The 50,500-nt window shown below is 29.3% G+C and overlaps 3 protein-coding genes and 1 long non-coding RNA gene across 5 annotated transcripts; 1 reads left to right on the forward strand and 3 right to left on the reverse strand.

Annotated features, from left to right (window-relative positions):
- Positions 1 to 6,266: 6,266 nt before the first annotated feature.
- LOC133691919 (uncharacterized) lies at positions 6,267 to 8,760 on the forward strand. Its single transcript, XR_009841841.1, has 2 exons — positions 6,267 to 8,417; positions 8,537 to 8,760. It is a non-coding gene; the product is annotated as an uncharacterized LOC133691919 (long non-coding RNA).
- A 1,130-nt stretch (positions 8,761 to 9,890) lies between these two features.
- LOC133699070 (cytochrome c oxidase copper chaperone 1-like) lies at positions 9,891 to 12,216 on the reverse strand. The gene is made up of 2 exons (XM_062122208.1): positions 12,075 to 12,216; positions 9,891 to 10,351 (listed from the first exon to the last, which is right to left on the reverse strand). Exon 2 carries the CDS (start codon positions 10,342 to 10,344, stop codon positions 10,117 to 10,119), a length of 228 nt encoding a protein of 75 aa, XP_061978192.1. The 5' UTR covers positions 10,345 to 10,351; positions 12,075 to 12,216; the 3' UTR covers positions 9,891 to 10,116.
- A 2,484-nt stretch (positions 12,217 to 14,700) lies between these two features.
- LOC133686832 (uncharacterized) lies at positions 14,701 to 16,418 on the reverse strand. Its single transcript, XM_062106998.1, has one exon. It carries the CDS (start codon positions 15,558 to 15,560, stop codon positions 15,126 to 15,128), a length of 435 nt encoding a protein of 144 aa, XP_061962982.1. The 5' UTR covers positions 15,561 to 16,418; the 3' UTR covers positions 14,701 to 15,125.
- A 1,432-nt stretch (positions 16,419 to 17,850) lies between these two features.
- Positions 17,851 to 23,550, reverse strand: LOC133695208 (probable hexosyltransferase MUCI70). Of its 2 annotated transcripts, none has more exons than XM_062117104.1 (10): positions 23,259 to 23,550; positions 22,715 to 23,162; positions 21,813 to 21,989; positions 21,248 to 21,461; positions 20,968 to 21,077; positions 20,686 to 20,885; positions 20,154 to 20,257; positions 19,326 to 19,513; positions 19,018 to 19,205; positions 17,851 to 18,257 (listed from the first exon to the last, which is right to left on the reverse strand). In XM_062117104.1, the coding sequence occupies exons 2-10, from the start codon at positions 22,947 to 22,949 to the stop codon at positions 18,060 to 18,062; spliced, it is 1,614 nt and encodes a 537-aa protein (XP_061973088.1). In that variant the 5' UTR covers positions 22,950 to 23,162; positions 23,259 to 23,550; the 3' UTR covers positions 17,851 to 18,059. The 2 variants fall into 2 exon arrangements, with proteins under 2 accessions (XP_061973088.1, XP_061973082.1); XM_062117098.1 differs by having other exon boundaries at positions 19,018 to 19,217.
- Positions 23,551 to 50,500: the final 26,950 nt, after the last annotated feature.

Consider the following 50,500-nt stretch of genomic DNA (forward strand, 5'->3'; position numbering starts at 1 on the left):
AAGTGAACAATTTTTTTATATATATATTTCAAAAAACAAGGGCGGTTAAGTGATTTCACTCGCACTATTCACGTGAATGTGAACAATATTTTTTTTGTTTTTTAAAAAAATTAGTTTAAGGTGAATTAAATTTACTTGTACTGTAATCTCAATTTTATTCCTAATAATATTTTATCTAATTTTATTGTACGATCAAAAAATCATGAAAACTGTAGTTCTTGTCGAATGAATTTTGTACGTAATGAAATTGTAATTTTTTTTAAAAAAAATTGAGTTTTACTCGAAAAACTAGTATTTAATATTATTTAATAACACTACATAAATTAGAAGGATATCGCATGATGACGTAGCATTTGTGGAATTTGATCGCAATTCCAATCATGTTCTTGCCGGGTCCGACCAAGTTAAAAAAAATTCAGTTTTTATTTTTATTTTAATTGTGTTTTATTCAAAAAATTAGAAAGAGATCGCTTGATGACGTAATAAAAAATTCAGTTTTTGTTGTTGCATGCTTAAGAAACTATGAAAAATATAGTCATTGTAATAATAGATTTCGTATGTGATGACATTGCATATAGTTTAATGGAATAATAAAAAATATTTGATATCAATATTATTTATTTCATGATATAATAATAATAGTTAAATTTACAATATTTAAATTAAAAATATTTTTTTAATTATTTTATAACCTCAATAAGAAAAACATTAAAAATATAGTCATTGTAATAATAGATTTCGTATGTGATGACATTCATATAATTTAATGGAATAATAAAAAATATTTGATATCAATATTATTTATTTCATGATATAATAATAATAGTTAAATTTATAATATTTAAATTAAAAATATTTTTTAATTATTTTATAACCTCAATAAGAAAAACATTTTTTTAACCAAACACATTAAACTATTTTTTGTTCAACTTCAATTTCAACTACAGTTTTAACCAAACATATATTTTTTTAAATTAATCTTAATTAAAAATACTTTTTATAAAATAAATTTTTTAAAATCATAACCACAACATCAACCGTAATACAAACCAGACACAGTAGAAACATTGAGTATATACAAACTTTTATGGAGACTTCAAAAAGGCAATGAAAAAGGAAGTGTTTTTCACTCTGTGTTTTATATAACACTATTTAAACTATTTTGAAGTTTATCATTCATCATAAGTACTTTTTATCTTCTTTTTTTTCTTTCGTTAAAACATCTCACTCTTATTTTTATTTGTAGAATTATTTATATTTAAAAAACCATTCGAGTAATGAATTTCGAAGCTGTTTGGGAAAAAAATTAATTTATTTTTGCTAAAAATAATTTTTTTTTTTATATGTTTTGGATTGTTTTGATGCGCTAATCTCAAAAATAATTTTTTAAAAATAAAAAAATATCATTTTGATACATTCCAACATGAAAAACATTTTAAAAATCAATTATAACTACACTCTCAAAAATCATTTTACGTGTTACATGTTAAGTTTTTGTAATTTATGTTTTAATGGAAACCGAAAATTGAATAAAAAATTCCAACCCATTTTTTATGGCACAATGAAACATGGTAAAGTAATTTTTTTTATTATAAAAAAATATTTGAACTTGATATTTTTTGGGACAAAAAAAGATAATGACAATTCAACTACATAAAGTAATTACTTTCTCTAAATGGACAAGCATGGCCTACAAAATAGTTAATTACTCAGCAATTCTACTTTTAAAAAAAATGTTAATGACTAAAAAATGTTGTTTTGCAAGAAATGGTTAATTAAATATGAAGAAAATGATTTATGACAAAATTTCCATTATATAATTGAACATTTGAAAGTGATTCTTTTTCTTCAAAAAAAAATCATTTTCTATGTAAATTCACTTCCCTAACAAAAAAAAAAGTTAAAGAAATCTTTAAATTTCAATAAGCTTCCATAGTTACATACTAACTAGTATGAATAAAATATATTCGTAAAAACTCTAATGACTTGAATTCAAAATAAAAATAAATTTGTCTTTTTTATAAAAAAAATCTCTTTTCTTATCCATGCATTTCTTTGTTAGTTTTGAAAAAAACATGTTAAAATAAAAACTTATTATGATCATGAAAGAAAGTTTTAATAAAAAATATCATGAATTGCTATTTTTACACACATGTATTAAAAAAAATAAAAATGATAAATCTTAAAAAAATCTATAAAACAATTACAATAAGTTAATAAAAAAAATAGATATTCTATCCTTATTAAATATTAATGAGCAAATGTTTTTTAAAAATTTACATTTTAGATTAATATATAATTATTCATAGAGTAATTGCTAATATTACCATAAAAATTCTAATCTTCTTGAAAAATATGACATAACTAGATAATTTTTCAATTATCATTTTAATAAATTTATTTCAAGAGAATTTTATTATAAAAATTAAAATTATATATATAAAGTTATAGTCTGTTGAACAAAAAGATCAAAATTCTGCATTTTAGATTAATATATTATTATTCATAGGGTAATTGCTAATATTACCATAAAAATTCTTATCTTCTTGAAAAATATGACATAATTAGATAATTTTTCAATTATCATTTTAATAAATTTATTTCAAGATAATTTTATTCTAAAAATTAAAATTATATCTATAAAGTTAGAATCTATTTAACAAAAAGATCAATTGCATTTGACCAAAAAAAAAACCCAAACATTTTTGGCCTGGAATGCAGTATGCATGCCTAGTTTCTTCTTAAATGTATAAATGACACATTTTAATTCAAATTAAGACCACCAGAATTGGTCGGAAAAGTCGAGGGTCCAAGTTTTTAAGATCCCAATAATCCTAATTTCATTTTGTTTTAATTTAAAAACACTCTAGAAATCTCTATAAAGTTATTTTCAAGGTTAAAACATCATTTAATTGGTTTAACAATATAAATCAAATTGAATAAGAACAAAATTTATGAGTTTTGATCAACTATTTTCAATATATTTGAAGGATAAATATATTTTTATTGAATTTTTCTTTTTGAAACAAAACCATCGATACTAAGATTAGTTTTTTTTATAACCGAAATATCATTGACCAAATAATTTATCTCTCTTCAACTTTTTTCAATGATTGTCTCTCTTCTCTATAAACATCTGAGGATTGAAACTTGAAAAAAATAAACTTTGTAACTGAAATGTAAAAAGCTAAAATAATAAAACTAAATAATATTTAAATCAAAGCTTTATAAATCAAAGTGAAGCTTTATCTGCTTTTTGAACAGTTAAATGAAAAAAAGGATTCTGTTTTTTATGTTAAATATAGTTCTTATTATTTTAATTTCCTCAACTATATATAAAATTATATTTTATAACATCGATGTTTAATTTAATATTAGAATATTTTTTGAAACTTTTCATATGCGACCATGTAAAGTAAAAAAAAATAAAATTATCTCAATACATAAAACTATATTAATATAATTTGAAAAGATAAAATTACATATAAAAAATAATGTTTGATAACTAAAATATAAATAAATGATACATTAATGTATAATGTCATTCACAATACCATTGTGTGAACGACTATATTGGGGACACAATAAATGTTCCAGCTACTTTAATTTTATTTTTAATTTGGGTTAATTATATTAAAAAAAACCTCATATAATTTATTTATTGTTTTTACTTTAATTCTATTCTTTTGAAAACTACATTTTACATCTTCTAAGTTCATAAGATCATAATACTTGACATCCTTACTCTTACACGTAAAAAAAATCAATAGAAAAATATTTTATTTAATTATCATTATTTTTATTTAATAATTAAAATACAAAAAAGCTAAAAGTTTTATAGTAATCTTTCATCAAACACTTCATTTACAATACGAAATCATCATTGTAATTAGAAGTGAGTAAAAAAACTAAAAAATCGATTAAACTAAGAAAACAAAAAAAATAATTGAAAAAACCGAACCGTGAAAAAAAACCGATTAAACCAATTAAAATTTTAAAAAAACCGACCGGTTCGGTTCGAATAAGCCTGAAACTGAAAAAACCAAACTGAACTAAACCGAGCAAAACTGGAAAAAACCGAGTCAAACAAAAAAAACCGAGCAAAACTGGTTTGAACCGGTTTTTATTCTAAAAAACCGAATCGAACTGAAACCAGTCGTTTGAACCGGTTTCAGTTTTTTTAAAAAAATTTTAGTTTGGTTACTAATTTTTATAAAAACCGAACCGAACAAAAAATAATCACCCTTGATTGTAATTAAAGTTGTTTTTGTATTTCATTATCTTTTTTAATTCAATAAAGCATGAACTCAAAGTCACCATACTCTAAGCTAGCATTAATTACTCGATGGTGCATTATTTAGACCCTTTTTATTTAAAATTATTTTAGGTCATGTTTTAGTAAATTTAACTAAATTTATTTTGAATTATCATCACTTGAATTTCTTATTTTCATGTTGAAAATATTTTATCTTCCGCACGATGTAACATAGGCCATCTATATAATTTGTAAGAAGCTGTTTGAGAACGCAGTGTAAATCGCGTTTTTAAAAAATTAAATTTTTTTGTTAAAATTTATTTTTTATATATATTTTAAATCGTTTTAATATGCTGATCTCAAAAATAATTTTTTAAAAATAAAAAAAATATCATTTTGATACATTTCGACATGAAAAACACTTTAAAAAACAATCGTAACTACCCTTCCAACCAGAACCTAAACCAGAAAGAGAAGAAAAAACAAGCAAATTACAACGATAAGTGAGAAATCAGTTAACAAAAGAAAAAAAAAGATGGAAGAAATGGTCAAATGGACCGTTAAAGCTCCTAGAACTATGGGTGAGTAAAAAAACCGGAAAACCAATTAAACCGAGAAAACCGAAAAAAAATAACCGAAAAAACCGAACCGAAAAAAATTGATTAAACAGATTAATTTTTTGAAAAAACCGGCCGGTTCGGTTTTATAAGCAAAAAACCGAACCAAACCGAACCAAAACCGACAAAAAATCAGAAAAAAACTAGCTAAAACCGAGCCAAACCGGAAAAACCGAGCCAAACCGGAAAAACCGAGCCAAACCGAAAAACTGAGACAAACCGAAAAAAACCAAGCAAAACCGGAAAAAACCGAGCCAAAACCGAGAAAATCGAGCCAAACTGGTTTGAACATATTTTTGCTCTAAAAAACCGAACCGAACCGAACTGAAACCGGTCGGTTTAATCCTGTTTTGGTTTTTTTATAAAAAAAATTTTAATTTAATTATTTTTTTATAAAAACCAAACCAAACTGAAAATGATCATCCTATCTAAAACTAAAGAAGATTTTTAAGCGTGGGGCTAAAATCTTCCCTGAAAAATGACGGAAGATTCATGATAATTTTACATATATAGAAAAAGAGAAATGAGGTTGACATGAGAGGAGGAAAGATGGCCAACCCCTACCTCCATTATCAAGATTCCTTCGGACGTTTCCTTGAGAAGAGTGTGCTTCTCTCATGCCTTAAGAGGGTCCCACAATTGCCCTTCCTCTTCATCGCAGCCATTACTGATGCGCCTCTCTCCTTCTATAAATAGAGCAGGGCTTGAAGATATAACAACTCATTAAGCTACACAGAGAACACTTTCATACCCCAAGTCTTTTAGTTCATCCATTTAAGCTTAATCAATCAATCATCATGTCTAGCACCTGCGACACCTGCGACTGCCCTGACAAGACCCAGTGTGGGTAAGAATTCTTCTTCTTTTTTCCCCCTTCTTTTGCAAACCTGATTAAGCAGCTCTTGCTTGTTTATGGTTTATATATGTTGTGCAAGCTGTATAGTAGGTAGTTCATGTTTCTGCATGGCTTTCGTGCTTACATTATGCTAGCTGCTCTCTCATGCCATGCAATTTGTGATTAATTTTCAGCAAGAAGGGAAGCAGCTACACTGCTGGCATCGTCGAGACTGAGAAGAAGTAACTTTCGCATCTCTATCTTTGAAGTCCTGTTGTCGTAGTCTTAATTAGCGTAGAGAGACATGATTGAAGCTTAACTATGCACTGATGATTAATAAGCAGAATGAATAATATATATTGCTTTATTCCTAAACATTTTTGGTTCGTCAGTTAAGATTGATAATGAAGGACATGGGAACACGATGCTAATACAATGGAGTCTAATCTTTTTTTGCAGCTATGTCTCCTCCGTAGTCATGGAGGTGCCAGCAGCTGAGAACGATGGCAAGTGCAAGTGCGGTACTGGCTGCACTTGCACTACCTGCACATGCGGTCATTAAGCAAGCACATCAACTACCATGTTTGATGTGGGATTGGGAGTGGATTAATAATGTAATTTCTGATAAATAATCTGTGTTCTTCTGTACTTGTGGGTGTGGAGTGAACAAACAAAAGTGTCCGTGAGTGTCTTTATCTTTTGTGTCTTCTTCATTGTTATGTATTGGCCATGTCTGTGGCCTCAGGTGTGGTTTTAATGAAGTCTTATAATTAGTGTAGTACTCTGCTTCTCTCATCTTTCTAATCATTTACTTCACAACTATATTGTCTCCATGGCTAAAGTAGACCTAGACTACCAGAGCAAGAATATTGCTGAACTTCATTAATCTAGAGTTCACAGCCTATCAAGCGCGGTATGCTCTGTGATCAAATGGCATAAAATTTGATGCATGAAAGCATAGCTTCCCCACAGCGAATTACAATCGGATAGCGTTACAATAATTAGGCAAGTTAATTTGAGATCGTTATTGCTTAAGAAATCAGTTTTTTTCCCAGTCCACAATCTTGCAATCAACTCTTCTTCGTTGGGATCGTGTCAAGATTTTTCTTTCCTTCTATTTTCTGCTAATGCACACAACACTTGAAGATTCCACAAGTAACATGTCACGCGCCAATCAGAAGTCATAAAAGATAAACCCAAAAGCAAAAGAAAGTTAAATTGGAAGAATCTAATCTGAGATCTCTGAACTCGAAGAGAAACGGCATGGCCAGCAATATGTTCAAGTGATTGCGAAAGAGAATACTCAAAAGGATGACAAGAAAGTAGGTAACCTGGCCAGCAATTGTTTGATCATACAACTAGCAAGGCATGCAATGATTAGTGGTCGTAAAAGATGAACAGAAGAAATCAGGGAAAGGGTAACTGTCTGAAGACCTTTAGATCAATTTATAGTAGCGTGTAGAATAATTATCCATCCTTGGTTGCTTGCTTTTCAGCCATTAGATCTCCGCATGATAAACTGTCAATAACCATCGTAAGAAAAGCTGAGAACAATATCTAACACCATTGATTAAGGAATATGAAGAAGGAATCATAAATGAATGGAAGACTTCAATGGCATCTTAAGGAATGGAATACATTGGAGAAACGAACTTTAGTCTACCTGTTAAATCACATGTACAGACAAGAATAAAGCATCGACAAAGAGATGAGACAAACACAGTATCAAGGCCTCATTCATGCATTTTGGCCATTTTCAATTGTTAGTGGAGTTCCAAGAAAAAATGATTGCAGAGATGAAAAAGTCAAGCAAAGTTGCGGTTTTTAGCTTTATTCCTCGTGTCTGTTCTATGCTCGAAGTGATATTCATTTGCCAAATGTTGAAGTCCTCACTGGACAATGAGTCTTAACCTATTTCACACAAACAGCTTCACCATTCTCCAAAATGCTGTCGTGTTTTAGTTTCTTAGTTTCAGGGCAAGCCAGCAGTTCCTCTTTTGCTTTGATTACAGCAAATTCAAAGCAAAATCATTGAATCCTGCTTTCATACTCAGAAACAAGACACCGTTGTGTTGGAGACACGGGGGAAGAAGAAAGGAATTAAGAACATCAAATTCAAAACAAAATCATTGAATCCCGATTTCTTTCTCACAGTTTTAAATCATTTACCATGCATTTCAGTTTTGTTCCTTCTTTGCCAACTAGTACTGTTCTAAATTCAAGATTATTCTGCGTATCATCTTCACCGGAACTCGTCAATTTTTTTCTTCATGAGCTCTCTGGTACGACGGCATCAGCTTATTTGAGATCAATACAACTCTTATCCTAATTTGTTCCACGACATGGTAATTAGGGGTGAGCAAGAAAACCACCACTGAAAGAAAAACAGTATAAATATAAACTTTTCTTCTAACTCTAAAGGCCAAGTCAAACCCAGCGGCCCCCCTCCTCCAGGTTTTCTCTCTATCTCAGTTCTCACATCTCCCCTTCTCTGGTTTCTTGTCTTCTCCAGTTTTAAGGTTCAAAGTCTCGAGAAAAAACAAAGGTATCTAGCAATCTTTAAAGGTATATCTTTCTTTATTTTGCTCAATTCCATTCCTAAATCTCCATTTCCCGTTTGGCCAATCTCATGGGAACTATTTGCTTAAAGCTCTGAAACCTATCAAATTGAAGCTATCAAGCTCTTCTTCCATTGCCATCCACTCTGCTGGTCTGGTCACTTTTCCTTTCTACTTAGTGCTTTATTTATTTATTTATTAGTACATATATATAAATGCGTACACTATTTCAATAGATCAGATTCGTTCACTTTGTTCCTTTACATTACAGGAGCAATAGAGTCTGTTAAAAAAGCATATGATGCATTATTGTTGGATGCTGGTGGAACACTTCTGCAATTGACAAAGCCTATTGAAGAAACTTACGCTTCCATCGGGAGAAAATATGTTTTTTTTTCCTTTCTTTTTATGCTATTACTCCTATTATTTACGTTCGGAATAATATGCTATTTCTGGATTAGAATGAAGTGATTCGCAGCAGGGGATTTAACACAATAGTTTTATTAAATCGGTTTTTCCCTTAACCAAACCAAAAATAATTAGTTTGAATCAGTTTCGGTTTGAACTAGTTTCGGTTTTTAATTTAAAATAATATAAATTTTTGGTTTATTTTTTTTTTTTTCAAGTAAAAACCAAACAGAATTGAAAATAATAGACTGACGCAGCATGTAGAACGACCAAAATAGTGCAAATACCATATAGGAGGGGCATAAACTTATCACTTGACTACATACATAAAACGTAAAAGAAACATGAGAAGAAGACTGAGTTTTTTCCATTTTCCTGTTTCATCACTGAAGTTTTGGCAAACAATCTGAAATGTAGTGTACAAGCTTTGAAATACCATGAAAGATGACCTTATATGTCTTCCAGTTTGAAATTCTTGCAATCAACTAACTCTTTGGACTCACACGTCTAGATTTCTCTTCTTATTTACCTTTTCCATTTTATAGCTAACGGACACAGATAAGGAAGGATAAAAAATGGAGAATCTGTTCTCTGAACTAAATGACAATTAGCATAGGAAGCAATGAATAAAAAAGATAGAACTCGCGAGTTATAAAACTCGTAGAATCTGTTCTCGATATTGACAAAGAAGATAGAACTGGCCTGGCATGCAGTGATTAGACGTTACAAAAGATGAAATGAGAAGATAAGAGATGTTATTGTCTGAAGATGCATTGCCCAAGTTAGACGTTCTAACCCAGAGTTATCCTCTCAGAGTTGCTTCTCAGCCCTTCGACAAGCTCACTTGAGTTCAAGAGAGATGTAATGGCTCAAAAGTGACAAAGAGGATAATTCAGGTTGCAGCAAAGTTGATGAGAATGTCTAATTCTGGACAATACACTTCAGATTATAACTTTTCACTTCATCCTTGGCAACTGCTACTTGTAAGGATAACAATCAACATGTGAGGATAAGCTTGCATAAGTACGAGATGAGAGTCTATAAACTATCATCAGAAGTTCAGAACAATACATAACACCGTAATGGAATTTAAAGAAGGAATCACAAATGGGAGAGTTATTGGCATGTAAGGAATGCAATACATCAGAGGAACAACTTTCCTCTGCCTGTAAAATCACAGGTTCAAAAAATAACAGATAAAACTGACAAAGAGAAGAGACAACACAATATCAACCCCATCCAAGGATTCTGATCATTTTCAATTGTCACAGAGGAAGGAAAGAAATCATAATTCAAGAAGATAAAAATGACTGCAAGTACAAAAGGTCAAGAAAACCTGTGTTTTCTACCTTTATTCCTTCTATTCAGTATGTGTAATTCCAAAACAAGTATTCTATATTCCAAAATGGTATTGATTTATGAACTAAACCATATCTACCAAACTCAAATGTTAAAGCCCTCAGCACGGAGGCACAGTCGATGAGCCTCAATCCATTTTGCGCATGCAGCTTCACCATGCTCCACAATGCATTCGTCCCTTAGTTTCTTAGTTTCAGGGCAAGCACAGCAGATCTTCTTTTTGGGCTTTGATTCTTTAGTAGAATTTGTAATTACTGACACCTGGCTGACAACTGGGGCAGGGGAAGCATTTTGCAAAGGCAGTCCACCCATCACAAATCTGCAGAAAACACATGTAAGGCATAAAGAAATAAAGAAAGGAATGAAGAAAATCATTCAAGAACCTCTACTCTATTTATAAACTCATTACATAGGTTTTTTTTCGTTGTTATAATTCCAATGATTATACAATTCACTAGAGGAGAGTTTTTCTGTTGTGGATAGAGAGACATCTATTTCTTCATTACTGTATTGTTTGTTGTTCATTACTAGCTGCTTGCAATTGCTTGGTTCTTCAGAAAAAAAAGAGGAGATTTTTTCTGTTGTGAATAGAGACATCTTTTTCTTCATCAGAAAAAAGTGCACCTTTTCCTTTCTCTCTTTTTGCCAATTAATGCCTTTGCCACCTGGAGTCCTTGTTCTACAAATTGTCCAATCAATCAACTCCACTAAAACAATTCAAATTTTTTGTTCATATGTTCCATTGCAAGACTGTCCTCCACCATATGAGATTTACTCATATCCCAATTTGTTTTCCTACAAAGGGATCACTAATCATCCTTCTAATGCAGCTCATAGCACAAGCAGTTCAGTATGATATCCGACTCCATCAAACAATTTGAAACACTGCCATACCATTAAGTGCTGTTTTGCTTACTAAGACAGAAACTTAAGACCTGATTAAGTACTCCACGTGGTAAATCAACAACATGAGAGGTTTGTTTTTGTTCATATTCCCATTTCCCCTCATAAAAATTAGACATTTGGCCAAAAATCTGTCAACATTATACTCAATCAAACCGATGAATCTGATTCAGACACAGTCATGAGAAGCAATGGAGCACAAAAGCCTAATCTAAATGCACTTATATATGGGTTCAAGGGAAAGAGACAACCACTCGAAAAAGACACCCCATTTCTTTTTAAATCGAGGAAGCAACTTAACTCAACCAAGCTTCTCAATTACCCAATTGAAGAAAGCTGTATAACACGAATATTTTGTAACAAATAGGACACGAACAGGCACAAATAATAAATAGCCCAAATGTTGAACGAAATCACTTCTCTGGCCACTTTATCTGCTTGTGAACTTTTCGCTAACTTATTTTTGTGTTATATAGCAGTACTCTATGCAACTGACTAACTATATACCCAAAATCAACATACAGAAAATAGAAACTTAAAAAGTTCAAAATTGCGCTTCACCCAAGTTCAGAACCAACAATAGAAAGCTTCTCGATCAATAACTTCAAGTAACCAAACTTTTTTTTTTAAAAAAATAAATAATTCATTTTCCTCGAGTAAAAATCCGACCTTTTTCTCGAAGAACTCCGGCATATCATCCTTTTCATAGCAGTGAACGATCATGTCTATCATGTTCTCAGTTTCTCAACTATCTTCAAGGTAAAACTACAATATCTTCTTTAAAACGGAACCTAAATATTGAAATTTATGCAAAACATATACCCAGAAACCAAAATCAATTAATGATACCGATTATAATCATTTGTCATTACAAAATTGCATTCTTGACTAAAAAATCATCTTCAAGGTAAAACCATTTGAGCTTTTGATGACCTTTCCTCATAACAATTAGAATTAAAGAAAAAACAAAAGCAAATAATAATTCTGAAAAAAGAAAAAGAAAAAAGTTTATTCAAATAATAAAACCAGAAACAAAGCAAAACACTAAACCATAACAGACCATCTACAACTTAAAAGACAATAAAGGAACAGATGAACACAAGGAAACATAGAAAGAGCAAAAGAGAAGAATAAGTTACCGTTAGAATTTTGTCAAAGGTTTCAGGAGTTGGGGCTCTGCAGGGTTTCTGTTGTGGTTGAATGCTAGAAACTTCAGAGAGAGAGAGAGAGCGAGAAGAAGAAGAAAGAAACGGGTCCTAGACAAGATGTTGTGGCGTTCGTGGGCCGAGCCTTCATGGTCCAATAACAGCATGTACTTTTCTTTTTAAAGTGGAATAAGCACTCGGATTGCGGCTGAAACAGAAGCTAAATCTTTTTTTTTTTAATAAAATTATTTTTTAAAAAAAACATTATTTTGATTTGATGATATAAAAAATAAATTTTTAAAAATAAAAAATATTATTTAAAAATATTTTTAAATTAAAAATATTTTAAAAAATAACCACACTCTCAAATCAACTAAAAATAATAATTATTATTTTTATAATAATAAAATTTGAGCATTAAAAAAGATAGGAAGTCTGTGATCCTCCTAATTATTATTATTTTTAGAACGATAAAATTTCAATATAAAAAAAAATAGAGAGTCCTATGATCCCCTTCTTGATAACTTTTTTTTTTTTTTACATTTGCACAAACATCAAGATCAATTTTTAATAAATTGGGACATTTTTGATTTTATAGTAATAATTATTTTTTAAAATATTTTTTATTTAAAAATATATTTAAATAATAATTTTTTATTTTTTTATTTTTTTAATATTAACACATTAAAAAAATCTAAAAACACTAAAAAATAATTAATTTGAAGCAAATAACAATAATAATAAAATAATAATTCTTTTCAAAAATATTTTTGAAATAAAAAGACAAGAGAGTTCGAAAAATACAATGGTAAATAATATTTTTTTATTTTTAAATATCATTAAATAAAAATAATTAATTTTTTTAAAAAAATTTAAAATTATTCTTGAAATGCAAAGAGAAAATATGATATGATATGATGAGAATTCATATTGTACAATACTCTAAACCGTGGGGGGGTCACTGTTCCCCTATACACAAAACACTGTGGATTACAAGTAATCCACAGTGATTCTTCTTCTTGTTTTTTTTTGTTAACTTTTTTCTTTTATTTTATTTTATTTTCAGAATTATTTTTTTTCAACTTTCTTATTTTTTCTTATTTTTTCATTTATTTTTTTTCCAAAATTATTTTTGTTGATTTTACCTTTTAAATATTGACCTGATTAAAATTTTTGCTTTGTAATTTTTTTTTAAGAAATATTGTGGATTGCTGCGATGTTTTTCCACTTAGTTTTTTAATTTTATTTTTTTATTTTTTAAAATTATATTTGTCGATTTTTTTTAATATTGAGCTGATTGAGAATTTGGTTTTGTAATTTTTTTCTTTAAAACATTGTTGATTGCTACAATGTTTCTCCACATGGTTTTTTTCCTCCAAAATTATATTTATTTTATTTTTTAATATTGAGCTGGTTAAAAATTACAGTTACAATACGTGAGGAAAGCACTATAACTTATTTTGAAAATTATTGTTTATTGCTACAATATTTTTTCCCATATGGTTTTTTTAAATTATCCTTTTTAATTTTTTTTTAATATTGAGTTTTTTGTGAATTACAATTACAAGTCATTACAAATAAGGCTAAATCATGTGGGGAAGCACTGTAGCTTTCATCACAAAACACTGTGAATTGCTACAGTGTTTCCAACATGAATTTTTTTTTTGTGTTTGTTTTATTATTTTTTTATATAAAATTGTCTCTATCGATTTTTTTTAATATTGAGCTGATTAAGAATTTAACTTTGTATTTTTTCTTCTTTAAAACACTGTGAATTGTTGCAATGTTTTCCCATGTGATTTTTTAATGATTTTTTCCAAAATTATCTTTGTCGATTTTTGTTTTAATATTGAGTTGGTTAAGAATTATAATTACAATAAAACTAAATCATATGAGGAAAGCGTTGTAGTTTTTCTCACAAAATACTGTGGATTGTTGCAATATTTCTCTAAATGATTTTTTATTTTATTTTATTGGGAAAAGCGTTATAGTTTTCCTCACAAAACATTGTCAATTGCTACAACGTTTTTTCTCATAGGTTTTTTTCCTTCCAAAATTATCTTTGTTGGTTTTTTTTTTTAATATTAAGTTGGTAGAGAATTTAGCTTTGTAATTTTTTTCTTTTTATTAACTGAAAAGCTAAATCATGTGGCGAAAACACTGTATCTTTCCTTATAAAATACTGTAAATTGCTATACATCATTTTGTTCAGTCTCTAATTTTTGAATCGCCAACACAACTTTTTTTTTCATCATGAAATATTTGCTCCATCATACCTTTAATTTTTATTACTTATATAGTGATGGTTCACAGTTATAACACTATTAAGTACATTTATTTTATAAACTCGCGACAGCACACGGTCATGTCATCTCATAATATATATATATATATACACAAAGAAATAAAAAAATAAAAGTTGGTGTGACTCCATTTACAGTTCTTGCCGTTTGATTAATTAGACAAATCAATCCTCCCTCGGATTGCTTAACAAAATCCTGGAAATGTCTTGGCATAGTTTTGTCCCAAACTCAAAGCTGCAGATGCGTGCAAATTGCAATATCAGTAAATCAAATAGACTTGAAAAATAGCAAGAAAAGATTGCCAGGAAAGTAAGAGATGGCAGCAAACTTTTATGGGATTCAAATTTCTAATTATTATCAAATATCTATCTATTTGAAGAAGGTTGATTTACAAATGCCATTGAAATTCAATACAAGAAGCCCACAGAGGCACCACAGTAACTGCAAGAAACTTCTCCAGTTGAAGATTCTCAATTAAAAACAAAATGGCAGCCCCCAGATCTCATCTCCAGCTTTTCTTGGAATCCAAGCTTGTTCAAGATCCATTCAAGAACTTAAAACGCGCACTAACCAAGAATCCGATCCATGCTTTGCGTCCATTTCTTTAAAGTTCCAGATTCACCCTGTAATTTACAGAACAGAGCCAGGAAAAAAGATCCCCCTTGTCAGAACCTGTAACGCTACACCAATAACAGCTCAAATTTATTCGATGATGGACTGACTATCTGACTATTGTAGCTTGCTAATCATACTTCTCTCTCCAAGAATAAACAAGAAAGAAAACCCAAGAAAGAGCCAATGCAATGTCACCAACAACTAGTCTAGGCAAATCACGAGCCAGATCTTCAAGCTTCCTCTCAAAGTAAATCCTCCAGAAAGCCATTGAAACATGTAGCAAGACACAACCTTTAGCAAAGAAACTCTGGAACTCTCTGTCCTTAACAAATGCCACCATGAACAAAAGGAACCCAATGGCAAACAATAGCAACCCAGAAAAGGAATCAGAGGTTTGGATCAGGAGTTGGTCATGTGGTGTTGAACCTTTAAGCTTTGTAGCTATTTCAATGCCATGACCAAACACAGTGGCCTCATTTGTGTAAAACATCATCAAAGCTCCACAAGTTAGAGCTATCACAGAATGAAGCATACATATCAGAAAGAAGCCAGAGGATCCCATTTAATCAAGCACCAAAAAGAACTACTCTCCCCTCTCCTTTCTTTAACTCTATCAGAAACAATGGCTCAACCCAACAAGAAAAGGCCTTTAAACCATAGCTACCAAAGTACAATACAAGAAAAGAGTAGCATCGACCCTATTGAAAGAGCCCTCAAACCTACTTTTTTAAATGTGTGATCTTGAAGAAAGACGATCGAATCATTGATCAAGATTTAAAGCCCAGAATTTGATAGCAACCCAAGACTCAAAAACCAAGGCAAACCCATTAATCAAGACCATAACTTGATCTACCCCACCAATTGTACCAAGAAAACAAATCTTGAATCAAAGTGTATTAAACAAGAAAAACCCACATAAACCCCACCTCAAATTTCAATATAAGACCCTTTTAATCCACCAAGAAAAGACTATAGGATCCTAACCTCAAATTCAAGATGTTGAGAGACAGATCCAGGAAACCCTTTTGCATCCCAAAACCCTAAAGCTGTAAACAAATTGAAGGGAAATGAAACTGGAACGGGGAGGGGTTTAAAAGGTAAAATTATTGGTGCTGATCTGGATGTGACATTTATGGGTGATATAATAATTGAGCTAAATTAATGGATATAATAATTCTGTGGGCTCAGACTTATTTAATTAAGGTATGTAGATTTGGACAGAGAGGTGGTAGAGAAAGCAATAATTTGGTGTTTTATATCCTTTCAAGTGGCAATCCATAGAGATTTCTTGCGCTCAATAATCCCATGCCAGACCTTCCTCTCATGCACAAAATGCCTTTGTTTTTTTATGCCTTTGCTTCTTGTGCTTAGCAATTCCACATTTGTGGGTCACATGTTCACTGGCCTACCCTCTACCATTTGTGTTTCTAATTATCTTAAATGTAGAAGATAAGCTCTTTTTGGAATTTTTTATTTTTGCTTTTTGGAATTTAGAATCCATGTATCGTCATGTAGGAGGATCAAGTTCACACAACCTTTCTTCCTCACGAGAAACCTCCAGAGGGTGAAATAAATAGAACTTTTATCATGTCCGTATAATTTTTTTTATTTTTAATATTAACTTATTAAAATAATAATTTTTTTTTTTAAAAAAAAAATCTCATGACAATTTGTTAACTTCAACATCATCGAACATCTTATTAGTTGAGCTGCAAGTGTTATCAAATTTTAATTGATACTAGGAAGATATTTTTTTTATCATCGGATTAAGAAAATTGTTTATAAAATGAACTGTAAGAGTAAGAAATAATTAACAGAAAATGAGAATCAATGCCTAAAAAGTGTGAACCCTTATAGTTTGACTCGAACTTGCTATAACTCGAGGTTGCTTTTAATTGTCAAAAGTGCTTTCGGCATGCACATGAAAAAATGGATCCATAGAATACTTTTAACATATCTCAAGCTGTATTGCTCTGTTCTGTATGCAAATCGGATGACAAAACCACATTATTATATTATCATCACAGAGAAGAAGCCATCATTGTATCCAATACAGCTGTTATATTTTGCAGGTATACTTCATTGTATGTTATTTTAAGTGTATGGTCGATGCTCACCATTTATTAATTTGCTTTCATGGGAAAAGGGAACACTGGAACTTGTATCTTGCTGATAGGCCTCTCCTCTCCTCTCTTGTGAGACCCTTTCATGTTATGTGCTGCCTGTAGGGATGAAGGATGAAATATAATCTATCCTTCCACATTCAGTTCCTGCTTTTGAATTTATTTGAGGATTTGATAAGAGTGGAGAAATATGGGATTCAACACATTGGATACCAAAATTTTCAATCTGCGTATTGAGGTAAGAGCATGGACGAGGCCAGTTCAGAAATCTTCCTATTTACTTGTACAGTCACAGGTTTGGAAACATTCCGTAGGCCTGGAAACACTAAGATTTTCTCTTCTTACAAATGCCCTAGAATTAAACAACTCATTCCAAAACCTTGGAAGAACACATGAAGGAAAGAGATCAGATTCAAGCTTAGAAAAGCAGAACAAGCAGTGCATCTTAATAGCTCAAAAGAGAAGATGAACAACACTCCTAAGAACAAGGAATAGTCGCTCCCCACTCAGGATGGCACGGTATGTATTGTATAGAGGATAGAAAGTATATCTTCCATTTCTATAACTGGACAACGCATAAAGCCTGAAAGCTGACATTTTCAAGATACGCAAGTGATGGCCAATGTAGAAAGTATATCTTCCATTTCTATAACTGGACAACGCATAAAGCCTGAAAGCTGACATTTTCAAGATACACAAGTGATGGCCAATGCATGTTCGGGCACCAAGTAAATGAAAATCAAGAAGCATTCAATGATTGCAGCTGGTGTGGACTTATTTGGTATGAAGTATTTACAACAATGAAAGAATATGAGATATCAATAATTTCAAACAAAATTTCGGTTGCTTTTGTTTTTGGGTCATTCTAAATACTTCTAACCAAATCCATCTTCCCCGTGCAGTATAATGAAAAAAAAAAAAACCTACTTTTACCTCTCCTACAAAAAGGTTTGCTTCTCCCTGTTACCCGCAGCAGCCTTGCGGTGTTGCCTTGAACCAGATCTCCTATCTCTTCCACGCCTTGAATTTTTACTTGGGTTTCTCCCAGCTGAACTATCACGATGTAATGGTGGTGGATGTCGAATAACATGAGCAACTGGAGGTGGCATGTGGTCCAATAAATCTTTGTGGTAAGCCTGCAAGTCAAAAGAAAAATCAAGTGCTGAGCATAAAAGTACCATAAAACAGTCGCATTTTGTTACAGAGAAATTAATAGTACTAGGATTTAGCATCCCTAAGCATAGAAGTTTTATTTTTTAAATCCAAGTTAATTATCCCCATTAAAGATTGTTTTTATTTGATTGTTCCTGCTTTTAGCATCATTTGGTCAAAGCATACTAGCTGCATTCCAAGGACGGAATTTAGCCTCAAATGTCACTTGAATGGAGAACATGATAAAATGCATGGAGTAACCACATTAAACACCCAAAGAGACACTTGGAGGATCAAAAAATAGAGAAGGGATCAAAGACACCCATAGAGATCAGTCTCGTGCACTGTAAAATAGTAGCTGGACAGCTTTGTTCAATACACTGTTGTCAGAGGATCCATTTAGTTGCCAGAACTCTGTGTTTGGGAAACAAGGAACATTTGAGGCTAAAATCAGACCAATAATAAATAAGACAAACAGGCAACATAGAGCAGACCAATAATAAATTGTCATACTTTCCTCTTTCAACAGAGGAAAGAGGTGCTGCTCAATGTTAAACATGGAAGGAAAAAAAATACATAAGTTAATATAACAATAAATTAAAGTCATCCAGCTTTTTTGGCCAACTTCATTAGAAAAGTTCACTTATAAGGTTCATCTAGAGCAGAACAATAACAAATTGCTTAGTTTTAGATGCACTGGTTTCATCTCCCCTGATAATAGAAAGACAACACATAAACATGTACCTGAATCACAAAATTACGCCTCTCACAATCCAAAAACATATTGATGCTCCAATCAACTTTAGCCATTATTTTATCCCTCACAGTGGAGAAGCTTAACTGGTCTCTGGCAGTAAACCGATCAACTTCATTGAACCACAGGCAGGTAAACAGATTTGTGATAGGAATATGTTCCCTTATGATCACACAACCTTCAGGAACATCTGCAAAAGGTCAGTCATTGAGCAGAAAACATAAGAAATACAAATCTTCAAGAACATGAAGCGCAAGCACGCGCACGCGCACGCGCACACACAGGATTATACACCTACCACTGGTTATTGGAAGCTTAGCCTTGGAATATGGCGATAAACCCTCTTTTTTATAAAATTCAATCTGGTAATCAATGGATGAATTGTCACACTTTCCTGCAGCTTTGTTAGCTTCAGCCTCTTCAAACACATCAAAGCGATGATAGTGTCTTGAGATTGCAAAACTGGCATTTTGCTGCCACAAGAATCTGAACCAAAGCACAGCTCAGGTATGATTAAAACACATAGATTATGCAATTATACTAAAATTATCTACCTATTTTCCCTGCTTCTAGAGGCCAGATATGCAATATGCATGAAGATCTATATGGTAAATGCTAACACTAAAAAAACTGTCTTAACATGAGTCCACATATCCAGAACACATTGCCAAAGCATGAGTTACTGTAAACCAACAGAAAGATGAAATTCCCATGTTCCAAGCAAGAAAAGCAGTTCCTTTTTTGAATGCTTTAAATGAAAATGTAGGTGATCAATAACAGTGTAATATTGTTAACATTGCAAGACAGCTGATAAAAAGAGCATACGGCTATAATTATATTTTCCATGCATTTTTCCAGAATCCCGTAAGTTGCCTATTGATGAACCAATGAAACTTATGATGGTTCATAACTTTTGAAGTGATGCCATGTTGGGACCAGAAATTGGTACAGTGACAGATAACAGAAGAAAATGAGTATACACACACAGGTACAACAAAATTTCCATACATCTCAATTTGAAGATACCAGAAAAATTATAAAAAAAGATGCACTGAATTCACAATCCATTTCACATATCTGAATGACTCCATTCAATGACCACTTAATTTAAGCACAAACAATATACCTCTCAAGAACTTGATATGGATCCACAACAAGCTGGAGCTTTCCATCTATCCATATGGAATACCTAACATTAGGCAAGAGCCTGTGCAATAAAAGCTTTGGAACCTGTCCATTTACACAGCACAACGACAGCATCCATCACTTCTTGCAGCAACAATTTAGGCTTTCAGTAATTGAAAAGAAAATGACTTGAAGGATGAGGTACTATAGAATATCATAGCCCAAAAAAAAATGACAAGGAAAATCTTTTAGATTAATATATCAACAGAAATTTATTCAGGAAATTCTGCCATGCTAGGATTAGCACCAAAATTGAAATTACTTGGAAGACTCACCAAGAGATAAACAGAAATTTGTTAACAAACTGATAGCTTTGTTTTCAATGAGTTAACAGAGATGCAGGAGAACAAGGGGAAGAAAAAAAATTAAAGAAGAAACTGTGATGCAATCCAGCCCAGGTTTGGATGCCCAAGGAAATTAAAGAGAGAAATCTGAAAGAAGCAGGCAAAGCAACCAAACCAATGCAAACTGACCTTTCCATTGCGTCTTGCATCGGTGTAGGGGATGTTATGGACGACAATAATCCTCCACAGTCCGATCCTCATATTACTATCTAGGGCACTGGAATTCTTCAAATATGTTTCTGTCTCTTCGTCAATAAACATATAAAAAGGAACATTTTTCCTAGCTGCTTCACTAACGTTCTTGGGCTGTTGTATTATGTCATAGTTCCCTGGGAAAGTGCAATGATGAGGAAAGTAGAAAACATGGATAAAACAAGAAATCTTTGCAGAATGTCCAGTGCTAAACAGTACCAAATATGGCTGATGCAACAATGACCTCGTGAAACTCTTCCAATTTCATCAGGTCAGCTTCATCAATATCAAATCCAGTCTGGCGGCCAGGTCTATTTCCTTTAACAAATCTGATAAAAAATACAGCCAACAGAAAAATATGTTTATAAGAAATAAGTTATTCGTATTTGTTACAGGACATTGTATAATAACGGAGGACAGAGATCATGAGATCCATGCAAAACAGTGTCTTCAATGCTTATAATTTTACAGAAAGATGATACGTGAGAAGGACTCCTACCCACAGTGCACTGTCATCGACTCTTGTATATCAAAAGATTCATTCCTCTGCTTTAGAGAAGGATATCCACCAAATTCTGAACCTCCATGAGATTCAATTTTAATTGGGTTTTCATCAACAACATATGTCAAGTTGCGGAGCACTGGTGATGCAGATGAGGAGCATGGAATGCTAGCTCTAGCTTGCTCTGCAGAAATGTAACATACTGGACAAGCTGCATAACAAATGAGTGACAACAAAGTAAATACCACACCAACAGAAATAAATTGCATGTGAGCATTTTTTTGCTTCAACTAAGAGTATAGATTTTGGCATACTTTATACAAAGGTATTGAAGGTTATTTTGTATCAATTTACAATTGAACATGCAAGAGGTCTTCTGTAGCAAACACTGATGAGAAAGATAATAAAATTAATTGCAAAAACATGCCAGTTTTTTCTGTTACAGAAATGTGAGAGCACAGATGTAGCAACTCAAACTCATGGTCCAATCCAATATATTAATAGAATGATCATAAAAACAAGAAAATAAGGAACACTTCAACCAAAATAACCCAAAACTTACGGCGTGGTCCAAACCGTCGTCCACCAGAAGGAGGGGGAGGAGGGAGAGCAAACTTGTGGCATGGATGGTCCAATATGCTATTAGCTCTAGAACGACAAGCAACAGAAGGATGGCTTATTATATCACTGTTGTCAAAATGTATACTATCCATTGGTCTAACAGTTGGACTTGTGGTTTCTGGGGCATCCATAACACAAAATGCACATTAGTTATTGCCTCAACCAGTCTAAAGCAAAACAAATAGCAGTAAAAATCCCAAGTATTTCAGGACTTTGACATCATCAATTAAATGCAGAAAAATAACTTGATAACAGAATCTTTCATTCTGATCAATATTTGTAATCAATTGATTATCCCCTGTTTTAAATTCAAGAAGACAACTTTGTCTTCTTATGCTTTCCATTCAAGATTGAAAATAGAGAGAGAGAGAGAAAGAAGAAGACTCTCTGGCTGTCAGCTTTCCTGTCAAGGATTTAGCACAGAATGAGAACCAATAGAAACAAGGCCATTATTCAATCATGGCCCACAACTATATGGGAACCAAAATTCATGTAGTAACACCTCCACCTCTTTATTTCTTGTTCCCCAACCACCCCCCCCCCCCCCCCCCCTCTCCTCACTGCATGATACAGCTGCTCTCAAGACATGAATAATACATGACTTAAACATTCCCATTCAAACAACAGGAAAAATTAAAAGATGCTCATAGAGTTAAAACACTACTACATTTTATCTTTTCTGTCATTCCTTTGTTAAGTGATTATTTCCTTGTAATTAGAAAACTTTCATCCTCCTGTAACTCAGTGCAACAGTACCAAAATATAAGGACAGGTAGAACAAAAGAATACATAAAACACTCAAACATTTTAAATCATAGGAAAGGACACATGTTTGAACCATACCTTTGCTAACTGTAAGGGAACCCCAGATGAAAACTAGGAGAGCAAGTGCAACCAAGAGCAACATTGCAACTCTTCTACGCCCCAAGCACCGGCAAACAACCAGGAGAACCCGCTCCTTGTCCCTTGAACTCACTGGCGGCATTTTCGAAGATTGTTTTCGTGCAATATTTGATAATTTTCCGTAGCAAGGCAATGATCCATAACTCCCCCTTTGACCGAATGACCCTCCATTCATTGTACCTCTGGACCAACAATAACTCTACTTCTCATGTCACCTTTTCTCCTATACAAATCATTCTCTCTCAAAAGCCAAAACCCACTTCTCTCCTGATTTTTAATACCTACAACTCTACTTCCCCTCTCCTTATGCAATGCCAAACCAAAAGAAAGAAACCCTCTGTTTCCTCAAAATCAGGGTCTAAGTCGCAAAACCCACCAGCAACTACTCCTGAAAACAAAACCCAGTTTTTAAATTTCAATCAAATCCCAAATGCACTAATACCCATTTATCCTTTCAAATAACGAAAGGGAATTCAATTCTTACCTATCTGTTCTAATAAATCAAATCAATGGAATTCCATGGGAAACTGATTCATAAGAGAATTATGATACCAAACTAGACAAAACAAAACCTCAACATTAACAAAAGGCAACCTACATTAGCCAACAAAAGAAAGAAAAAGTTTTAGAAATGGATTTGGCTCCGAAAATGAGATTTAAAACCCAACGAGAGCGAGATTTGAATTCTGTCTTAGCTTATCAAAAATGGGTTTTTTTGTTCATCATTCTGTTTTTGCAGGTAAATATCTGATTCTGACTCTCACAGTGCGCGCGTGCGAGTCGTCTTCTTATTTTCTTTCTGGATACAATGTGTTTTATATATTTTTGCATTTTTTATAATATTTAAGATTATATTAGTGGTGGTTTTTTAAAAATAATTTTGTTTAAAAATAAATTAAATATTTTTTAATTTTTTAAATTATTTTTAATATTAAAATTTCAAAAAAAAATTAAAATTAAAAAAAATTAAATTTAAACAAAAAAAATTAATTTTTTTAAAATATCATTTACATTCTCAAACGTTTCCTTACTAAAATACATCACAATTGAAAAAACAATGTTCTTGTATTGTCATGGTGGATTCTTTGATAATGTAAAAGAGGATTACTTTTAAAACTTCTTAACTTAATTTCTTTTTTAATTTAAATTTTAAATTAAATTATATAAAGACTAATTCGATATAACCTGCTCAACCTAGAGGGTTCAAAGATAATCTTAATAACTAATAAAAAATTAGTTTTGTTTAAAATTAATTCAAGATGACATTATTTTTTTAAAATATTGAGATGAAAGCATCTTGAATCGACTTGAGTTAACTCACTAAAATTATAATTCAAGCTTACACATCTTATTGATTTTAATAACTTTATTTTTTTAAAATTATTTTTTTATTTAATTATATGATGGCAAAAATACATACACATAGAAAAGAAACCGAATAAAATTATAAAAATTCATTATAAGTTGTAAAAAAAAACATTTCCTAATATTATAAAAAGACTAATATATTTTTTCAGAAACAAGGTAAAAATTTAAAGGCATTTAATAAAATAATATCTAAAATATTTTAAATTATTTAATTTTACAAAAATTAAATTTCAATTAAAAAGAAATTAAAAAGAAAACTAAAAGTAGGCCATGTTCATGCCTTTAGACTTTTTTAATGAGTTAAAAAAGAAAGTAGATGATGTGTTATTTGTGAGTTCAAATTTCACCCATTAGAGAGGTGGTGGAAAATCAAGCTAGGATTTTTAGGACTTAAAAAATTAAATTTTAATTTTTTTACTCCCAAAAATACTCTTTAAATCACGATAAATTTATTTATTAACTTATAAACCTCTAAATTGACTCAAAAGCATAAAAACAAACTTTCTTAACCTCGATCTACTTTTTCTAACAACATGAAAGCTCAAGAATACCCCAATGACACTTCTTATACAAAAAAAAAAACACATTGGCACCAAATTTAACCTTTTATCAATGAAATCTCACCAATCCACTACTTTCTCTCTTCATAATTTTTCAATAACTCTCATTTTTCAAACCCGGGAACTGGAATGTGAATTAAATAAAGTTTTATATCAAAACATAGAATTGTCAGACTAAAGGGGTAAAAACAAATACCAACAAGCAAAATATTTTTAAAAGGTGCTTGTGAACATAAACAACCCAAACCTACCCTCCTATATAATATAACATAAATAGCCAAAATATGCTCCTAAAAAATCCCAAATTAATTTAAAAATCTAATCTCTTTCTTCTCTCCTATCTAAGAACACAAAATATCATAAAAACTAAAGCCTAGTCTTGCATATCCAATCGATTTGTTTTCTTGATGTGATTTTGCCTAAATTGCAAGTTATAAATAAATTATTCTTATCTTTTTCAAAACCTTATAAAAAAATCCCCCAAATTGATTTTAAAATCTATTTTTTCAGATCGTAATTGAAAAGGTTATGAAGAAAAAAAAACTTAAATCGGGTTCGAAAGTAAGACTAATTAATGGATGTGCAAATTTTGAGCATGATGCCAAGCTTTCCAATCCAAGTAAAGTTCCAACAAGACCCAACTCAATTGCACCAGCTTTTGACCGAAACATTATTGATTTACAAAAAAAATAGTTGACATCATGAAGAAATTGGAGGAGATGAGATTAGCTATAACTACAATATTTAAAGAGAACATTGAAGATCCGTTCACCAATGCAGGAGAGACTCCTAAAACTATGATTAAAGATATGTCATTCTTCTTGCTTATTGGTCTTAAATTCTTGTTACCATCATTCAAATTAGCTATAAACTTGATATTGTTTTTGATTGGCTAAAGTATAAATGGCATTCTGCTGGATTTTTGAAACATGATGAAAGTCTTGTCTTTTTTATATAAAATAAATATTAAGCATTATTTACAAGGGTTGTGTTGATATTTATGGAGGAGGAGATTGAAGAAGATGAGATTAGCTATAGCTACAACATTTAAAGAGAACATCGAAGATCCATTCACCAAGGCAGGAGAGACTCATAAAACTATGATTACATATATCATTCTTCTTACTTTGTTTGGCAGGTTTATTCACTATGAGATGCTCATGTGTAGAACATTTAAAAGAGCATGGGATTTCTTATTACCATCATTCAAATTAGCTATAAACTTGAAATTGTTGTTGATTGGCTAAAATATGGCATTCTATTGGATTTTTGAAACATGATGAATGTCTTGTTTTTTTTATATAAAAATATTGAGCATTGTTTATAGGGGTTGTGTTGATATTTATGTAAGAAAAGATGAGTTCAATTAGTTACGCTCCTATTGGGCATGTGATGTTTCACTAGAAAAGAAAAAAAAGAGAAGAGATGGCAATTATAGTAGGAAAGAAGAGATGGCAATTATAGTAGGAAAGAAGAGATGAAAATTTTATAATTTTAACACTCAATGGCTCTTTAGTTATTAATTAGAATATAATAACAATTCTATAAATAATATAAACTATTTTGTTGACTTTTTTTTATAAGAATGTAAAGTGTTATACAATTTTAAAAATTGCTTTAACCCATGATGTAAATTGTAATTTCCAAAACAAATGGAGACAAAGTGAGAAAAATTACTAAACTATAGGAGTGTCACGGTAATTGTTCCTATTAAATTACTTTTATGAATTGGTTTGTAGCTAACAATTTAACAATTTCAGTTAATTATCTATTTTGTAAGGCGAGGTATCCTCAATTAAGCCCATAGAAAAAAAAAATGACACCACTCCTTGACACAAATACAATAAGAATTCTTTGAAATATGTGTGGATGTCATTGGTAAGTTATTAAGAAGAAATATAAAATAACTCATTGTTTTATTGTTCATACAAACACAAGTCACTGTGGATTTGCATAGCAACCTGGTTTTTTTTTCGATCCTTCAATTTTTTGTATTTAATCCTTCAACATTGCATTTATTAGGAATTGGATTTTATAATTTATTTTAGTTTACTTTTTACAAGGTTACCACAACCAATAAAAATATCTCAACTTTGGTTTGAAGCTTGATTCTTTGAAAAATAAATTGATTTTGTAATCTGGAATAGATTAAAAATTAAGAGAAAAAGAAAAAAAATGACATCAAAAAAAATATTTTGGCTCTTTTTCGAGACATTTAGCCGTAATACTTTTCCAAGTTTACATTTGGTCCATTTTGTTTGATAATTATATGGTTTAATCTAAAATTTTATTTTGTTCACATTTAAATAGAGTTTAAGAGGAGATAGAATTATTAAAACACAACAAAAAAAGTGATCAATTGATTGTATTATGTTCTTAAAACACAACAAAAAAAAAGTGATCATTAAAACACAGCAAAAGTTGTCAAATTTGTTGTCAAAGTGTTCTTTGGCAAGAGGAGTGTCATTTTGTTTTTAGGCTTTCATGATGCCAAAAAAAGTGGATCGAGTTGGGGGAGGTTTTTCGTTCTAGTTTAATTTTGTGTTTCTTTTATCATTTTAAGGTTTTTTTAGGTTTATAAAGTGTTTTTTGAGGTTCCAAGGGTGTTTATCATGTGTTTTTAGGTGAAAATGAGTTGAAAAATATATTTTACGTAAAAAACAACTTCTCATTTGCAAATTTGGAGAACCTTTTTTTTTAAGAATCAAACGAGACGTTGTTTGTCACAATAAATGAAAGTGAGGAAAATAATAAAATGATGGAAATTGACTAAATTTCATTCAAAATATTTTTTTTGGAAAATACTATGTATTTGAAAATACATGGGGAAAAATGGTGGTAAGAAATGGGTTAAGACAATTTTCTCCTCTTTACAATACTTATTGTATAAAGACATTAAAAAATTTATTTTTCTTTGATTTGTATAGTAAGTTTGTAAAGACCAAATAAAAATGGGTTGACTTAAAGATAATCAACGTGTGAAAATTTAAATGGGTCAAATTGAGAGGCAATCAACCTCAGCATTAAATTTAAAATGAGTCAAAATTGAGACCAATTAACCTTAGCATTAAATTTGAAATGGGTCAAAATTGTTAGGTGACCAACTTTGACATGAAATATGAAAGGGTCAAAACTGTTAGATGACCAGCCTTAACATTAAATCTAAAATGGATCAAAATTATTAGGTGATCAACTTTAACATAAAATCTAATTGAATTGACACTTGAAAGGAAATTATCATTTGTTCAATAGGCTTCACTTTGAAATAAAAATGTCATTGGATTAATAGGTTTTTTCTTGAAAGAAAAATATGATTAGGTTGAAATAAAAATGTCATTGAATCAATAGATTTTGTTTGAAACTAAATTACTATCAAATCAATAAGCTTATTGAAAATAGAAGTTCCTCATGTAAGGAAATTGTTATCAGATTGATGAGCTTCACTTTTAAATAAAATTACTTTTTGAAAGGAAATTGTAATAAGATAATAGGCTTTGGTTGAATTAAAATGCTCTTAAAATAAAATTATCATTTAGTTGATGTGATTAACTTTAAAATAAAAATTCTATATGAAAAGGAGTTTTCCTTTTGAAATAGAATTGTCATCAGATTGATGAGCTTCACTTAAAAACAAAATGTTATTTGAAAGAAAGTTATCATCGAATAGATGGGTTATACATTAAAATATTTAACTTGAAAATGTCATCTAAAAGAAAATTATCATCAGATCGATGAGTTTTGACTTAATATAAAAATTTTATTTCAAAGAAAATTATCATCAAACTTATAGGCATTACTTGAAATAAAAATGCCATTGAATTAATGGGATTTGCTTAAAAAAAGAATCTCATGGGATTAATGGGCTTCATTTAAAAGAAAATCATTCTCAAACTAATGGACTTAAATTGAAAGAAAAAAGCCACGGAATTAATTGGCTTCATTTAATATAAAATTATCATTGGACCGATGAGCTTGAGGAAAAATAATGATATCATGACTAATAGGCTTTGTGAGAGAAAAGGTGTCATTGAGTTAATGAGCTTTGAGAAATGCTATCATGGTTGATAAGCTTGAAAATGTCTAATAGAGAGGTTACCAACCTCAAGTTTAAAAGAGAAATGGAAACTTTGTTGAAGCGACATAAACATAAGATGAGAACTTCACGAATCAACAAGAAAAGACTTGGGTTCTTTTTCTATAACAACGACTAATTTTGATTTTATCTCTAGATGATATCTTTTAAGGTTAAAGGGGAAATAAAAATTGCATATTTGTAAAGTTCTATCTTTCTTTTTTTTGTCATTTGCATCTTTGAAAACCTTTGCCTTCAGAACTGCCAGGAGTCAATAACTGGTTTGTTTGAATTGTTTAAGCGTCCACAATACTTTTAATGCTGACTACGAGTTTTTCCTCCTATGTTCTCCATTTTTATCACTAAATAAGTATGGTTTATCTATCATTTTAGCTTGGTATACATGGACTTTGTTTGTCATTGCCTCTAAGTGTATTCTGAGAGTACTTGTTCATAAAATCATTTTTCACCATCACAATGAAGAAGTTGTCATCTCTACTATTTTCAGCTTGTGATAGAGTTCTTTAAATCATCATTTAATTATTGTGATTATCATGGATTTCTTCAAACAAAATTTTCTTAGTTGATCTAATTCTATTCATCTTTCTTTGCGGCCATTATAAGACACACATCTTTAATTAAATAAGAATTTAGATTTCTTAGTCAATGATCAAAGATATGTCATTCAAGTGTTATGACGAAATATTGGATTTTCTCTTGGCACATGGTGAAATGGGTGCTAGTTAGAATTGAAAATAAAATTGGTTATCTAAAAATTCTAGCTATTTTGTAAAAAATAAATGGCTCAAATGGATTCTCTGACAACGAAAGCTTATTTTGGTGATAAGTATTTTGGCTTTCAATAGAGGAGCACCTTGCTTTATATTATGTTAAGTTTAATCATTTATTAGCAAAAAATCATGATTCGATGTTATAAAGAATAATATGTAACACACAAATAGGTCATGATTTTGCTTTAAACACGTCTTTCTTCGCTTTTTAGATTTTCAACAAAAACAAACTATTTTAAATCAAAATAGTCTTTAAAGGCATATGATGTAAGCTTAGGTTTTTGTTTATGAAAAAAAAAGGATGTACAAGACCTAAAATATGTTTAAGAGTTTAAAGACGTATGATCATTTATTCTGTATGGATATCTTTTAGGCTTACAACCTTGATTTTGATATTTTGGTGATCGATCTAACCTTAATCTCGATACTCAAAGTTCAATCTCATTCTTTATCATTGATATTTTAATTTTAATTATGGACTTTTCACCATTATAAAGGATAATTAGTACTTAAAAGTGCATTTTTATCAAGGTTTTATATCATCATTTTGCACTTGAAGTATCAGTAACTCCTTAACTAAAGCATGTTTTATAATAATAAGTCTGATACTATAAGATACCTTTAATTTATGGTAAATGTTCATGTTAAATGCAGGCCTATCTCATAAATCAAAGGATTTATTGATGATTTTAACTACTGAAATTGAGAAGACAAAGAGAGGGTTAAGCTTAGAAAAGAGATATTGGTTCAGTACAAATTGGAACACTGTTCAGTTATTGGAACATATCTAGAGCTGTAGATCTTAGATTTCAATTTGGTTTATATGGCTAGAAAGCTAAGACATAGTCTTAAAACATTTATGGGAGTCCAAGACTTAATTCTGCTGTCTGAAAGTCCAAATCTTAGCAATAACAAAGAAGTCAGAATCTGTCCTGCAACTCAGACATTGTTTAATGTTCAGCCCATATCTCGAGTTCTAGAAGTTCAAATGCACCGATTCTTTTTTTGTTGGAAAGCTGAGATGATTTCTAGAACTTTCATGGGACAATTTGTTCAAATTCTGACAATAACAATGATGTTTTGTTCAGACAAGAAGATAAGGATTGTCACCAAGTCAAGATGTGGTCATCCACTCAACAATTAGTCATCAAATCAATAGTTCCAAATTTTAGCTTATAAAAGAAGGCATTTATCATGCATTTAGGAATCTTGATTTTCAGATCAAGATCATGTTCTTGCTCTCTCTCTCTCTTTAATTTTTTTAATGCTTAAGTTTTGTTTATATTAATCTTTTGTTTATGCTTTTCATATCATTTCCTTTACTTAGTTAACTTATATCTTATTTATGTTCTTATCTTGTTTATTTATATTCCTCTTATTCATAATGTTCAGCTAAGTTTATTATGTTAAGGTGAAAAGGTTACACTAATGGTGTAAGAATAAGTATAGTATAAATTCAACCTGGACTTTAATGTTTGATACTAACATGTTTTGTATTTGTTATTTTATTCACTCTTAATACTTTGCTTGTTAAATGGTTAATCTAGATTTATGTTGTATAACCTTGGTACAACAAATACTTGGCACTTTCATAGCCGAAACTGTATAATATAACCGACACTTGTGCTATGAAAGGAACTTGATTTTTTGTTAACATAAGTTATAATTATGAATATCTGACAACATTTATAAGTATTAGCATTATTCGAATAAGATAACTAAAGTAATCATGTTAACAATTTATAATCCGATTGGAACCTCCTTTGTGTATGGTTTCAAGTTGAGTAATAAGAGTTTATATTATACTTGTTTGAAATACCATTAGTGAATCCTCTAACCTTGACAATTGTTTTTATCATTGTTTAATCTTTATATCAATATCACATCTCAAAACTCTCTTCAACTTATTATTATTATTATTATTTATATTGTTAACCTCCCTGTGGTTCTATCCCGGTCTTGCCTGGTTATTTATTACTTCGACACTCTTATAATTGGGAGAAGACATCAATCTTTTGATCATGTTAAATGACACTTAGGGAGAGGCTTTTTTTTTTGCACTCTTTTGTAATACTTTTCATCCCTTTCATATTTTTTTCTCATTTGAAGAATTTCATTTACTGTCTAAAAACTTCCAAAATATACCCCCAATATGAGGGGTTATATTGGTCTAGATCATTATCTAAGAAAAATATTTAAGGCTCAATAGGGACAATAAGGGATATATTTTTATTTGTAAAGGATACATAAAAAAATATCTTTCTCTATCTAAAATCTAAATCTACTCAAGTTAATAAATCTTACTTTATTCAAATATCATTATTAATTAGAAAAACAATAAGGCTAACCTCAAATAAAAAGTGGTGAGATTATGATTTGAATGTGCATTGTTTATTATTATTTAAGTCATCAAATTATTTGATTCTATTTTGGGAATATCTATATTATTTCAAGTGAGATATCTATTTTGAGTTTTATTGGGTTCAAAAGGGGATTCTATGCAAGACTTTATCTTTAAGATTTATTAGAAATGGAAAATGCGATTTTAGAATTCAAGAAGGAGGTTGCCCCCTAGCATCTACATAATATATTTTAGAGTTTGACTAATTTTGCATAAATTTTATGTTACTTTTAAACAGATATCTTTTCATTTTATAACAATAATAAGATATAAAAACATGCATATTTCATTAAAATATATTGTTTGATAAAAAATAGGTGAAAAACAAATCAAAGTTTTAATTTTTATTGAACAAAAAGATAAATGACCTTATTTACAAAGTTCAGTCATAGAAATGAGTTGAGTGTGCAACATTCCTTTTATTTTCACAACAATTTCTTCCATTAAACATTTTAGGTTTGGTGACATTCATCATATGCTATTTTCATAATCTTGGTCAAGCATCTACTATGTTCACAATGGATTAATGATTATAATGTGTGTTATTTACCTCAACAAATGCAATATGAACCTGATTTACCAATTTTCAAATTTGATACTTAAAGACTTTACTACTTTAAATTGAAACACCTAGGACACATTGCATATGTGAATCATGTCGTTTATAGTGCAATGATTGTATGGGATTTATTAAGTATTAAAGTAATGTGTCAAGTAAATGTTGAGCAAAAAAGATATATCAATCTCGGACTATGGCACTTGAAAATTTGATGATACCATGAAACTCAATGATAGTTGACATGACTGAATGGCTAAGGCTTCCCATTTGAAATTCAGCTTCTTGTGTCGATACAACCTTAATAATGGATTTATGATATTCCTAATTCAAGCTTTAATTAAATTTAGAAATCTCAAGTACTTTAGAAATCCTAACTTTTAGCATTAGGCATGTTTAAATTGCTTAAACAGGATCAGTCAAGTCTTCTCATTCAAAGATTAAAAAAAAAGTGCTTTTTAAATAAATAGGAATTGTATAGTTCATTTTTTTAACTATTTTTCTTTCAAGGTAATATCATATGCAGGGTCAATAACATAAGGTTAGAATCATATGTCATGGCAATAGGAACCTGTAATGAAAAATAAGCATTCTAATTGGTAAGAGGTAAGCCTCAATCAATCGAATATGCATTCAAATGTTTTTTATAAAGATGCTAAGTAGGATAGGGTGAAATAACTGTTAAAGATTTTGCTTCAACCAATATATAAGAGCAATAGAAAACCACCACCAATATGAGTTGTGAAGAGCTATTTCAATATGATGAGGTTTTTAAAATTGTCTAGATTAAAAAGTTTGTTCAAACAAGCTAGTTGATTAACCCTCTCCGCTCCTTAATTTATATCATTTTGCTTTGAATTATTGAGCTTTTAAAGGGCAAATTGTAATTTTAAATCTTTTGATAATGATCAAAAGTTTGATAATTACTTTGGTGTTCTTGATTTCCAATGGGATTCACTCATTAAAGACTAGGACACTTTGTTATATCCTTTCCATAAATAGGGATTTTATCGTGATCTAAGTCTAGAAGATGAGTTCTATAAAGATCTCAGATCAAGTATTTTATTATTGATCTGATGTATTCCTGAGTCCTTTTTCATTTTATGTCTAAACATGAGCAACTTCATCATTTGCTCAATATTTGCATAATAAGTGCATAATAAATTATTGAAATTTGTTATATGATGACTCAAAATATATTAATTCATCAATTTTGGAATTAAAAGTTGAAAACTTTATTCTTTCAAAAATATATGAAATGATTTAACATATTGTCCGTATACTTTTGGAAAGTAGTTTGAAACTTTCCTTCATCCAAAAATACAAAAACAACTAAACGCATTAACCCGTATATTTTGAGAAGAAAATTCAAGATTTTAATTCATCCAATAATGGGATAATGTAAAAAAAAAATGATTTATTAGTTTATCATACAAACCAACCCTATTTCTTCTAAATTCTAATCAACAAGATTTTAAGAAGCAATTTACATTTTGCAAACTCTATCGAATCATGATGTTTTATCAAATGGACCCTGAAAGCTTATAATGATAGGGGTGTCTTGTGACTCCATCTTTTCAAAATGATAAAAAAGCTTCAAATCATATAGTCTATGTTGAAATTCTCTATTGAGACAACTCCTCTCGAATTCTTTCTTAGTATTCAGACTCTTATTGGAATTGTTCTTGGATATATCTAAAGATCTTGATTGTCTTTGTCACTAATCTCTAAATTTCCATACACATCAAGCTTCCTTGATGATATTATAGAGAGACATCATAGAAAAAAGTTCTAGCCATTATATGTGAGTAGGTTAACTAACTTATTAGTCTTAAAAGGTCTTTCATCGCTTAGGTAAACAAACCTTGAAAGGGTCGCCTCGAGGCCTATAAGGCATAAAGAATATAAATCGGGAAAATCTCATCGGCTACTAATCGTGGCCTTATATACTTTCATCAAGAATCTAAGGTTTTATGAGTGCTAATCCAGGGCAAAGCTCATTGAAGGGGCACCATTAATTCCTCATGCTAACCTAAAGAAAAATATGTGCAAAATAAGATACCGTGTAGTGGGTGCATAGGCACATCCATATTCAATATAAACATATAAAATGCATAAAATAATAAGATAAAGGTCGATGTATAAAATCCAAGCACAATAAGACAATCGTACAAAAAAAACAAACAATAGCATATATTTATCAATTTAGGAAACCAAACAGAATAAAGGCCTTCTAAACACATATCTAAGTAGAAAAATATATATTATCAAAAAAATCATGCAAAAAAAGTTTAGCTATAAAAGGATCCCCGATGGAGTCGTCACTGTATCGCATGGAACATTGTGGTGAACTATATGTAAAAAAGGGTAAAACAAAATAATAAGAGTCATTATCTAGTTTTATAGTAACTAAAAACTCTAAATAATCTTTAGATGTTCTGGATAAGAAATTAGTTATGTTAAAAAGAAGATGAAAATCACCATAAAATATCATACATAAGATAAATTGCTTTGTGTTGTTTTTAAATGATAAAGGACATATATTGCACATATATGCTAAGAATTTACCTAAACTGAAATGTGTGCTTTTATTATCGAAGGTAAAGGACTACTAAGATTTAAGACAATGATTTGAGATCTAAATCTGACAACATGGTCTAATCCTCACTTTTAAAGAATAGGCATTGGACATAAAATGATGGAAACTAGTAAATTAGTCTTTGTCCCATCTTTTTTGATTATGTTCTAAAATGGGTCCAAAGACCGCCACTCATACTCGATGGTCTTTTACCGGGTAATGTTGACCTACCCCAAGTATGCTCACAATGGTAGGGTGAAACGTGTTACAAGACCAAATATTCACACACAAAAATTATCAAATAACAATTAAAAGAAAGTTTTTATATGATTTGATTTTTCATGAAAATAGCAAAGTTTGAACTTCATGAAGACAAAACCATTTTACCATACTCAAGGTCAATTCTTCAATAAAAATAAAACATAACTTTTCATTTTAAGAAAATTAAAGCACAAATCTCACAATAAAAAAAAACAAATACATCCACACATAGAAAATCAACCTCGTATTATAAATTACTCAACACAAGCAAATCATTGTAGGCAAATACAACATCTACGAATAAGAAATCAACCATATGTTGCAAATTGACAAAAACAAGTGAATCAATGTATTAGGATTTGAATTTGACCTTCAAGAGCGATTGGAATCGAACAAAAGATACTAAAAAACAGGGTAGTCGTGGCACATGGGAGTTATATGCAGAAGCTAGACAAGCATGTAAACGAAGTAACATATAAACTGTATAAAATGACAAGGTTGAAAACCTTAAACCTACTAGATCAAGATCTTATGCTCCTTTTTCCTTTTTTCCTTTCTACATTGATGATAAAGCTTTTCATAATTTGAAAAGGGAGGTTGACATAAAAAGATAAATTTTACTTGTCAGTTTTCTCTTTATTGGTTATGATCATGGTATTGAATGCCAAAGGGTTGCTACCATAGAGTGTTTTATAATGATAAGAGAGATAAGTGTGATTTTAGCTAATGTGGTGGCTATGATTTCCAAGGTTATAGTCAATGACAAGGATGTTTTGTGTAAGGTAGAGAGATAAAGATGTGGTGGAAGGAGAAACTATCGTGGTCGATGTTTGTGGAGGTGTTGGTGGTGAAGAGGGAGAAAAGAACAATAGTTAGCAGTTGTGAGTGAGAGGGGGGAGAAGATGATAAAGATGTGGCAAGATTTTCTTTTTCCCTTTTTTGTATCTTTTCTCCCTTTTTTTTATCTCTCTCTTGGTCTATGTGTTTCTAAAGTTGATTCCTCTTATGTTTTTTCTTCTCTCTTTTTCTCCATCTAGGTTTTTTTTATGTTTATTTATATCGCCAGGGGTTTTTGTCAAAATAATAATAATAATATTGGAAGATTCTATTTTATCTCCTTATTGAATTAGGTTCTTTTTTTACAGTTTTTCCAATCCCTCTTGATTCTCTATTTATTATTTTTTTTTTCATTTGATAGTCTTTCATTTTTCTTCCATGCCTCTGATTTCACTCCCTAAATTTTTTATTTTTCTTTTTACTATATATTGTTTTTAAGTTTTTTATTTTTCTTTGTCACTTAAAATAAAATAAATGAAAATGAAAAAAAAATAAAACATTGAGAATTGACTAAATTTCATTTAAAATATATTCTTTAAAACAATTATATGTTTGAAAATACATGAAAAACAATTGGGGGTAAAAAATGGGTTATGAAACATGACAAAAAAACTTAATTAATATAGTATAATAAATATCTTTTTAACTTTTCTTATTCAATACTAAATCAAAATTGAAAAAACAATTAATGAGTTACATTTTATGCATGCTAAAAAATTATTTTTTAAGATTGATTTATTTTTTAGTGATTAGGATATTGGAAGTGTATCTTTAAAATTGTTTAAAAGAAATTTTTAATCTTAGTTAAAACGTAAACTGAATAAAAAAACACTTATCATAAAAAGTCTAAATAAGAAAAAAAAAATTATGATTAAAAAAAAACCTTATTGGTTTTTTGGTTTTTTTTGTGGAAGCAACATAAGTGATTTTGAAATTACAAATATTGGCGATAACATGTGCATCATCATTTCACCAATAAGTAAGAACACTAAGAAATATTGAATGACCATTTAAATGTATGGTTAAGATGATGTTTGAAAGTTTATTAAAATGTTTTTACTCTGAAATATGTCAAAATAATATATTTTTTTTATTTTTAAAAAATTATTTTTTATATCAGTATATTAAAACAATTCAAAAACATAAAAAAAAATAGAAAAATAAAAAAAAACATAATTTCAGCTACGATTATAAACACAGATTCAAGATCGATTGATGGTATATGATAGACACATCAACAAACAAACATAAACATTACAGGTCCCTTGTTTTTTCCCTTTAAAAAAGCTACAGGGTGCTCTACTATGACGAAGTCATGACTTAACATCCACGAAGTCATGACTTAACATTCATAACCATTTGCTTACCAAAAGAGTTTCTAATACCATTAACAGGGTGTAAGGTATTAATGTGATTATTAAACTTCAATTCAGTATTAATGTGATTATTAAACTTCAATTCATGCATTTATAAGGCAAAACATAATAAATTTCATAAAATCCATTTTAATGGGAACAACATACTATGAAGGGCAAACATTAAGAAAGAATCTATAGTGGCTTTTGATTTCATTTTTTTCCTTTATTTTTCTTTATTTTGTTATTTAATCTTTTGACATTGTGTTTATTATAGACTGAGTTTTATAATTTGTATCAATTTGATTACCATTGAGTTATTGCGTTGTCAAACAAATGTCGACTTGATTTAGTCCTTTGATATTTTTTATCAACATTTTAGTCTCTATGTATGAGAGATGAGAGATAGTCGCTGAAAAAAAATAGAGATGAGAAAAAGAGATCATTTGCTCCAATTGCATTGAAAAAAACGACCAAGTTTTTTTTTATGATTTTAAAGGAGAAAAAATTAAATTGGGAATTGATAAGTAAATATCCTATAGATGAGGGACTTGGTAGGATTTGTTTTTTGTTTCTAAGGATCACATTTAAACTGGGGTAATAGATCACGGATAAAATTATCCTTTACACTTGATTTAGGAAACAAAAGGATTACATTATTGCAGGCTTAGTTTGTCGGCAAATGAGTTTTTTCTTTACGTTATTATTAAGCATTTGAATTCTATGTGAGGCCATAAAATATATTATCTTATAAATATTATTAAAAAAAACTCTAAAACTGATCATTGTTTCGTTGTGGATGGTGAGCTAATTCATTATGGACTTGCACATTATAATTACTATTTTGCCCTTTTTTATATAAAGTTTTTGCCTTGTGGGGCTAGAATGGTATTTTCCATAAAACCCAAAGATCATTTGCAATTTTATTGGGGAAAGTTTAGTAGTTTACATTGTTTTAGTATAATTGAATTACATAAATGCCTTGAAAAGACAAAAAAAAAAATGAAAGGCTAAAAGAGCTTTTGTATAATTTCTTTTTTTTTTACAAGTAGTACAATTACCTCATCGACTTTAAAGTAAAAAAAATAAAAGGACGGTCAAAGGATATTTTACTATTTTTATTATGGTTTTTCTTATACTATATTTGGATTAGGGAAAATTATTACTTTCATAAATTAAAAAAAGCTACTAGCACGTGAACAACGCATGTTAGATAGTGGACGCTGTCTGCGCTTGTCGAGCAGTGACCAAAATTTCCCAACCGACATGTTGTCTAAAGTATCATGTGGAGGCAAAGCTTATAGGGTAGCGCGTGTTGCTCAAATCATGGTGGTTTGTCAACAGTTGACTTTCTTTTTGCCTTCTTATTTTCTCTTTTCACTTCTTGAAATTCATGCTAGGTTGGCTAAAAATCAATGTTGTCCTCTAATATATTTTGTCTTTCAATTATAATCCTCTTTCTTTTGATTGGTCTTTCATTGTTTTAGATTTCTTTTTAGATTTTTTTTTTAATTTCATCATTTTTTTCATTTGATTTTATTTTGTTTTTAGATTCCTTAAATTATATTCATTTTAGATTCCTTTACTATTTTTTTTCCATATCTTGGCTTGTTTTGTTTTCTTTCAATTTTGTCCCTCAATATTTTTTTCATTTTTTTTTTCAAATTGATTCCTCATTCTTTTAATTGCCTTTTTTTATCCTTGTTCTTAATTTCTTTTTTTTTCTTTCAATTATTTCCTTAAAATTTTATTTTTTTTTATCAAATTTTGGTCTTTATTCTTATAATTGTTTTTTTTGTCCTTTTCTTAATTTTTTTTCTTAATAATTTGTCCTTCAATATTTTATTTCATTTTTTTATCCAGTTTTGACCCTCATTCTTTTAATTGTTTTTTTATCCTTTTATTTTTTTTATTAAGTCCCTTATTATTTTCTTTTATTAGTTTTTATATCAAATTAGGTCCTCATTATTTTGATTACTATTTTTTAAAAAAATATTATGGTGAAGAGTTTTATTTTTATCTTTTGTAAGATTATCTTGGTCTCATGACAAGAGTTGATGGTTTTGAAGATTAGCCTGATTTTTACTTCAGTTTTTTTTTATTTTTTTAATCTCATCCTTTGACTTTAGGGTATTGAGTCTTGAGCTCTCTATTTTTTTTCCTTTTCTTATCTAGGGTTATCCTGAGTCATGAGTTAGTTAAGTTAACACAAGTTGCATTGGATTTTTTTTGTTTTTTTATTTCATCCTTTTACATTGGGCTATTAGGTCTTGATATTTTTCATTTTTTATGATTTTTCTTTCTATAGGGTTATCTCGAGTTATAGGTTCGTTAGGTTAACCTAGTGTGACTTGGTTTTTCTTCAATGTTTTTTTATTTATTTAACTTTGATCCTTTTTTCTAAGTCATTTTTAAAAAAATAAATTTCTTATCCCAATCTCATGTCATGGGTGGTAAGTTAATAGAATAAACTTGGGTTGACTCGGGTTTTTTTTCTTTCATGTTTCTTTTTTATTTTTTTTTTAAATTTTATCCTTTGAAATTAGCTTTTTTTAGGCCTTGAGCTTTCTATTTTTTCCCTTTCCTTTCTCTGGGGTTAACTCGAATCGCAAGTTAGTTAAATTAATTTGAATTCACTCATGTTATCATTATTTGAATATCTTTTTTATATTGAAAAAAAATAAACTTGTCCCACAACGTAGCGCAGGTTAAAAAAATCTAGTACAAATCAAAAGGGTTTATAATCACACTTCAACCTTACATGTAAAAAAATTATGCTTTGGTTTAGGATAAATAGCCTCAGCATCGATACATTTACAACTTCCCATGAACTACATTCCCAATATATATATTAAAAAAACAAAAACTTTACATGAATTAATATCAATTTCCAAATACTACCCTTCTTCTATGAATATCTCTTAAGAAAATAGGAAACGTAGCCTACCTGTGACGTAGGACTAACAAAATGTTTTCTATTGTTAAAAAAAATGTTCAGATGATGATAGTGTTTTTAAAAGAGAGAAAAATTTGAGACGGATCAAAGGTTTGAATGGATTCAATAAAGTATCTTAATTTAATAATTTGATTATTAAAAAAATCAAATAACAATAAAAAAATGATAATGACTAATAAAAAAATAAATGCTTATAAATATTAAAAAAATAGACCTTCTAAATATTATTAAAAAAATCTTAACGATCTTATTTGATAATAAAAAAAAATCGAATGAGAACGGGATAACCTCATAGAAAAAATAAAAGAAATATAAAGCTCAATTATCAACAAAGCAAACATTGAAGGATGATCTAGAAAGAAAATCAATTTTAAAAAGGATAAAAAAAAAACTCAAGTCAGCATACCAAATTCACGACCTGGTCATGAGCTATGGATAAGCTTGCACATAAGAAATTGAATAAAACGATAAAGGTCAATTCTTAAGCAAACTAAATGATGAAAGACTAATCTAAAAAATTCAATTTAAAAAATGTAAAAAAAAACTTAGGTCAACTCGGGTTAACTCGACCAACCTGCGATCTGAAATCTAAGATCGGGATAACCCCACATAAAAAAAAATCAATGGCCTAAAAAAGACCGAAGTTAAATCAGGCTAATTTTTAAAATACGTAACCCATGTCATGAGACCAAAATTGCCCTTTAGAAGGCAAACAAAAAAAAATTATGAAGCAAAATTCCTAAATCCTAATCATCCATTAAAAAAAAACAAATAGCAATAAAACAAAATGAGTACCAAGTTCAATACAAGATTTAAATGAAATATAATGTTGAGAAACAAAATTAAAAAATAAATAAATCAAGAAAACGATTCGAAACAAAAAATAGAAATACAAAAAATAAGAACCAAATAAAATACAAAAATTAAATTAAATAAAATGTTAAGGGATAAAATTGAAAAAACAAATAAAAAAGGATTAAAAACAAAAACAAAATAGTAAACATAAGAATAAAGACCAAATTAGATAAAAAAAAATTAAATGAAGTAAAATACTAGGGGACAAAGTAAATAAAAAATCAACTTCAAAAAGCCATAAAAACAAAACAAATAGCAATCAAAGAATGAAAACCAAAATTGATATAAATACAAACTAACAAGACACGTTTGATTTTTGAAAGGGTTGGCGTGAAATCTAAGACGAGGAGAAAGAGGGGGGAGGAAAAGAAAAATTTTAACGGCATTTGATCGCTAGGAGGTGCCACACACAATTCAAAAGGCATTAGTGCCCTTCTCTCTCTAGTGTGTACGTGGCACGCGCTTACCACCTTTTAATTTTTTATTATATTTATATTTATTAAAAGACTAAATTGCCCCTTATTAAAATTAATAATGACTTAAAAACCATAATGAAGCGACTAAAATACCTTTTGATATTAGTTTTTTTTTTGCTTTTAAGAAAAATATCGTCATTTCATTGTGCAATCAAAATATTAAAAAACCAAAAAGCTCCATGTCCCCAGTTTTATTTATTTTTTGTTTTTAATGGTATTTAAGTCATTTTAATATACATCTAAAATGTAAAAAGATCGAGCATTGATAGATGGATCCCATGAAAAAGATCGTTTTGCCTCCAATAGCAAGTTAAATGATTTTGTTTAAAAATAACAAAATGATCATTTCACTGTGTAAATCCATATTAAAATGACAGGGTGTACACCATAGTTATTAAACCTGACCTGAGGGTTGACTCGACCAAGGGGCCGGGTCCCAAGTCATACAGGTTGATCTGGGTCAAAACGGATCAACCCGGTAAAAAATTTAAAAAGTATTTTGAGGTTTTAATATTCCATATGGAAAAGTTAAGAAACATTTCATGTAGTTTTAAGCTATAAATAACTATCTCATATAAAAAAGTTAAGAAACATTTTATGTGAGTGTAGGTTGTATATATAGTTATCTCATATGAAAAGGTTAAGAAACATTCTATGAGGATGTAGACTATAAATATAGTTATCCTACATGAAAAAGTTAAGAAACATTTCATGTGGATGTAGGCTATAAAAAAATATGAAGATAAAGTATTCACACATTAACTTTATATTTTTTGGGTTTATTAAAAAATATAAAAAAAAGATCAAGTCTCACCCGAGTTATGCCGGGTCTATTAATTAATTATTTGTTGTTTTTATAGGTGAAATAAAAAAGATCGTTTATGTGGGAATACACATTAGAAGAATTTTATGAATTTTATTATATCTGTTCCCTTATAAGATTGTTACTACAAGGATATATGCAATAAAAAATATATATATTCTAGATTTTATATTTTCTTTCCCTTACTTTTATATTAAAACATTTATATTAAAAGAAATAAAAGATGACTTTGAATACTTTTATGTAGCGCATATATATATATATATATATATATATATATATATATATATATATATATATATGTCCGAGTTAACTTTCTCATCTTTCGACTAATCACATGAATCTTGAAGTTAATAACTATGTAAGTTTTCAGTGACTATGAAATTTATGAGATATGTTTTAATAACAATGCTTTTAGGTCTGTTTCCTCTTGGCTGATTTCATTGATTCTGCTTTTAGAGCCCGTTTGGCTCTGTGGCTGCGTTTTATTTCTGCGTTAGCAACGCAGGAAAGGAGAAGCAGTCATTTCTTACTTTTTTTCCACTGTTCACGTTAATTGCACTGTTCATTGAACAGTGCAATTAACGTGAACAGTGCAAGTGATGCACTGTTCACTTGCACGCAACACTTTTTTTTTTTTTAGTGTGTTAAGTTTTTTTTTAACATTTAAAAAAAACTAATTTGGAGTGAATTTTATACATGATAATATTTTATCTAATTTTATTACACGCTAAAAAATTATGAAAACTGTAGTTCTTTTCGGATGAATTTTGTACGTAATGGAATTGTAGATAGTTTAATAGAACAATAAATTTTTTTATATATAAAGTATGATTTATTTCATGATGTTACCGCAATAGTTAAATCCACAGTATTTAAATTAAAAACCATCAATATTAATATATATTTTTTAAATTTATTTTATAACCTCAATTTCAAAAACATTCTTAACCAAACACATTAAACTATTTTTTCTTCAACCTTAATTTCAACCACAGTTTTAACCAAACACCTATTTTTTCAAACCAACCACAACTAAAAGTACTTTTTATAAAACAACTTTTTTCAAACCACAACCACAACAGCTACCACAATACCAAACACACTCTTAGTCTTTGTTCTTTTCTTTTGCTTTCATGTTTTGGAGAATAAATGGTTTGTATAAAGTAAAATTTATAATGATTTGATGTTAAAATTGTGGCTGGGGTAAACTTAATAAAATCATAAGGATTGGGACTCAATTGACATTGAAGTAAATATGAGGACTAAATTGAGGTTTCCCCAGTAGAAAAACAAGGGTAAATTTCAATATTGCTCCTAGAGATTCATAAATGTTTCACTTCTACCCTTATATTTAAATGTTTTCAACGTTACCCCTACAATTTAAAAGAAGTTTTGATTTTACGTTGTACAACTAAATTAGTTACTAATGAAAAGCTAATTACTCGGAACAACCATGAAGGGATCATTTGGAAATGAGATCCAACCTGTGTTTTTAAGAAATTTAATTTTTTTATTAAAAAATAATTTTTTATGTTTTTATATCGTTTTGATGTGCTGATTTTAAAAATAATTTTTTAAAAATAAAAAAATATTATTTTAATGCATTTCTAAGCGCAAAGCATTTTGAACCGCAATCATAATTCTAAACAATCCCGAAGTTTTGGATGTATTTAGTATTGTGGTTCAACCCATTTCTTAAAGTGTTTTCCAGATTATTTTTTATTTTAAAAATAATTAAATTAATGTTTTTTTAAGTATTTTTTAATAGTTTTGATGTGTAGATGTAATATATATATATATATATATATATATATATATATATATATATATAACTTTAAAAAATAACTTACAGTTGATTACCAAACACATATATTTATGTGAATTCACTTGATTATTTAATCAAAGGTGGCCAAATATAATAATACAGTTTTGTAACTAGAATACAAAGTGTTGAACTACGTGGAGACATGAAGAACTCAGAGGCCAAAAGGATGGACCATACTAGAAACCATGCTTGAGCTTGAAGGGGTCCCATTGACTTGTTTCTTGTCTCGATTTCAGAAGACACTGCCATAAATTTCATGAATGGCTTATCAAATGGATAAACTATTCATTATTTATTGGACATTGACAGCTATTGTTCGCTAACAGGTGAGATGGTATTGGTAGGTATTGTGCACGTTCAATGGACCGACCAAGACTTGCATCATGGTAATTTCATTATGTTCTATTACTTCTTTTACAGGGAAGAAAAAAACCGAAAAATTAAGAAAATAAAAAAAAATTTACTGAAACAACTGAATTAACTAATTAGAAAAACAAAAAAATTTATTTTGATTCGATTTTGATTTTAAAAGTTTAAAATCAATTGAATTAGACTGAGTCAAATTGATTCAATAACATTAGATTAAATTGAAATTTTCATTATATTCAAATGTTCAATGGCCTCCATGAGTTCCTGTTTTCTTCCATAAACTTATCTTAAGTCTTTTTCTTTTAAAAAAAAAGTTTTGATTTGATTATTTTTTTAAGTAAAAACCAAACCGAGCTAAGAATATTTATCCCTAGCTTTCCAATATAATCTATATTTCATATTTTGATAAAACATCATAAAATCTTTGGCATATAGGACACGAGGACCTTCTTGCATAATCTCTTTTCAATTCTTTTTATCATTTTGTTTTTTATGAAACTGGTATTTTTAACCATTCACTTATAAGTTAAAATTAATGAGAGGGAAAGAAAAAATGTGTTTAGAAATCATTGATTCCATGTAACATCATGGTAATATCAAAGCAAATCAAAGTCCCAACCAATATATTCTTAACGGGATAAATTCATGCTGAAATTAAATTAATTGTAGGAATTTCAAATTGCATGATTGGGAGACTTTTAAATTAAAGTTTAAAACTCAAACCCATTAAAACAAAAGCTAAAAAAAAAAATCAAGAACACTTCACACACACGCTAATAATTTATTGTGGATTCTCACAATAAAATTATTATTTCTCCCTTCACAATTTAAACTGTAGCTGGCAAAAATATCTTTTAACAGAATTTATTTGTTATTACAAGATTAAATGGAGTAAAATTAGTTTTTAATATTTTATTTACACAGTATAATACTTAGAATAACTTTAAAAGTTAAATTTCATTAACTTTTTAGGCTAAAACATTTTTGATTTTTATCTATCTTAGCTCAGTATAATTATTAAGATATCTTTAGAAGCAAAAACAAATCTATAGCTTATGTCAAGAGGCTTTTTGTCCTTTTGTCATGGTTTTCTTATTAATATCATATAGGATTACGGGTGTTTAGATCTTTTAATAAATTAATTTTTTTTAAAGAGAGAAGTTATTAATGTGTGTTATGTATGCACCAGCATGTGGAAAACATCTGCATCATTTGATTGATGCGTGTGGTGCTTTTTAGTAGCAAAAAACAAGCAAGCATCGTCTTTATTGATAGTGCACGTGAAGGTGCATCAACTAGGATAGCGCATGTAAGGCTTCTCAAGATGGTTAGGTTGTAATTGAATTTTTTTTCTCCCCCCTCCTTTTCTCTCTCTTCCCCTAAAAATACATGTCAACCCAACCAAAATTAAGAAATTGTCCTTCTTTTTCTTCTTATTTAAGTTTTGGCTCTTATTCTTTTTATTGCCATTTATTGTTTTGAATCCTTTTTTTATTATTTTCTTTTTCCATTCTATCCTTTAGCATTTTGTCTTGTTTGGTATTTGTATAAAATTTTATCATTATTCTTTTAATTGTTATTTTTTTAATTGTTTTTCAATTTTATTCCTTATCATTTGATTTAATTTAATTTTTAAATCAGATTTGACTCTTGTTCTTTTAACTATTTTTTTATGCCTTGGTTATTTTTTTAATTTTTTTCTTTTCAATTCCACCATTCAATATTTGATTTGTTTATAATTGGGTTTTATTAATTTAGTGTTGTGATCTCGGTCATATGATTTGAGTCATAGGTATAAAATTTTAAACTAGATTGATATCATTCTTTTTTTATGTTATTTTTTTCATCAATTTTGTTTTTCAATTTTATCATTCAACATTAGATTTATTGAATATTAAGCATCTTTATTTTTTTTTTCATTTTCTTCCTATGACGATAACTCGACCTTGTAGTCTAGGCCACACATTTGCCATGTTAGCTCAAATTTGCTCAAGGCTTTTACATCATTTATTTTTATATGTCAAATTTGTTTCTTATTTTTTTAATTATTTTTTATAATTTTAAAAAAATTCTTTTTTCATTTTTAGCCTTTAGCATTGGATTGTTGAGGATTGAGCTTCATTATTATTTGTTATGTGGTCAACCCCATTTTATGACATGGTTCATGGGTATGAGATGTTAGCCCATGTTGATATCAATCTTTTTTATTAATTTTTTTATTACACTTATTTTCTTTCTCGATTTTAGCCTTAAACTTTGAGTTTATTAAATATTAAGTTTTTATATTTTTGTTTTTATATTCTTTCTATGAAAATATCACAACCTCATGATCCGGGTCATAAGTTTATCATGCTAACTTGGATTGTATCAAGGTTTTTTTTTTTTATTTTTCAAGTTCTTTTTATCTTCATCCTTTAACTTTAAGGTCTATAACTTAAGTCACATAATTTTCTTTTATTTTAAAACACACTTGCAATGCTTTAATATTATATTTTAGGCTACTAACGAAATCAACTCAACCCACAGTAAAATGCAAGTCATTTATCTACTTGAAATCGAAGTGGGGAGATTTCATAACATAAAACAAGAGAACTTGAATGGTTTCACCGTGTACTTTTAGCTTTGCACTAAATGATAATGACATTATCCAATAATAAATATAAGGGAAAAGGACAATAATAAATATAAGGGAAAATGACATATTTGTGCCCCTTACATTTATGTGATTCTTAACCAGGTCATCAAACAAAAAAAACAACTTTCAATTGAATTTTTATCTATCAAACATTATCGAATTAAGTCCACTATTAAAACTCATGCCAAAACAAATACCATTTTAAGACAAATACGTCCTCGTTTTATTATTTTTAAAGTAGAAAAATAAAAATAAAAAAGTAATATCAAGGACTTAATTAAACTTTTTTATTTTTTTTTGCCTAGGATCCGGTTATCCTTTGCCACAAATGATAACGAGTTGACTTGTTGTAGGTCAAGAGTCAACTACTATGAAAAATTATAATTAAATTAAAATCAAAATTAACAAAAGTTAATTTAAAAGGGAAAAACATTGTTGACTAGAATAGTATAATGATAATTTTTTCCTTCCCACCAAAAATCTTTAAATTGACTATTAGAGGTAGTGCAGTCTTTTCATAAGGTCTACTAGTCATTATCAAATTGATTAGAGATAACTAGATATTTTTATATTTTTAGAGTACAATAAAATGACTGCAATACCTTTAAAAACAAAAATTCTAAAACTAGCATCTGAGGGCTTTTTTAATTTTTCAACCTAGTTTTTTACTTATAATCAAGTTGACTGGGGGTAATTTGGTATTTTAATAAATATAAAATATAATTAAAAATAAAAAAGTGGTTGGCATATAGAAGGGTTCCCATAGTGTTATAGCGATGCATACGGCGTCTCCAGATAACTAAAAATTTCTTTTGATTTCTAATTTTTGTTCTTTATCCTTTAGTAAAATTTTGATTTGTTTTCAATTTCATCCTTCAGTCCTAATTTGTGATATGCTATTTTTTTCAATTTGATCCTCATTCTTTTAATTATGTTTTGGTCCTTTTGTTAAATTGATTTATCTTTACAATTTCACCCTTCAATAAAAAAATTATAGTTGTTTCTAATTTATTTTTATTGTAATCTTGTTCTTCATTATTGTAATTGCTATTTTCTATTTTGGATCCTTTTGTATAATTTTTGTTTTATATTTTTATCCTTTAATATTTGATTAGTTGAGAATCAGATATCATGGTTTTTTTTAAGATAGAATGTTTTCGATCTAATGATCCAGGTCACACGTTTGGGAAGTTAAAATAGGTTGATATTTTTTTACTTATTTTTTATTTCATCATTCAATATTGTTTACTTTTAAAAAAAAATGGGCATTGTAATTTTTCTTCATTTTCTTTTCTATTAAGTTATCATAATCTTATAACTTATGCCAAGAGTTTAGCGGGTTAACCCGTGTTGACTTGATCTATATCACCTGAGTTATAGATTTTTCATGCTAACTTGAGTTGAATTGGGCCAATTTTGTTTGTTCTATTTTCACCTAATTTTATCGTTCCATATTTAATTGGTTGATAACTAAGCTACATCATTTTTCACCCGTTTTAAAAAAAAAATTCTTCAGGTTATCATGATAACTTTTTTTGGTTTATTTATTGTCATTGCCTATTTGTTTTTTCATCTAATTAAAATTTAATCAATTTATTTAACCTAGTTCAGTCTATAACCCATGTCATAGATTTTTCTTAGATTTTTCTTCATTCTTTAAACATTTGCATCACCTGAACATCGTTTTAAGCAATAATACTACTAATAATAAGAATATGGTCATGGGGTGTAGCGCAAATTTACATCTAGTTAAAAACTAAAAAGCATCATAAAATCATTGTGGATTACAGGGCAAAACACCATAGATTCGCACAATGTTGCTTTATTTTTTTGTTTTACACTTTTTTTTTCTTCGGTCATTTTTTTTAATTTCATCATTTAATGTTGTGTTAGTTGAGATTTAGGATTAATACTTTATTTTAATTCGCTTTTTATATGCTTAGCGCTATCTTAGAAAAACATCCTGACATGGTGTTAGTGCTAAGTTTCACAAAAAAAAAATATTTGATTTTATTGTTTGCAAAAGATTAAAAATAAAGGGACCAAAATTGAGAAAACAAATAGGAGGCATTTTTTTTTTAAATAAAACATATGGTTTCAATCTTTTTTTTTGTTATCTCGATTTTAAAAAAAGTCATGCCATTAGGTTGATGCTCGATTTCATAAAAAAGAATCCAATTTTATTATTTGAGAAAACTAAATAAATCAAGGGACCATAATTAAAAAAATTTAAAAAGTTCATTTGTTAAAAACATTATGTCAGCACCTTTGTGCCCTAGGATTTTGTCTAATTTTCTTTGTGGTCTATTTTGTTTGGGAATTAAGCGTTTTTGTTCTAAATTTTATTTTGCTCATACTTAGGCCTTGTGATTATGAGAAAAGAGGGAGAGTCGCTGAAAACATGACAAAGAAAAGAGAAAGTTAGTGAATGATCAATTTTTATTAACTGGTTCCATTTGACAATGAGAGTTCTTTTTAGATCTTCTTTTTATTTATTTTGTTGAAAAAAAGTAGATCACATCTAAAAAAATGGATTAAAATGATTTTTTATTTTTAACTAATTAAATGCTAATTTAAGATCGAAAATGGATTTATTAAGATCCCTATGGTGTTTATTAAGTGTTTTCAATTGCAAAACTATTTGAAATTAGTTTTTTTAGACCTATAAGTCGAAAGGCCGACTTTCCAACCACATGTGGTGGTGAGAATCTATAACAGTATACAATATATTGCCTACTATATTTTTTCAAAAAACAAAAGGTGGATGACATGTCATCCGTCCTTTAAGAAAGAACAATAAATAAATAAAGGCGAGGCAAGTTGGACCACGTAGGCCAATCCACTTAGCCTATTTTTTTGGTTTTTTCCTTTGATTTTTTCCAATGTCATCATTCAATATTGAATTTCTATTGATTTTTTTTAATTTCATCGTTCAACTTTTAGTGGATTTTGAATTGGCCTTCATAATTTATTTTAGTTTGCTTTTTGTATATTTATTATGGTCT

The sequence above is a fragment of the Populus nigra genome, chromosome 1 (genome assembly GCF_951802175.1).
Source record: "Populus nigra chromosome 1, ddPopNigr1.1, whole genome shotgun sequence".
In the NCBI taxonomy this organism is placed as follows: Eukaryota; Viridiplantae; Streptophyta; class Magnoliopsida; order Malpighiales; family Salicaceae; genus Populus; species Populus nigra.

Bases quoted from the DNA above. Each gene is read 5' to 3' on its own strand.
- LOC133699070 (XM_062122208.1), bottom strand. From the start codon at position 10,344: ATGGGTGGACTGCCTTTGCAAAATGCTTCCCCTGCCCCAGTTGTCAGC.
- LOC133686832 (XM_062106998.1), bottom strand. From the start codon at position 15,560: ATGGGATCCTCTGGCTTCTTTCTGATATGTATGCTTCATTCTGTGATA.
- LOC133695208 (XM_062117098.1), bottom strand. From the start codon at position 22,949: ATGAATGGAGGGTCATTCGGTCAAAGGGGGAGTTATGGATCATTGCCT. The intron at 21,462-21,812 runs GTAAGTTTTGGG...TTTGTTATGCAG, and splicing joins ACGACGGTTTGGACCACGCC to CTTGTCCAGTATGTTACATT. The intron at 21,078-21,247 runs GTAGGAGTCCTT...ATTTTTTATCAG, and splicing joins TCGATGACAGTGCACTGTGG to ATTTGTTAAAGGAAATAGAC.